This window comes from Astyanax mexicanus, chromosome 12 (genome assembly GCF_023375975.1).
Source record: "Astyanax mexicanus isolate ESR-SI-001 chromosome 12, AstMex3_surface, whole genome shotgun sequence".
In the NCBI taxonomy this organism is placed as follows: Eukaryota; Metazoa; Chordata; class Actinopteri; order Characiformes; family Acestrorhamphidae; genus Astyanax; species Astyanax mexicanus.
The window spans coordinates 19,103,413-19,165,210 of record NC_064419.1 but is presented as its reverse complement, the minus strand read 5'-3'; the positions used below and the strand labels follow the sequence as shown (position 1 = coordinate 19,165,210).

General features: G+C 37.5%; 2 protein-coding genes across 2 annotated transcripts; one reads left to right on the top strand and one right to left on the bottom strand.

Annotated features, from left to right (window-relative positions):
- Positions 1-4,760: 4,760 nt before the first annotated feature.
- clcn6 (chloride channel 6) lies at positions 4,761-42,507 on the bottom strand. Its single transcript, XM_022670701.2, has 23 exons — positions 42,392-42,507; positions 41,513-41,572; positions 40,218-40,283; positions 40,032-40,097; positions 39,459-39,525; positions 39,226-39,332; positions 38,858-38,984; positions 38,196-38,263; positions 36,124-36,182; positions 35,744-35,876; positions 33,724-33,837; positions 33,439-33,605; positions 33,179-33,296; positions 31,153-31,282; positions 30,813-30,966; positions 24,204-24,360; positions 22,933-23,039; positions 22,647-22,833; positions 19,976-20,133; positions 11,963-12,119; positions 9,576-9,683; positions 9,078-9,203; positions 4,761-7,374 (listed from the first exon to the last, which is right to left on the bottom strand). The coding sequence occupies exons 1-23, from the start codon at positions 42,467-42,469 to the stop codon at positions 7,294-7,296; spliced, it is 2,595 nt and encodes an 864-aa protein (XP_022526422.2). The 5' UTR covers positions 42,470-42,507; the 3' UTR covers positions 4,761-7,293.
- A 4,233-nt stretch (positions 42,508-46,740) lies between these two features.
- Positions 46,741-59,147, top strand: mthfr (methylenetetrahydrofolate reductase (NAD(P)H)). The gene is made up of 12 exons (XM_007247925.4): positions 46,741-46,861; positions 49,651-49,894; positions 50,727-50,965; positions 51,118-51,228; positions 51,685-51,878; positions 53,310-53,560; positions 53,729-53,863; positions 55,770-55,950; positions 56,164-56,346; positions 57,102-57,203; positions 57,313-57,432; positions 57,865-59,147. The coding sequence occupies exons 2-12, from the start codon at positions 49,656-49,658 to the stop codon at positions 58,081-58,083; spliced, it is 1,974 nt and encodes a 657-aa protein (XP_007247987.3). The 5' UTR covers positions 46,741-46,861; positions 49,651-49,655; the 3' UTR covers positions 58,084-59,147.
- Positions 59,148-61,798: the final 2,651 nt, after the last annotated feature.

Sequence of the window (61,798 nt, the reverse complement as noted above, 5' to 3'; positions counted from 1 at the left end):
ACCCGCCCCCGGGAAAAAAAGGGACGATGTGCTCCTATCTCATCCAATTAGAAGGCAGGAGTTGTCAGGCTTCGACCCACACCTGCTGAAGGTGAGGAATGGCGCTAGTCATGCGGTGTAATTAATGGACTCCCAAACCAACGTGGTGGCTGTGATGATATGGCCCAGGCCCCGAAAGGTGTTGATCTACTCCCTGCTACTCTTACAAAAAAAAGCAAAATTGGGGTTTTACAATATCACAAGTCCCACACACTGAACAGAACCATGGTTAACCACACTAAAAATGGGCCTTGAACAGAATAAACCTAAGGACATATTGATGGTTTTTCACTCTACCTCATGTTAGTATCACCTTCATTTGGCAGATGCTCTTATTCACAGTGACTCAGACTTGAGTCATACTATACAAAGGTGGGCAAATGCAGTACTAGAGGTCTTACTTGCGTGGCTGAACAGAAAGGTCTGGCACATAAAGAGCTGCAGTGTTCCACACAACAGAAAGCTCAGAGGTGCTAGTGTCACTGAGCTGACATAAGATGTGTATGCAGCAGTTTCAATCTCTTTCAAGTGACTCAGATTTTCTTCTTCTACAGAAAAATGCATCATAGCTATGACAGGCCAAAAACTTTTATGTGCCTGAAGAACAGAGTATAAAAAGGCTCAGGAAAGTTTCAGGGATGTCCAAGCATTTTTTTTTACAAGACTACGCAAAACCACAAGCTGCACACATACAAACTAAACAACCAAACGTCAGAAAATCAAATGTATCTTAGTTAACTGACTACATTTGGGGAACAAGGAGACAACAGGAATAAAACCAGGGAAGCACAACTTTCTCAAAATACAGTTGGAATCAAAATCAAGTTGTAGTTGTACAAATACCTACACTATATGACCCCATGACTAATGACATAATGACTGCATTCAGCTACTTTAAGTTGTACCCATTGTTGACACAGGTGTGCAAATGCTTGTAGAAAATTACTGCCAATAGAATAGGGCATTTCTGGAGTACAGCTTAAGTACAGGGCATTAGGAGTTGTATTAATTATGTGGAAATCAGATAAAGATAAAAGGTAAAAGGTTCTAAATAAATTATATTTAATTCATTATATATATAATATTCCAAATTCTGGTAGAATGACTTTTCTGGGCAGTAGAGACAGTCAGTCCAACAAATACAGGTACAAATATTTCTTTAATACTCTTGATTTCAGAGGCGAATATGAATGAGCAGGTTGTCCAATACTTTTGTCCACATTTTTGTCCATTTATATTAAAAAAAAATATTTTAAAGAAAAGCTGTAAATAGAAATATGCTGCCAGAAAATTACTGTTATTTTAATGGGGAAAATTATTAGTCTGATACTGCAGATTGTTAAATCCACATTTACTTGTTTAGTAAAAAGTAAAAAACACACAGTAGACAAAACTCATCTAGTGCCTGTATAGAATTATTGTCAATAAAATTATGAATGACCTGGTGTCCCAATACTTTTAACCCATATAAGGTATTTTAAATTCATAAAAATAAATCTGTAAATAGCAATGTGCTGCCAGTGAATGACAGTGATTTTACAGGAGAATATTTTGAGTGTGATCATGCAGATTGGAAGAGTGACACGCATATTCCTTGAATAGATAGAGACAGGCTGAATAAATTGGATCCCACCATGAGATGAGTTTTCCTGGCACTTCATCTTCCATGTCCAGTCAGGTTTCTCCATATCAATTACACCCTCCTACTCAACTCCCTCCATCCTCCACCCCGACACACAAACTGCACTTACAACTGTACCGTTAACAAAACACTTCTACATTACGATGGCTCACAAATCTGGGGACCAGTAGACCCAAGTTTTGCCAGTTTCACCATTGATCCACTCTGTGAGTTCATAGAGGGGAATGCCCCCTCATTCATTCCCCACTTTTAGATCACACAGGAAGGTGGAATCACACCAGAATATTCCACTGAGAGCTGGAAAACTAGCGAGTGACATGTTGTTAGCCTCGTTTCCGAAACGGATCTGCGCTGAAACGCTTGATGTCTGACACATCAACCTCCATTAAGGGGCTGTGCGACGAATGGCCAGCTGGCGCTGTCAGGTTCTGGTTGATGGAAGGACCTGCTGGGAAAAGCTAAATAACAGACAGGTTGTTTTCTGGTTTGTTGGGTTGTCAGTACAAAGCACCAAAAATGTTATATAGACGCCACCTCAGGTGGCGAAATATTGACTCGGGATTAGTAAATGTGTCTTTCACTAACAAAAAGTAACAAATGACGTACTGCATTTTCCTTTGTAGGAGAATTTGGATTTCATAAACTTTTGAGTAGAATTATTTCTATAAATCCACACAAAATTGACTTTTGTTTAGTTTTAAAATAATTCAGCTACTTAAATGTTAATGACTCTTGCAGTATAAAATATATAAATAGAAGTAAAAAAAAAAAGAAAAGAAAAAACTGTTCACCCTTAAAAAAAATGCTGACAGAAAAAAAAAGAAAATTTGCCCACACACAACTTGTCTAATTATAGCACTGCAAGTAGAAAATATTTGAATATATAATAATAATAATATTTTAATAAGATTACAAATGTTCCTTAAACAAAAATGAGAAAGGATTTGCAGATTTCTAACTCTAAAGTGTATATCATTAAATAATTCAGGGAATTTGGGTCATAGGTATATGGGAGGGACTTTTACACAGTGGAAATGTGTATTATGCAGTCTATTCTTTTTTGTTTTTGTTTTGTTTTTGTAAAGATTTTACCACACCTTAAGGCAGGTTTGCAGGAAGAAAGCGACAAAATACACCGCAAACATTTAATCGCTTGGTATCTTAGTAAGTTAGCTTGTTAGCTCTTGACTAAAATAGGGATTTTTTTTTCTTGTAAGCAGCTGGCCTGGAGCTATTTTTTTGGGAGGGGTATTTTGGGTTCATACTGTGGTTCATATCAAATTTATGTCCCTAAATATACTTATTTAACCCGTTTTTGTACTATTTTTTATGCTGTTAGTGTTGCATGGTATTACTTAATAAAAGCAACATAGTATTTTGAGCTACATTGTATATATGAAAAGTTTTTTTTTAATTAAACATACAACTGAATGGAATTAAAATAAACAGCTAAAAACACAATGTAGGATATCAGCCATAAACGTTTTCAGCACTGGAACTGAACAACTAAAAACTACTAAAAAACTCTCAGTCAAAGCTATGTTTCCATTGTGAAACTTGTCATAATGTTTATTTGTAAAGGCAGAAGACAGAGTTTGCATTACTCTCAGATTGAGTTTTCACTTTTTTAAATTCTGGTTGGTTTATTATATCCGCCATAAATACACACAGTTTAAGCATTTTTAGAAGTATATTTGAACTAAACTTTGAAATTTTCCTGCAGTGTAGACTTATCTAATTTCCTGTTCCTGAGATAGGTTAGGATAAGTAGCTAGTTAGTTAGCTAGTTAGCTAGAAAGCAGGCTTTCTCAAGCGTTAGCACTAATTAGCAGTAAAAAAAAAAAAAAAAACATTTTTAGAACTGCATATATATTTTGTTCTGAGAACAACTAACATACCAGCTAGTTAGCTAACTAGCTAACTAAGCCAGGAAGCCTAGCTAGCTGGTTCAGCCATTTAGCTCAGAACAAAATATATAGATTTACCAGCTAAAAAACTGTAGGCAAGCAGAAATCTACAGCATCAGTCAAACGTTTGGACACAACTTCTAATTCAATGTTTTTCTTTTCTTTTTCTACATTAGAAATTAATGCTGAAGTCCAGACTATAAAGGAACACATAAGGAATCATGTAATCAACTTTAAAGTGTAACTCAAACCAACATTCTCTGTAAAACAGTTAGATTGCTCATACCTGGAGTGCTGTTAACTTGTGATTTCTGAGGCTGGTAACTCATGTTCTCCTTTTCTTGTGGCAGTCCTGATGAGAACCAGTTTCATCGTAATGTTTTTGATGGTCTTTGCGACAAATCCTTGAAAAATACTGGATTGACATTAGTTTCTTAAAGTACTTTTTTCTTTACTTGAGTTGAGTAGTTCTTGCCATAATAAGGATTAAAACATTACTCAAAGAGGGCTATTTACTGTATACCAACTCTACCTCTTTACAACACATCTGATGCTGATCTGAGAAAATGCCAAGAGGTGCCTACTTTGAAAAATCAGTTTGGATGACTTTATTCTGTCCAAACTTTTGACTGGAACTGTACAAATACTGAATTTCCAGATTAACTTAACTCACCTTCATTTGAACTTTCTTTCTGAATTGAATTTATACACCCCATCTCCTGCACCCTGCTCTACCTGGTATGGATGGTTTCTTACAAAACATGGCAGAATATTCCATTATGATGAACCAGAGTGGTAAATAACAGTAAACTGAAACCAAAAACTTCACATTAGGACATGAACCTTTTTACAGAATTTTGCAACAGAGAAGCTTCAGGCAAGTTTCTTTCCATATATTTTTTCTGTAATTGATGCACAGGATCTGCATTTTAGAAAATACTTAAACAGAAGGAAAATCCATTTTGTGACATAGTAAAACATATACATTAAAACAAATACACGTTGTTTAAACAGTAGAACTGTTCACTCTCACATATGCCAAAAAATATAATACTGAAAGATCTGAACCATTTTAAAGCACTTGAAAAATAATACAATAATATTAGTCGCAGCAAGTAATTGAAAAATTATCTCACTGAAATGTCTCACTGAATCTTAAATAAAAACAGAAATACAGACAAAAGGAATGTTATGTTTATGAACATGTGCCCTCATTATTTTAGCATAATTCCAGTACTATGTACACACTGCAGCTTCATCACACAACACTAATGCAAATAATAGCGTGTGGTTAATGTGTTTGAGTACATATTAAGAACAGATTTATACATTTATTGAACATTGTTTATGTCTATGTGTGTTTCTATAGGCGAATCACAGTAGTCTTTAATAACCTGTAGCTACCTTGATGAGAAACACAAACACACCCTGAGAAAGTTAATCTGGGGTTTTCTCCTTTCACGCAAAGTAATATCATATGCTTTCGGGTAAAGTAGAAGCGCTTCAAGGAATTAGCCTACACGTACATAATATGAACAATGCAACTTAAAGGTCTGGCACTACTCCAGTGGGGAACGACTGTCTGTTTAGGCACACTGTTGTTCTCAATCGAAAACCTCAAGACAACCTGCAGTGTGGAGCTTGTTCCCTGAAATATGACAACAGCAGGATTGCAGCTGGTCCCTCGTCAAGCAATCAGGGAGTGCTGTCTTCCACTTCTGCGCTTAATTCTCAAATGGAATTATTCAAGCTTCAATCAACAAATGCCATTACTGAAGTAATGCTGTCTAGAGAAGTCCCGGTCCTGTAGCCACGCTCTGCAAAGTTTGGTTTCAATCCTAATCTAAAAATGCTACCTTAATTATGGCTGGGCAATGGGACAATAAGTCAATTATCATGGTCAAATAGGTTAGAATATATTACAAGTGATTGTCAGTGCTCCTCAAACTGAATGAAAGACTGCATGTATTATAGAGATCATAAATTATAATCATTAATTAATAATTACTCAAATAAAAAAAACATTATACACCCAGAAGGAAAGAAGTGTTGGATTGCAATGGTATTTGGAAAGCAGTTAAAGGTGACCAGGAACAATAGATTATTAAAAATGTAGACCAATATGGGCAATTATTATGAAGCTACACACAGAAGTAGTGTATTCTGTGGTGAGTATTTTTTATTAAAACATGCTTGATGTCTCGGCATTAGGTTGTTCTGTATGGTGTCCTGTGATAATTAATCACATGCGGCTTTAATATACCTTATTTTTTGCTTCATAAGGTGCACCTAAACTTCTTATATATTCCCAAAAAATGTCATTGCAGTTTCCCTTATAATCCGGTGCGTGTTATGAAATTTACCAGACCTCTGTTGAAGTAAAGCATATACAGGAGTTTCAGTTAAGTTCTCTAGAGACTGAAAAAGTATTAGCATTAGCATAACTGTGCTAAGCGTTAGGACTTTCGCTGTTCAGAGGAGAGTTTTATTGGCCTGTAGCCTGCTGCTAACCCCAGCTAGAACTGCTGGAGCAGTATTAGCATTAGTCGCAAACCGCGCTATGCGCTAGCTCTTTCGCTGTTTAGAGGTGAGTATTATCGGCCTGCAGCCGGCTGCTAACCCTGGCTAGCACCGCTGGAGCAGTATTTGCATTAGCTGCTAACCGTGCTGAGTGCTAGCTCTTTTGCTGTTCAGAGGGGAGTATGTCAGCCTGTAGCCTTTGTGTTTACTGTGTTAAAACAAGCTACGTGGGATGAAACGTTAGCTAATAACGCCCTGGCTTACCAGAACACTCAGGGTACTTCAGTGTGGAACTCTCGGCGGCATTAGCCGGTAACCGCAGCTAGCCCTAGCTATTAGTCGCTAATGTTAAGTTAACTAATTTGCATGTTAAATTTCATTCCTGTTGGTCTATACCTTCTGGGTGCAACTATTTTTCTAATGAGTCTATATAAGCTAAAACCTTCAAACCAAACTAAAGTCTGCAGGATGGCAAATCTCCAAAAGCTGAGCTGGACTGGACATTATTGGCCTACAGTTCTGACATATTAACACTATAAATATGATCTAAAATATTGTATTTATACATTATTTTTAGTAAAAGAAAAAAAAACTACACAAACAAAAACAGTTATTTCTAAGCTGCAAGGAATGTTGGAGACATTCTTTCCAAAAATGTCCACTACCAGCTTTCCAGTTCAGTCATTTTTTTTTAACCATGTTTAGTGCAAAAGCATGTTCACATAAATAAATGTACAACCTGAAACCATAGCAAAAACAAAAAAACATACAACAACACAAAATCGATGCCCAAAATAAAAGTGCTACAGTGAGGTTGGTAAAGCAAGGCAAGGTACTCTTCGTCGATGGGAATGTGGCCGGCTTTTTGTCCGAAAGAAGAGTGAGCTCAAGTCCCAGGTTTTAAATTAGTGTGATGTACTTGGAAATGTCTTCATGTATGTGTACATGTATGTACTGCATGTGTGCATAATTTATGCAGATGTGTCAGTCAATTAGTCAATAAGAACAAAGTACCATGCTCTAGAGGTCCAGAAAGTGGCCAGAATGGCTTTAGGGCGAGACCAAGGTGGGTTTCAGGCCCGTCAGTGGTCTAGTATGGGTTCAGGCCAGCCCATGCTTGTCTGGGCCCAACTGTTCTGCAGCAGGGGGAGGGCACTCCGATCCCGGACAGAGTGAGTGCTCGTCTCAGATGGTGATGTAATGCTGCCGGAGCTTGGCCATCAAAAACTCATGGGTCAAATTGTGTCTCGTGATTATTCCCACTATCTGGAAAACAGAACATTCATTATTATGCAGTATTTATTTTTTATGGGCCATTCAAAATTGAGGCTCATTTATACTCCCATGCTTATATGAACATGTCTTTTTCAAAAATGTATCCTCATAATCCCCACATTTTTTATGCATTCTTTACCTTGGCTTGGATGTAACACATCCACTAGAAGGCAGTTCAGAGTCAAAAGTTTCTAGCAATACCCCAGGACCCCCTGAGAAACGGATAGGGCTTTTGGGCAGAGATGTACATGATCCAAAAGTAGTCATTATATGTTAAGAGTTAGTAAATGTCTAATCAGAACATACATGTACAGTGAAATAAATAATTATTTGTTCCCTTGCTAATTTTGCAACATATGAAAAGTCTAATATTTTAAGGGTAGGTTAATTTTAACAGTGAAAGATATAATACAAAAAATAAAATCCAGAAAATCACATTGTATAAATTATATCAATTTATTTGCATTTTGCTGAGAGAAATAAGTATTTGATCCCTCTGGCAAACAAGACTTAATACTTGATGACAAAAACCTTGTTAGCAAACACTGCAGTCAGATGTTTTTTTGTTATTTTGGTCCACCCCTCTTTGTAGATCATTAAGATTTTGAGGCTGTTGCTTAGCAACTCAGAGCTTCCGTTCCCACCATACGTTTTCTATGGGATTATGGTCTGGAGACTGGCTTGGCCACTCCGTGACCTTAATGTGCCTCTTTTTGAGCCACAACTTTGTTGCCTTGGCTGTATGTATTGGGTCATTGTCGTGTTGGAAGACCCAGTCATGAGCCATTTTTAATATGCTCAAGGGGGGAAGGAGGTTGTCACTCAGGATTTTACAATACATGGCTACAACTATTCTTCTACTGATGCGATGCAGTAGTCTTGGGCCCTAAGCAGAAAAACACCCCTTAAACTTAACATTCCCCCTTGCATGCTTGACAGTGGGACGGTGTTCTTTGAGTCATAGTCAGCATTTCTCTTCCTCCAAACACGGCAAGTTGAGTTAATGCCTTGTTGCTATTTGTCTCATCTGACCACAGCACCTTCTGCCAATCACTCTCAAAATCATTCAGGTGTTCATTCAACTTCAGACGGGACTGCACATGTGCCTTCTTGAGCAGGGGGACCTTGCGGGCACCGCATGAGGTTTTAGGCTGATCTCTCTCCTTTCTCATGACAAAGGATACGATAGACCAAGGGTACATGATCAAGAATATGAGGTGAGATTTTGCATGGAGCCCCAGATCGATGAGTCTTACTTATGTTTTTTTTAGCCCATTTCAGCCGTGTACAGGTCAATGATCCTGTCCTTGACATCCTTAGAAAGCTCTTTGGTCTTGCCCATGTTGTAGAGGTTAGAATCTGACTGATTACATGAGTCTGTGGTGAGGAGTCTTTTATAGAGGTGACAATTTAAGCTGTTTTTAATGCAGGTAACGAGTTGATTAGGAGCGTCTTACTGGTCAGCAAGAGCAAGAACTCTTAATGATTGGTAGGGGATCAAATAATTATTTCTTTCTGCACAATGCAAAATTAAATAATTTATAGAATGTTATTTTTTTGGATTTTATTTTTGATATTCCATCTCTCATTGTGATTTTTTTTATTAATCTGGAGTGTGTTTTTAATCAATGAGTGTATGAATTAAAATATTTCTTAATTCAAAAATAACTTTGCAACTGATTTAGGTACCATACCTCTCCTACTGCATTGACCACTGGTAGGTGCCGCAGCCCCATGGTCCTGAACAGGTTAAACACCTGCGAGACGTGCGTGTTTGGTGAGACTGTATATGGACTAGAGTTCATGTATGGAGTCACATCCTGCAGAAACGAAGAAAAAAAGAGCACAAAAAACAATCTGAAACAGGGAAGGAGTGAAAAAAAAAATTAGGCTAAATAATTCTGAGAGTTTAGTGAACAAACTATTCATACAGCAAGTTCCACTTCATATCGAGCGCACTTCACTACTAATTGATGACTAATTAGTTACCAATTAAGCTACTACCATCTAACCAGGGCTTGTTATTACCCTGCCTCATTCCCCTCCTCTTTCTCTTTCTGTCTTTCTCTCATTTTCTCTCAGTAGCAGCAGCAGCAGCAGGGTGAGAACTGCTCTAAGGGTTGCAGTTTATTAATTGAGTGTGAGATGGGAGATCTACTCTGCTGAAGAGGCAGCAGTTGAGGGAGCCTCACCACAATCATGCGTGGGTTGAGTAGAGCTAGGTCCAGGTCATGAATGTCGGGGAAGCGGGGGTAGTCCTCCGTCATTTCTGCGTACGAGAGCCGCGGCTGAGATGCACTCTGAAGGAGAGAGAGACAGAGAGAGAGAGAAAGTTTTCAGGAAGGTTGATGAACAACTGATTCATAAGTTTACAGCCACATTTCTAACAACTGTCAACAACTTGCTCAAAGCAAAACATTACACAACAATTTCAGTTACAAGTTCACTCCTCGGCTATGATGAAATCTCACACACACGCACATCAAATATGCAAAATGTGTGTTCCTTTCTGTTTAAGCACAGCTCAGAGTTATGTAATAGATGACAAATTAAGCCTAGAATTTGTACCTCCAAATGGTGAACTTGATGCTTTATGGTGATGCTAGTCTGGTGATAATGATTTCTCTAGTGATTATTTCCCTGATTGTGATATATTATTATATTTGGTGGAATCAATAATAAGGTAACAAATAAATATAATGAGGGTAAACTGTATAGTGATAGTGATTGCAATGAGCAGGACAAACTACGGTAATTGTGGTTATGATATGGTGAACTCTACGGCAAATTTGCTTGTGATGATATGTTAAACTTTATGGTGATTGTGGTTACAGTGAACCTTTCAAGGACTGTGTTTATAGTAATTATGGTGAACACTATTACGCATGTTTCGGTGAATATGATGAACTATTGCTGATTGGTGATTTGGATGAACTCTATGGTGATTGTGATAGCAATTAACTCTACGGTGACTATTCTTATTTTCTATAACTCAAATCCGCTACAGCTACTGTAATTTAGGGCTTTGATTCTCTGCCCGAACCCGACCAGACCCTAGGCTCGATCCGAAATCGGGCCGGGTTGGGTCGGGGTTCAGAAAATAGTTGGAGACGTAGGCATCTGTTTTTTAATTATACTTTTATTTTATATAAAGCTCTGGTGTGATAATCACAACGTTGCAAAGTAATAAATTATTATTGTTAACGAAACGAACGAAATAACGAAAACTGAAAGTGACAAAACATTTTTGTTAACTGAATCTAATAAAAACGGTAATTAAAAGAAAAAACTTAACTAAATGGCTAACTAACTAACTGTATTGTGTGTTTAAAACTGAAATGAACTAAAATGAACAATAGAATACCCTAATTTTTGTGTTGTTTTCACTCCCACAGTTCGCAAAGCGGGAGTCGGATTCAGCGGGGAGTCAGATTCGGCACAACAGCGGCAGAAAACACTGAGAAACTGCAGAATTATGAATGGGATTACAATATGAGCGCGAGGAGATAAAAGCACGTGTTCTGTAGAGAAACAGGAGATACAGTATGTGAGAACCTTTACCTGTGAGTAGCTCATACACCAGAACACGCAAATCTCTCTCTCTTTCTCTTCCTCTCTCGTTTGAAAACTAGCAAGCACACTCTAAAAACGAATTAAAACTGAATTGTAGGAGAAAAAATAAAAACAAAATTAAATTAAACTATAATGAAAAATGTTATAATCACGTAGCTCTGGGCACACGTGAACTCATGCACTTGTCCGCGGTTGACTTGCAGCACTGTGTGTAGCTGTTCTTAAAAATCATTTTAATTAAATAATAGTTCTATGCTTATATGATACAGTGTTAATTAACATAATTCGCTCATTCAAACAGCCCGAAAACAGCCAGTTTTTGGGGCGGGTCGGGTCGGGCTCTGGCTCGGGCTCATAATGACAGTTTATGGTTCGGGTCGGGCTCGGGCTCTGGCTCATAATGACAGTTTATGGTTCGGGTTGGGTCGGGCTCGGGCAGAACATGCACAGGCTTGGGCTGGGTCGGGTCGGATTTTTTGGGCCCGATCTAACCTCTACTGTAATTACAGTAAATCTAGTAAAATCTATGGTGACTGTGGTTATAGTGAACTTTATAGCGATTGAGATTATACTAAATATAGTGATCTCTGATGACTGTGGTTAGAGCAAATATAAATAAGGCAAAGCTCTTTAAGTATATTAAAGAAGACTTGGGGTGTAGTGAAACAAGATAACGAGTACAAACAGGCTTATAATGCTAGTGATATTGATAGATTGCCCATAAAAAACTGCTATTTTTACACCATTACCAAGTAACTTAACTACCTGTGCACTTCAAAGCTCTCAGGTGTCTTGTTTTAAATGTCAGGGTCCTCAGAATTCTACCATTGAAGTGTGGAGCTACTTTGAGTTTGTTAATGGTGTAAAAATAGTGCTTTCTTTGCATGGGCAATGCTATGCCCCTATTTTCTTTCATTGTAAGCCTGTTGGGAAATTCAGCAAAAAGCACTGATAACTACACCCCAAGTCCCATTTCATATGTAAAAGTGAAAGTCGAAATACTGACCGACTGGTTCTCTGCATAGCACACCCCCCGGATCAGCAGGTTGACCAGCTGAGAGCGCAGGATAAGGCCGTGAAATGTGAGAGGACGGAACCTCTCCTCCATACTCCACTCCTCACTGGGGGACTGGTCCGGATACAGGTTAGGATAGGGTACGTGTCTGTCCCAAAAACAACAAGAAGAGAAACTTTACTGAATGTCCTGAGCTTAGAATCATTGTTATGGTTTTGTATTGTGTTTTAATGTAGTTTTTAACTTGGACATTGATTTTCCATGTGAAATTCAGTAAGTTCTGGTTAGTTGTCTAATAAAAATCCTCATCAAAATTGAGTTTTGTCTCTTTTAACCCTTTGAACCCCAGCCTATTTTGGCGTGTTTTTTCTCTATTTGTGTAAATTCCCCTTTCACTTGCTATAACACAGTTATGTTAGGAGACAGCCACGTTCTAGTATTTTTCTTTATACCAGAAAACATTGAGATGCTCAAAAATGTGATCATTTGAGATGTAAACCCTTCCAGAATTTGTAAATCTTCATAGAATGAATCATGTTTTGAATACAAATTTTACCCAGCGCCTGTTTTTTTTTTTAACTTATTATTTTTAAGTGTACAGACTTCAAATAAATTCACATAAGAGTTTTCTTTTCAGTAATAGTTAGATTAGAGAGTATATTAGTGGAAAATATAGGGATTGTGACGATAGTCCATTACATGGCTTATTACAATGACAATACATTTATTTATCTTGATATTCCCACCTCTGAGTTCTGTTTAAGGGCTGGCAGTGTCTAAGCTGTTTTTCTGGACACTACTGGATTTATTCAAATGATATTTGATTTCATACCTCATATAAATATTTAAGAGGCACTAAAATTAAATATTATTGGCTGAAAAAAAGTTTTTTTTTATTGTTATGTATATGTTTTATTTTTATTTTATTTTATTTTTTCTTAACAAATCAGTGCGAGCAGCGATGTTATGAGATTTACCACAGAAACACATGGATTATGGCGTTTTGAGACAATAAATAGCGTTATAATGAAAGAATATGCATGTAAATATGGAAATATGAAGTTAAGCCTATTTTTAGGTGTATTTCACAACAGATTTCTCCAAAATATTTCGATTCAGTGCAAGGTCAGTTCTATTTTTTGAAACAATAGGGTTCCCTGTTTGTCACAATGTATGAATCATGTTGGTGCATTGACACAATTCTGATTAATTAAGCTGTATAAACAATGCATGATTTTGCAATTTGCTTCCATTGGGTTCTAAGGGTCTAAGATTTTGAGGCTGTTTCATCGCCCCTACATTTAACTCAGTTATCTTTGTTTCCAATTAGCTATAAAACTTATTACACTGTTTTTATCATGTTCTAATGTTCACTTATAATGTGCACTCCTATTTTAGTGCAAACAAAACACAAAACTGTGCTTGAAATTGGGAAATGCAACTTTTAGTCAATCATAATAATGACCCCTTTACTCAAAAGGAACCACTGAACTCCATTCAGCTAGAATAAATGGTGCTTTAACTGGTGGGTGTCAGTGAACTCAGAGAGTCTGGAGGTACTGCTTCTGCTCTTAACAAGTCTCCATAGTCTCTTCAAAGGGACAGCAGCAACTCATTAAAAAAAAAAAGTCTTAAACCAACACCAGAAACAAACAACCCAAGACTTAGCCCGAGGACCAGCATCGACATGGTGACAAAGATTTACCATCCAGTCACTGGCTGGGTTCCCAGAGGGTGTGAGGCTGTATTGCCAATCAGCTGAGACCACAAAACCATTTGTTTACACTCCTTAAAGGAATAGTTCAGCAAAAAAAATGGATCAGCTGCTGTTGTGAAAAGATGCTATCATATGTGGTAAGAATTCACTGAAACTTTTTGTAAAAATGGATAAAACAGTTACATAAATTCAAAATAGACGTGGTTTTGATAAAAATGTCGAAAACAAAAATTCAAAATCTGTGAATGGATGACAAAGTGAATTGCACTGCTTAGTTAAATGTACAATATGATTAGAATAGCACTACTGAAATAAATCTATAACTACAATTAAACTGCTGAGGTAGCTAGCAAGATACACCTGTGACTAGAGCAGCACTGCTGACATAAATTTATCATCAGATTATACATTATCTTTATTATAATTATAAACTATTTTTACATAATTTTTTAGATAATCGTTGACAATAAATTCATGATTAGAATAGCAAATAGAATAGAATTAGTAAATGTATTGCACCTTGTTGGTTTGTTTGCTAAGATACTAAAGGAACATTAAATTACTTCATTAGATTACATCAGATACTAAGGAAACATGCTAAGTCTAAACACTGACAGCTGTTGTCATCAGCAGAGCTTCAGCCAGTATTCAGACATGAATTGTGTGGCCCATATAATTAGCTAATCATTAATTTGTGTGGGATGTAGCCTCCAAATCTGTCCAACACTTTTCCTCCATTTCCACACTCAGAGTTGTCAGGTATAAACAATAGAATGCAAACTGTGTGCTACAGCCATTGTAAACATTTACCGTTAAAAAAGGCAGAGCTGGCTATTTTTCTGCTTAGCAGGTAATCACTGTGCTTCAGTAAGGTTCATTAACAACATCTGGGTAATTTACCACCACCACTAGCATAGTAGAGACAGACAAGTTAATTCAGTAATTCAGTTCAAAATGAGAAACTCATATTATATAGATGTATTACACAGAGTGTAATCTATTTTAAGCGGTTCTTCTTTTATTGATGTTTATGGCTTACAGCTAATGAAACTTAGAATAATATATAAGACTAATTGGTACTTTTGGCAATGTGCCAAGTCTTGCTGGAAAATGAAATCTGCATCTCTATAAAAGTTGTCAGCAGAGGGAAGCATAAAGTGCTGTAAGATTTTCTGGGAAAAATTTGGACTTGATAGAACACAGTGGATCAGCAGCAGATGACATGTCTCTCCAAACCATCACTGATTGTGGAAACTTCACACTAGACCTCAAGACTATTCCTTTAAAAAAACTTTTAAGAAAACCTGCTCATTGGTATTCAGCTAAATGTTTTTTTTTTGTTTTGTTCTGCTTTATTTTTTCATTTCTGTGCATCTCCAGTGTCATAGTGCACTTTGGTCATCGCATAAGTTCACATTTCTGTAACAAGAACCCTAAAAAACTGAATTTTATTTTGCCCCTTCTGAAAGCTTGTTACATTTTAAATCAGTTTCCTGCAGGTGGCAGACATGCATATCAGAACATCAGTACGTGAGGGCAGGGGCGCAGACCCCGGGGGAAGGTGCTATTTAACGAGCCGTAACAAATCGCACATGTGGTAAAGCATTATGCTTGTTCTCTCCCAGACTGTAATACGTTACTTATCAGATTATTACAGTAAATGGGTACAAACTCTTTCATGTCATATGATGCAATTCATTAATTCACTTGCATCTCATTAAAACAGTGACTGGGTGAAATAGTAAAACACCCAGTGCATAAAGTGCAAAAGTGGAATACAAATAGACCTGTCACTATAACTATAAAATTTTTAGAATACATACTATCCCAGAAATAACTGTGATAAAATTACATCATCATTTTAAGAGCAATTTATGCAACACTTATACTGATAGTATAATAGCATAATAGTGTGATTACATCCTTTTAAAGAGCAAATAACTTTTAATAATTAAATGTCATTTTGAGAGATGTATAACTTATTTGGCAATTCATACGGTCAAAAGTTGGTACCATATTTAAATGCATACTTTAAAAAAAAAACATCCATTAGCTTATGGATCTTTACTCTGGTCGACTTCCTCACTGAACGACAGGCTATAATAGTGGTGACATTTGTTCTTATGTAAGCAAACATGTAAGGTTGTGTCTATATATCCTACTATAAGTCAATAATGCAATTATCGTGACAGGCCTACATACAAGCATTATATTTGATCACAGTGCTTTAATATCCTGAATGTGTATAATTCTGTTTATTGGACAGAATTTGTTATTTCATATAATGAAAGTAATATCCCTTTCAACATTTTTTTTGCAGAATTAATCTGCAGTAACCCAATAATTAAAAAAAATACTAATGTTCCATTTCAATCCTCTAACAGATAATTTTGCTGTGTAAATGTCACTCACAATTGACTTGGACAGCACTACACCTTTAGCACTGCTAAATTAAATTCATGATTAAAATTGCACTGCTATCATAAAATAAATATCTTCAAATTCTAGTTTTTTTATTGGTATTTATTTAAAAAGGCAAAATAAAAATACAGCTCTGGAAAAAAATAAGAGGTCACTTAAAAATTATGAGTTTCTTTGATTTTACCAAATTGAAAACCTCTGGAGTATAATTAAGAGGAAGATGGATGACCACAAGCCATCAAACCAAGCTGAACTGCTTGGATTTTTACAGCAGGAGTGGCATAAAGTTATCTAACAGCAGTGTGTAAGACTGGTAGAGGAGAACAAGTTGCCAAGATGCATGAAAACTGTTTAAAAACCAGGGTTATTCCACCACATATTGATTTCTGAACTCTTAAAACTTTGTGAATATGAACTTGTTTTGAAGTGGTCTCTTAATTTTTTCCAGAGCTGTATATTTGGGCTACTTAATGTATTCAATGTTAAATAAACAAAGTGAATTTTTTTTTTTTTAAAGGTTTTGACTTATTTTTACATTTTTTTGCATCTCTAATTGGTACCTAGGGCTTAAGACGTTAAGTGTTAAAACACCTAGATGGCTAGTTGTGGTGCACTGTTTTATTGTGCAAAGGCACCTGCACACACGCAAGACTTATCAGAAGAAAAACCTTCTCTGTGTTTTCACCACAGGTCGACTGATGAAGGTAAATTTTAACTTTTGTATGTCTGAAGACAATTTGTAGAATTTCCAACTGTCCAACTGTTAAGCATGGGGGTGGATGGATGGTTTATATTGTGGCAAGTGACACAGGCAATATTGTACTGGTAGAGGTAAAAATGGATTTAAGTAAATGACAGAAAACATTACATTACATTACATTTGGCAGACGCTTTTGTCCAAAGCGACTTATAATATTGAAGTGCAAATAATAGAAGAGGTTAAGTACAAAAATAATAGAAGTTAAAAATAAAGCATCTATAGATAGGGCCTTAAGGAGGTCAGAGGGAAATAATGGGATAGAGGAGTAGAGAAGAGGAAGAAGGAGATGAGGTTAGAATTAGTTAGTTTGTTAGAGGTGTTAGGAGAGTAAGTGCTCTTTGAAGAGCTCTGTCTTCAGGAGTTTCTTAAAGATAGCGAGAGATTCTCCTGATCTGGTAGTGGAAGGTAGTTTGTTCCACCATTGGGGAACTCTGTATGAGAACAGTCTGGATTGCTTGTGAGTGTTTGGCAAAGCGAGGCGACGTTCATTGGAGGAGCGCAGCGGCCGGGAGGTAGCGTAGGCCTTCAGGAGCGAGTGCAGGTAGGAAGGAGCCTGTACTGTCATCACCTTGTAGGCGATTGTAAGCGCTTTGAATTTGATGCGAGCAGCAACCGGTAGCCAGTGGAGCTCAATGAGCAGCGGAGTGACATGTGCCCGTTTTGGTTGGTTGAAGACCAAATGTGCTGCTGCGTTCTGGATCATCTGTAGTGGTTTTACTACACAGGCCGGGAGGCCAGTTAGTACGGCATTGCAGTAGTCGAGGTGTGAGATTACCACAGCTTTTACCAGGAGTTGGGTGGCCTGTTGCATCAGAAACGGTCGAATTTTTCCGATGTTGTAAAGCGCAAAGCGGCAGGATCGAGCAACTGAGGCCACATGGTGCATGAAGAGAAGCTGGTCATCAACCATGACACCCAGGTTCCTAGCAACCTTTGTCGGTGAGAGAGAGAGAGAGTCGATGGTTATGGCAAAGTTGTGTTGAATAGAAGGTTTTGCTGGTATGACCAGAAGTTCAGTCTTTGAGAGGTTTAGTTGGAGGTGATGTTCCTTCATCCATGCGGATATGTCTGAGAGACACTGTGATATTCGTGCAGAGATTGAGTGATCATCTGGTGAGAACGACAGGTATAGCTGAGTGTCGTCGGCAAAGCAGTGGTAGGAAAAAACATGTGAGCGGATAACCCGACCTAGAGAGGTGGTGTATATTGAGAAGAGGTCCCAGTACCGAACCCTGGGGAACCCCAGTGGGTAACGAGTGGGCTGGGGACAGCCGTCCTTGCCATGACACCCTGAACGAGCGCCCAGTGAGGTACGATCTGAACCATGACAGCGCATTGTCTGAGATCCCCATGTTCGAGAGTGTAGTTAGGAGGAAGTCATGGTTGATTGTGTCGAAAGCAGCCGAGAGGTTCAGCAGAATGAGCACTGAGGACTGTCCTGCAGCTCTTGCAGTTTTTAACGCTTCTGTCACAGACAACAGAGCCATCTCAGTAGAGTGCCCTTTCTTGAAACCAGATTGGTTCTGGTCCAGGAGGTCATTTTGGGTGAGGAAGCCAGAGACTTGATTGAGAGCTGCTCTTTCTAATGTTTTAGAAAGAAAAGGCAGTAGTGAGACCGGTCTGTAGTTATCAACCTGGGCAGGGTTGAGAGAAGGCTTTTTAAGCAGTGGTGTGACCTGTGCTTGTTTAAAAGCAGTCGGGAACACACCAGATGTTAAAGAGGCATTGATCGTGTGAGTAATAGCCGGAATGATTGCAGGTGCAATGGTTTGCAGAAGGTCTGAAGGAATCGGGTCAAGTGGAGGCGTAGTAGGACGGCTACGCGTTAGGAGAGCCAGTGTCTCGTTCTCGGTGAGAGGAGCGAACGAGGAGAAAGCGACGCCTTCGGTAGAGGGATACCGGGCAGCAGAGCATGATGTAGGACTGCTACATGTCGCATCAGTAAACTGTCTGCTGATAGCTGCCACTTTCCCAGTAAAGAATGAGGCAAGAGCTTCAGCCGTAAGGCAGGTAGCCTGAGGAGGAGGTGGAGGGTTGAGTAGTGTTTTGAATGTAGCAAATAGTTTCCGGGAGTCTGTGAGGGAGCTGATTTTTTTGTGATAGAATTCAGCTTTAGCAGCAGTGAGGCTGGCTGAAAAAGAAGCCAGGAGCAGTTGGTAGTTTTTTAGGTCTGTCTGGTTTTGCTTTTTTTGCCCTTTTCTTTCAGCAGCTCTGAGTTTGGAGCGTAGTTCCCTGAGCGTGTCATTTTTGACCCATGGCTGCGGTTTGCTTGGTTTAACGGCTCGAGATGTTTGTGGACAGAGGTCGTCCAAACAGGAGCTTAATGTGGAGCAAAGAGTATCAGTGGCATCATTAACATTGAGTGATGAAAATGAGCCTAGTGGAGGCATATTGTCAGTCACCAGCGAGGAGTACTGGTCTGCTGGGAGATCTCGAAGATTTCGGCGGAACGAGACCATAGTAGGAGTAGCTGTGGGTTTTTTCGAAATGCGAACGTTGAGTTGCATGAAGAAGTGGTCTGAGAGGTGTAGAGGAGTGACAGTTAAAGAGTCGGTGTCACAGTTACGAGTGAAGATCAGGTCTAGATGTTTGCCAGCTTTATGTGTTGGGGGGCTGGGGACCTGCTCCAGATCGAAAGACTGCATGAAGGATGAGAAGTCTGTGAAGCTGGTACTGTCATGATGGATGTTCATATCCCCTAGAATGAGCATGGGGCAATCTTGCTCGGGGATAGAAGACAGTAGCATGTCAAGTTCATGTGTGAACTCGCCCATTTGTCCAGGAGGACGGTAGATGACAACGACTGTAAGTTTTGATGGAGTATTAACCAGTGTGGCATGATACTCGAACGAGTTGTAGGAGTTTGCATGTAATAGTGGAGTGTATTTTAAGCCATTCGCGAGCAATAGGCCAGTTCCACCTCCTCGTCCTGAGAGACGAGAAGTATGGGTAAAGGAGAAGTATGGGTAAAGGAAAACATCAATTACCAGCAGAGTCTGAGGAACATATGCACAAGGCAATATGAATTCAAGGATCATTTGAGGAATGTCATATTTATTAGGGTCATCGGGGTGAATTTGAGGAATTAAAAGGTCACACTGCCTACCTCCTCTCCAGCATCTGCTGCAGCATGTCCTGCCCCTCTTCCGTTGGCTCGACCCCCACCTGCTCATCACACACGTTGCGCAGCTCGCTGGAAGGATATGACTTCATCGACTGACATCTCCGTCTCTGCTCCCCCGCACGTGTTAACACGCTGGTTTTCTAGAGGACAGACCATATATGTGCATATGCTGTGTTACAAGAAACGTCGGATGTCGGACATGTCCTTTTATTATTTGTATTAGGGCTGAAGACATCATAAACGAGGAGACTGATCACCACTAAGCCACTGTGTACAATATTTTTGTCCTTTTTAAAAAATTATAATATTAATGGGGAAAATAAAATATGAGGCACACCCCTTTTGCCGATTATGCAGCAAGTAGAGCTTGGCGATTAATCGATTTTATCGTTTAATTCGAATTTACACGATGTGTTTTTCTGAAAATCGATTTTCTCTGAGTTTTATTTTCACCACCGATGCTCCCCTAAGCTTAGCCCCGCCCCTCTCTCCTGCGCGCAGCCCCGCCCCTCTCTCCATCCCTGTCATAGCATGTCACTCACCTCGTCCACAGTGTCTCCCTCTTTGTAAAAAGCTATTCAACAATTTGTCTATAATAGGTTTGAAAATGAAGAAAACTTAAGAAAGCTAAAAAAATAAATAAATAAATAATAAAATAAAAAACTGCTCTTATAATAACATTTAACAACACAAACTTTTAACAAAAACTGATTTATGTAATTTACGTAAAAATAAAGTTATTTTGAGACGTGACTGCCTATTTAAAAAGCAACAGAAGTTTATTTGCATCATTTCTAACATATTTAGAGTGTTTTTTACTCACTTTTTTCTCTCTCACAATGTTAATCCTTCACAGCTTCAAAAACATGTATTATGCAAATTAGGCAATGGCATCACTTAGCGACTTCTAGCGACTTTTAGGAGATTTTCTCATAGGGGGAAAAAAACGATTTAAATCGAAAATTGGATTTTTTTTTTAAATCGAAGATTTTTTTTTTTGGGCCATATCGCCCAGCTCTAGCAGCAAGCATAAAAGGTTTGATAAGCCCCTCCTCAGTGTCGGTTGATCTGTGTAGGTGTTTTACCCATTACAAGAGGAAAACTAGGTTTTCTGCGCATTATTGTGCCAAAAAGCACAAACTATTCATGAGGTTTTTTTTCCCATTTACACCAAAACATTATGATCATTAAAAGCTGCATTGTTATGACATTAGATAAACATCTTGGTCCAGGTAAATGAGTTTGTTTATTGCTAAATTTGTGTTGTAATCCACAAAACTGAATTATAAACTGAAAAACATTATCTTAAATACATGCATAAAAAAACATAACATAAATGTCAAACGACATACACTGGCTGATGTACTGCATCTGGAACCAGTGATTGTTTTTATATGATTTTTACTGAACTTTTCCTTTAAATGTCTGTGTAATAATTTTAAAACAGCAATAACCCTTTAAAAATAATGGACTAAGTAGTTGTACCAAGTAAACTACTAATAAGTTGCTAAGTAATTTACACTAGTTAGTTAACAGTAAGCCTTAAGATTATAATAACTTAAGTTTTGGAAATTTAGGACACAGACCCAGGCCACTAAATCCTGAAATTCCACATTCAATCAATTAACTATTGTTAAAACATGAAAAGCTTTTATACCAGTGAAAGTTGCATTCAGTTTGGGATAAAACACTTGAACTCTGATAACTCTGGATCACTGATTCCTGCACCAATGAAGTTCCAAGAGATTTTCAAACACAGAGCGCTGGCTCCATCTTGTGGACAGAATATGTAATGCTTAAATTCCTTTTTTTCTCTTAAATCTAAATATGTAGTTTTTAACTGGATATATGCTGTTAACAAGTGATGAAAAATCATTATTAATGCAACACATTTTCACTTTTTGGCAATGTGAATCTGTACAACTTAAAAAAATGGACCAAAAGAAATATTTTAAGTTCACTTTTATATAGAGAATAACATCTTATAAAATTAAATGTTAAAAAGGTCTCTTACCCCAAAATGTCTTGGGGAACACTGAAGAATTTCAGTATTTAAGAGGAAAATATGTATAAATATTACAGCTGATCACTGACAGACCAGATATATGTCAGCCCTCAGCCCCTTTTTTTTATTGTAAATTTAATATTAAAGACTACTTTAAATCTATACAGGAACACATGCAGAACTATTTTGTAAACTAAAGTGTTAAACAGACCAGAATATGTTTTATATGTTTTAGATTCTTCTAAGTACCACATTTAGCTTTGAGGACAGACCTACACACTCTTAGTATTTTAATCTCAGTGTCTTCATGAGGGAGAGTCACCTGGAATAGTTTTCTGTCAGTGTTGAAGGAGTTCCTGGAGGTGCTGAACAATAGTTGCTGCTTTTCCTGCACCTTATGCTCCAATCAGGGGATTGTAGAGACTAAATCCTTTTTTTCTGTTTACTATGTAATTCCATGTGTGCCTTAATTGTTTTCATGTCTTTTATATCAAATTACTGATGTAGAAAATAAATGAAACAAAATGACAAAAAAACAGAAAGAGAAGGTGTGTCCAAACTGGCACTGTAAATCTAGTGTTCACACAGTAGGAGGAAAGTAAGATGTAGCAGAAATGTAATCTGCTGATCAGGAGTGGAGGTTTGTACCTTGAACTTGATGTTGTTGCTGACGAGGATGTTGCCCTTCATGAACTCTTTCTCGTACTCGCGGTTCTCTGTGACCACGGGGAAGGCATGGTAGACTGTGGTCCTCAAGATGCTGACCAGAGACTGAATGCGGGTGTGAGGGTATACATATGTGAGGTTGGGCTCCATAATGTCACTGGCGGTCAGTCTGAGGGTTGAGGAAAAGACGTATATAAGAATTGTAAGTCATTTAATACAGTGCGTATTGATGGCATATTGTCATATGATGTCAGAAATGTATTCTTACTTGTCCATTTCTACTTCAGTCTCCCACTCCAGCAGCGGTACTCCTCTCAGATGGATGTGGATATCATAAATGCCTTTATTAAAGAAATCCCCCGTCCATTTAGCCACCTGATAAAAAACAAAGTCTCTTAGAATATGCATGCAAAATAATAAATCAGGTTGTAATACAAATATCAATAACAAAACCAAATCAGGGATCCAACTCTGTTTAGGAAAAAAAAATCCAGGACTTTTCAATGGATTTCACATATGACAAAATAAAGATGTAAAATGTTAATATGGTCTGATTTCGCTGCCTGGTGAGTTTAGCCCAAAATAAGACCATCACAGAACCTACAGGTACACTTGGTTTAATTGTTAAAGCTCCACTAGGTAGGATTGAGATTTTGTGCTTGTGGGCTCGGTCTCTTTCCAGATTCTGCCAGAGTGTCTGTATGTTAGTTTGTAAAGAATGAACCAGTAGTCCTTGTAGAACTGTTAGAACTAAAGGCCGGAAAGCAGGTCGCAGTTCTCCCGAGCGTTGGTCGCGGCCACCTCGGAAAACTTACAGAGTCTGCCAGCATCATGTCTAATATGCTAGGTGTGGGCTAGAGAAGGGTATAAACCCTGAGGATTGAGCTTAAGAGCTCAATTTGATACCTCTCAAACTTCAAACAGCTGAAAGAATTCTGCATGGAGGAGTGGGAAAAGTTTTCGCCTAGTAGATGTTTGATATTGGCAGACAGTTAGAGGAAATGTTTAACTGATGTTATTTCTGGCAAAAGGAGAAATTCCAACCTAACCTTTAATAACTAGGAACTGTTCTCTTTTTTCCATTGTTTTTGCACAGGTGGTGCAAGTTATACATATTTGGTTTGGAAAAGGATCAAATATTGATATGTCCAAATCCATTATGTAGAAAACAATAATGTATTTTTTCCCAAATGATTGTATGCATGAGATTTTTCTTTTAAATTGTATCACATATATCAATAATAGATATATGTATAGTGTATGTATAGAGTTGTTACAGACCCTTTTCCTACAATACCAGCTTTTGCTGGGACCCTGAGCAACCATGGCACTGCCATTGGTGCTGATATAGGAGATGTAAACATGGCGATATCAGAACAGCCAACTCAGTCTTCATCTCCTTATTTATGGATTGTTAAAAAACATAAAAATCTCAGAAATAGAACTAAAGATAAAAGACTGGGGGACAAAAGTGAATGCACTTCTTTTATTAGACATGCTAAAACCAGTCATCACTTTCTGGTAAAAGTGCTGACCTACCATCAGTGTAATCATGATGGGAAGGCCATAGGTGATCTCATTGGTCGATTCTATGAGGATGACTGTCAGGCTGATGGTCATGCGCACCACACCTCCCAGGAAAGCAGCCGCTCCAATCAGAGCGAAGGTCCCAGAATAGATATGCATGCCCAGATTCCTGAAGCATAAAGGAACAGTGGGTTCACTGATTAATATCTAACAAAGGTAAACATACAAAGGTTTTCTATCACCACGAAAAAGTAGGGCAGCAGATACTACATGGATAGTGCGTAATGTCATCTTAACCTTGCCAAAATAAACAATGCACATCGTAAAACTAGCGTGCCAGTCAGAAAGTGCACAAACAATAAAACTGAATAAAACTCTTATCATCTGTATTAGTCTTTACTGAGGTTAATGAGTACAGCTAGAGCTATTAAACATCTTAAACCAGTCATTATCCTTTACATCAGGTTGTTAAATAAGGTCACTGACTATAGGGTTGAACCTAATGCACCTAAAACAAAATAGGTCATTAATTCATTACCATATTACTATTATTATCATTATTAACACAGTGTAATTGGATTAACAAAGAACTTTAGTATTTGGTTGTATTGATAAGACTAAACTACTTAAAAACTGCTATGTAATGTGTACTGTGCAAACGTTTTAGGCATCTAAGCACATTATTTAAAAACATGTATCTTTTCAAAAAGTGTTTTACAGCATGTTAAACATCCAGATTACATTAACACATTGTTGCAGTCCAATAAAAAAACTAAAAAGCTCCAAAACTTGAGATACTTAAATACATAGTTTGAATACACACAAAGTGTCCCTTACACTCTTAAAATTGAATGGATGAATGGACCAATAGAAATTCTCCAAAATAACCAGAAATAAACTAAAATATAGCCGCAAGCGGCAATCATCGGGTTCAAGCACCAACTTGCACAATGGTGCCTACTGGAGCATTGAATGGTGATGTGTAAGAAGGTCTAATATGATTGGAGATGCCCTGTCACATTTAGAAATTATCAAGTTTTTCACCTGTTATTAATGTTGAGCAGAGGCCTTTCAACCTGATCAGTGCTTAAATTCACATGTAAATCTAGTGAACTTTGTAGGATATTCATTAAGTGAGTTAGAACTAGTCAAAAGGTGTCTACATGTTATTGGTATTGATCAGGTGGCTTCAACCAGAATGTTCACAAAGTGGTATTCAGATTGACCTTTGAACCTTTGCAGAACAAGCTGAAATGTTTGACCAAACAAGTTTAAATTAACACAAAGGAGTGAATGTTCTGATATGACATGTAATTACGAAGTTATTATAAATCTAGTTCTGAATTAAATGGCGCTTCATCAAGCACCAACTAGCACAATGGTGCCTACTAGAGCATAGGATGGTGATGTGTAAGAAGGTCTAACACAATTGGAGACATTCTGTCACATTTAAAATGATCAAAAGTCTTTCACCTGTTATTAATGTTGAGAAGAGGCACAAAGGAGTGAATGTTCTGATATGACATGTAATGTCAAGTTATTCTTAATCTAGTTCTGTATTAAATGGCGCTTCATCAGAGTGATATTGTACAGAGGTCTTTAACATTGTGAGATTACAGCAAATACTGCAGAGTTACAGCAATTTAGGTTAGAAATTCCAAGGACGCACAGATTGCTTGATGCCTGGAGAGTATTGTATGTGAAATTTTCACAAATGTTTTTAATGAACATTTACCTAGAGACTCTACAGTGTGCAGCAAGACTGAAATGGAGGTGATAGGCCAAATATCCAGAGAGTAGTTTCAATATAGCTATTTTCAAACAATTAGCAATTATGAATGAACAAAGCACTTTTTAAACATAGTTGTATTGAGAAATTTGTCAGAGCCACTGTACTAAATATGGCAAAAACAATTAGATGTCAAAATAGTACAGCATGATTGACATATACTCGTTTTTTTGGAACAGCGCCCCCCAGTGGGCGGATTGTTTCAGCACTTTGCAGGTCACTACAGTGTCTCCACCTGAACATAACTGCCAAATATCATCCAGATTGGGCAACATTCAGCCTGCCAAAATGTCTGCTGAATGCTGATTGGCTGATGGTGTTCAGCCATGTTGATTGATTAAGTTGCCCTTTGAACATCCTTTAGAGGCTGTATGATAGATTCTGCATGCAAAGTTTCAACTTGCTAGGTTGCACGGTTGCTGAGAAACAGTGCTCCAAATTTACCTCTTGAAGTGAATGGGGCATATATCCGGAAGGACTAATTTGCATATGGCGGCCATATTGTTTACATATTTCAACTTTTTCTTAATGAATATTGAAGCGCATGCTCTCACGAGTGTTTTGATACCAAACATGCCAGGATTGGTCAAAATTCCTAGGACTAGTTTGCAAAAGTAGGTTTTGCATATTATGCAAATTAGCACAAAATCTATATAGACGGAAGTGCATGGTCCAAATTGGAAAGTTGTTGGTATTGACCCAAGGAATCAATCAAAAAAAGAATTTTGAATGTAGGTCTTATGGTTTTTGAGTTATTGAGAAAATTGTGAAAAATGAATTTCCTTGTTTATAGCGCCACCACTTGACCAATCGGTGCCATTTTTGTTGTCCACCGAGATGCACTGATCCTACATCTACCTACCAAGTTTCATTTCTCTATGACTTACGGTTTAGGCTGCACAACTGTTTTTACAGGAAAAAAAGAATAATAATAATAATAATAAATATAGCCGCAAGCGGCGATTTACGGGGTTCGAGCGTTACAGGCAAAGAGACCCCTGGAGGCCAGTTAGGCTTAAAACATGTTGCCGGTTGACCTGCATCGCCAAACTGGATGAGGATGACCAGCATGACCGTGAAGACCAAGCTAGATTACCAGCATGACTAATCTGGATGACAAACTTGTTGACCATATTGACCAAGCTGGAAGACCATAATGACCAAACTGGATGACCAGCATGGCAAAGGTGGTTGGCCAGTATGACCAAGCTGGAAGACCACCATTACTATGAGGACAAAGCTGAATGACCAGCAGGACCATAATGACCAATGTGAATGGCCAGCATGACCAAGCTGGATGGCCAGCATAACCAAGCTGGGTGACCAGCGTGACCATAAAGACCATAATGGCAATGCTAGATGAGTGGTGTGAGTAAACTAGTTGAAAAGCATTGATAAATTGAGCTGTAGTGTTCATCAGGTTTTATGTGGTGTCTTACTGCACTCTAGTGCGCATTTGGTGAAACAAATTCAGTTCTTAAATTGAAAAAACACAAGGCATAAAAAGGGCATATAAATAACCCGTATATAGTATATAAGTTTTGACCTGATTAACATTCCGCCTGTTAAAAGCTTGCTGGAATGTGATTGGCTAATAGTGACCACAAAAGTGTCCATATCAAATTTTCATTTGGTGTACCATTAGTGCATGGGCCATAGATGATAATTGGCTAGGATGACCTTGATAGCTTGTATGGTTCTAGAGAAACAGCTATCGAGCATTGGCCCTGCCCCCTGGGGGGGTGTATGTCTACTTAAACTGACAGGGTATCTGAGAATCATGTAATGATCAAAGGACTGAAGTGGTATTAGTGTCAGGTTAAGCATTCAAAAGTTATAAGTGTTAAAGACATTTTACTGCACCATGGTAGAACTCATTTGCATATGGCGGCCATATTGTTTATAAATGTAAAGATTTTTTTAATAATTATTGAGGAGTAAGCTCTGCTGAACTGTTTGACACCAAACATGTCATGATTGGACAAGGATCCAAGGACAAGATCTCAAAAGTAGGTTTTGCATATTATGCAAATTTAAAAAAAAATTAATTGGGTGGAGCATAAACAAGAATGACCCAGGCAGCTGACCAGCATGAACAAGAAGGATAAATATGTTCAATTAAGCAAGACAAGCAAGATTAAATAAGTTCAGCAGAGCTTTTATTTAGAATAATTCAACTGTAACTGTTTCACCAAATGACCACCAGAGCGCAGCAAGAGACCACATATAACCTGCTGGAAATCTATCACTCTATAAGTAAGACAGAACATTCCCTATCAGTGTGTTTCTATTTATTAAAAAGAGAAGAAAAGTCCGATTGGGCTCCAAATTGGTACTCATGATCAAGTGGTCTGTATATACATGTATGTAAATTTGTGTGTTGATAGGGTCAAAGGTTCCTGACTTCTGACCATTTAGGTTTGAAAAAAGTGATAATACAGGCTTATGGCCTACAAAATGGCTGTTGCTCTTTGGCCATATTAGAGGCAAAAAATATCTGATTTGGCTCAAAATTTGCAATCAGGATCACAATATCAGTCTATATATGTATGTCAATTTCTGTGTCAATAGGGTCAAAGCTTCCTGACTTCTGTCCATTTAGATTTGAAAAAAGCGATAATACAGGCTTGAGGCCTACAAAATCGCTGTAGTTTTCCAGCCGTTGTAGAGGCAAAACATGTCCGATTTGGCTGAAAATTTGCAATCAAGATCAGATTATCAGTCTATATATGTGTATAAATTTGTGTGTTGATAGGGTGAAAGGTTCCTGTCTTCTGTCCATTTAGGTTGGAAAATAGCGATAAATAGAATAAATTGAAAATAGTTATTTTTTCACTGTAGAGCCTACTGAAGACTTATTTGGCTCATACTTGGCACATGTACTTCAAATGTCATTGTTAATTAGTAGCTTCAACAGTTTTGGCATGTTTTAAACTTTGACAGAGTTTTGGCCAAATAACTCTGAAAAGGCTTTCACGTACATGTTTGATCAAGGTTTATGGGCTTCAAATAGTTAAAATATCAAGATTTTTTTGATAATTATTTACCTACAGGGTCTCAGGATTGCATCAAGACCAAATTTGTTTTGATTGATTAAGGACTTAAAGACAAGTTCGAAAAGAGCAATTTTTACTCTTTTGGCCACTGATGAAAATCTTTGCATTTTTGGTAAACATATGTAATTACAAAGTTGTAAAGGCTACAGCAAAGTATACAACTAAAAAAGAATAACAAGCCTAGGCCACTTGTACCTTTAGATATAACTGATTTTCTGCTATAGCGCCCCCTTGAGGTCAATCAACGTCATATTTTAATGGATGATAGAAGGCCCTGAGGTACATGTAGGGTATAAGTATCGTCCTGATTGGTCATTGTTTAGCCTGTCAAAAGCTTGCTGGAATCTGATTGGCTAATAACGATTGCAAAAATTTGCATATCAAATTTTCCTTCTGTAAAACATTAGGACATAGGCCATAGATGATACATGCCAAAGGAGAGCTTCATAGCTTGTACGGTTCCTGAGAAACAGATTTTTAGCTTTGGCCCCGCCCCCTGGGGGCGTATGTCTACACAGATTGACGGGCTACCTCAGAATCATGTTGGCATCAAAGTTGTAAAGTGGCATTAGTGTAGGTTTAAGCATTCAAAAGTTACAGCTGTTAGAGTAAATTTGGGTGTGCCACGGTAAGATTAATTTGCATATGGCGGCCATATTGTTTAAAAATTTCTCAATTTTTTTGATAATTATTGAGGTTGGGACTCTGCTGAGTTGTTTGACACTAAATATGACAGGATTGGTCAATGACCCTAGGACAAGTTCTCAAAAGTAGGTTTTGCATATTATGCTAAATAGCAAAAAATCTAAGTGGGCGGAGCTTAGTAGTTCTATTGACCTTTTTGATTTGCCATTAACCAAGGAATCATATAATGCAAGAATTTTTGCTCTACCTATCAGGGCGTAGGAGTTACGAGGCCAAACGCGTTGACCTTCGCCATAGCGCCCCCTTGAGGCCGATCGGGCTCATCTTTTGAATCTGAGTAGCGGTGAGAAGTACTACCATATGACCAAGTCTCAGCCCTGTAGGCCTTACGGTTTCTTCTGCCCAATCACTTCTATGGCAGAAAAAGAATAAGAACTATAATAATAATAATAATAATAATAATAATAATAATAATAATAATAATAATCAGAACAATTACAATAGGGTTTCTAGCACTACGTGCTCGAACCCCTAATAATAATAATAAGAAGAAAAATCTTAGCAAAAACAATAGGGTTCTACGCACCTTCGGTGCTTGAACCCTAATTAAAGATACTTGTTTTTCATTGGACAGCGACGAGATCTAAAAATAAACATAATTTAAAAAAAACAAAAAAAAAAACAAAAAAAAACCCAACAATTTTAAAGAAAGTAGTTGAGATTTATAAGATACTTTCAAAAACAAAGCTTGGATCTAGATTTCTCCTGGACCACCTCCAACCAATGTGCAGATTAGTTTAGTTCTACCACCAACTCACCTGATTTAACATAATTAAACACTAATTTACCTAATTATGTGTTAATATGATAAGAAAAAAACACTAGAATCCAATTAGGAGAGATCTGAACATGTCTTGATGAACACACTGATGAAAAAACACTACTTTTGCGTTAATTTTATTTGTTTTATATGATATAATATAATTATATATGTTTTCCTAAGGAGAAAAAAAACTTTTTAAATACTTTTTTTTATTTGCTCAACTGTATACTGTAAACTGTATCTTCTGTATATACTAGTGTGTAATCTGTTTATTTTTAGTATATATAAGCATCCTCTTACACACTTACATTTTAAGGACGTTGGCCACTAGGCGTCCAAGCGATGCTCCACAGAGCAGTGAAGGGACGAAGAGTCCACTGGGGACAGAGACGCCATACGTCCAACAGCTCAGCAAAAAGTACAGCACAAAGAAGAGTGACAGGGTGACCGGACTGAAGGTTGCTGGAAAGAAAAGGGATTGTAATTAGAAATTATGACTAAAAATGATAAATAAAAAGCCCCCTCCTAAAATCAGGGAAATATTCACCACTAAAATGACAAACAATAAAACTACAACAAGTAAAACCTACACCCATTAAACAAAAGAGGATTTTTCTGGTTGATGTCGAGCTCAAACATCGTTCTCACCATCTTGGTGGAAGAGCTGATGTATTGCAATCTCCTGAGGGTTGAAGAAAAGTGTTGCCATGTCGTTGTAAGTCTTATTGGAGCAGAAGAACTGTCGTATGGATGAGTTCACGTCCTCGTTCGCAGACACCTACAAAACACAAAACTGCTGTAAACAAACTGTACTTAAGTAATGTCCTTCTCCAAGTTGTACGTAAATCATTGAGATGAATCGTTTTCCGGAAATGCGCCGCTGTACTGTGATTAAGTGCAAATCCACTTCACTGATGTTCTCAGAAAAGCCATTTTAATTATAATGATATTTGCTTTCAGAGTTAGAGATAAATAGAAAAAGTGCTGGAATGTGCAAAAATAACAGGAGATTACAGTTCATTAAGCCTGGGTGAGTCATTCTGATAATGGAATCTATTTAATGACTCATAATCCTAAGAAGAATACACCTTGTCAAAAAAGCATCAAGGACAAAACTCAAATCTGAACCTTTTTAAAGTGTGAAAAAAGTACAGACAGAAGTAAGAAAAAGTAAGAGACTCAAGAGGGTAGGAGTATACCAGATGAAAATCTTGGTCTACAAGGTTACAAAAAAACATATGGGCCATTTGCTTGCTGTAACTTTTTTTTTTTTTGTATTTACCTATGCAAAACATGCTCTGGTCAAACGCAATCAGTTTAACTTAATGTTTTTACAAGGTTTCTAATCCGAAGATGATTACAAAACTCCTGTGACATTTAAAAAGCATGTTTAAAAGCAAGTCCACTAATTCCTTTGCTTTTCTCTTTAAAAAAAGTCTTTATTTTAAATAAATGGTTGACTGCATGTTCAGATAATTGATATTTATAAGACGGGTACGGTAACAAGACTGAGTGAAATCCAGGGACACAACTAAAATGTGTTTTTTTAACTTAAATATTATGGATTTATTATGAAAAATATATATTTTTAAAGCATAGATGGGATTTGGAGTCACACAACAACAACAAGGATTTTAATAATTATATTTCATGGTAAAGTTTATAGTTAGAGAGTGTGGACAGATAACAAATGCTATTTTTTCAGTGTTCTAAGTAGTTCTAACTCTGGTCTTTTTTTACTGGGCGGTCCTGATGAGAGCCAGTTATCATCATAATGTTTGGTGGTCTTTACAACTTGCACTTTAGGATACTTTCAAAGATCTTTAAATTGTTCGGATTGACTGACTTTAGTTAAGTAGTTTAGTAGTTCTTGCCATAATATGGATTTGAACATTACTTAACTAAGGCACAACTGATGCTCTCAAACACATTAAGAGGACAAGAAATTAACTAAAGTAATTAACTCCATTTACTTAAAGCCATTCCAGGTGACTACCTCATAAATCTGACTGAGAAAATTCCTAGATGCATTCACACCTAAGAGTAGGGTGTCCGATTCTTCTTGGGCTCAAGCTGAAGGGGGATGCATTATGGGGTATGGGCCCAGTCACTAGTAAGATGGTGGCACAAGCGTTAAAAATGACAATAATCACTATATCACCATAGTTAAATGTGTAATTTTAATGTTTTATGGCCATTTGATTTGTATTTTTTTCCCCCGACATTTTACCACCAAAAAAAAAAAATGCTAGTAGTATATCTCTATAGCTAGCTAGCTAGCTACCTAGCTAATCTTCCCATTCCACATAATATATGGTGCAACAGCAGTTACCAAGGCTGCTGAATTAAGGTGAAAATAATCAAATGAGATGCTAGAGAGTACCTAACTTCAACTCTCTAGCACAGAGAAATTTAATGGACAATTAAAAGTAAAACTTAACCGCTCCTCTTCTATTACAACAGACTGGCAGGGTTGACCTGCAGAGCACCGCTAGCTAGTAGCCTGGTAATGAAGCAGTTTTCTTTCTTTTTTTTTTTATTTGCATTGGGGAAGGATTTGAGCCAATTTCCCTTATAACTCGTAGTTATAAGGGAAAGTATGACACTCAAAAACAAGGGGTAGGGGTAGAAATGAGAAATTGGATTGTGCCTTTCTCAGAAGTCTTTAACTTACTATTGCTGTTGTGTTGTTAGCAGTAGGGGAGGCCAAATCCCTGCACTCTCCTAAAGTCATGGAGGCCATGAACACCACCACAGATGTAACCATGCAGACCAGCAGGCTCTCCAAGACCCTGCCAGAAACAGTTAAAGATTGAGAAGTCAGGCACATTCAAACTTGGAAGAAATGTAACATTATTTCAATTACTTACAATCTTCTAAAACAAAAATATATAAACCATCAGCTCTAACAGGACAGCAGTGTAGTGGGAGTACCTGATGAATTTAGCTTTGGGATGGACGTTGCGCATGCGGTACTTGGCGAGCCGCTTGTTGATGCAGTTGAACATGGCGCCAAGCAGACCTCCAACCACACCCATCAGCACAAAGAAGGCCAGGTCCACCGCCGTCCACAAGTGACAGTTTTTATCCCCATCTGGACACTGCAGAGACATACAGTGCAGAAATTAGACCTTTCCTTCCACACAATAAAAGAGAAGCAATTGCACACAATTACAGTTATTCACAAAGAAATATTTTCTTAATTTGGTTGAACTTAACCTTAAACTCTCCAAAGTTGAGCAAGCCAGGGAGCTGAAACGAGCCCCACTTGTTGTAGTTGATTCCAGAGCGGAAGAAGTTGAGGGTAAAGGTGGCAGACATGGAGCAGAACAACTAAACAGAGACAAACAGAGGTATAAAAACGTATGCGTAATATGGTTTATCTTTAAACGTATGTGTAAAGGCTCATACATTAGTTCTTCACCTGAAACCACTTTTTTTTTTAAATAGACACTAAATCTTTTGTAGGTACTAAAATATTTACAATGTGGATACCAAATTATTTAAAACAGATAATGAATACAAATTATTATTGGAAATATTTTGAATCATTCACTATAGATACTCAACCTTTCTTTCGTATAATGAATCATTTATAATTGATACTGAAATATTAATTGCAGATACTGAATCATTTTTACAGCTACTGAAGAATTATAATGTAGAATACTCAACCGTTCTTTTGTTTAATGAATCATGTATAATAGCTACTAAAACATTTAGTGCAGATACTGAATCATTTAAAATAGCTACTTAAATGTTTAGTGTGATTACTGAATTATTGATAATAGTTACAAAATCTTTTAGTGTGGATACTGAATGATTTAAAACAGACAATGTATACTGAATCATTTTTGTAAATTTTGAATTATTTACTTTAGATACTTAACCTTTCTTTTATATAATGAATAATTTATAATAGCTACTGAAATATTAGGTGCAGATACTGAATCATTTTACAGATACTGAAAAATTAAGTGTGGATAGTGAATCATGTATAATAGCTACTGAAACATTTGGTGCAGATACTTAATCATTTATAATTGCTACTTATATTTTTAGTGTAATTACTGAATTATTTATAATGGTTACTTACATTTTTAGTGTGGATACTGAATTTATTTATAACCGCTACATAAACGTTTAATGTGGATACTGAATCATTTAAAACAGATAATCAAACAGAATATTTTTTGTAAATTTTGAATTCTTCACTTTAGATACTTAACCTTTCTTTTAGATAATGAATCATTTGTAATAGCTACTGAAATATTTAAAACATACTGAATCATTTATAAAAGCTACTGAAACAATCATTATTGTCGACTTTGAATTATTTATAATACATACTCAAACTTTCTTTTAGATAATTAATGAATCATTTATAATAGCTACTGAAACATTTAATGCAGATACTGAATAATGTATTATAGGTACTAAGATATTTAATGTAAATTCTGAATCATTTATTAAAGCCATTGCATAATTCAGTGTGGATACTGAATCCTTAATAATAGATACTAATCGTAGAATAATCAGTCGTACATTCTGAATCATTTACTGTGAGTACTGAATCTTTTTATATACTAAATTGTTTAGAATAGCTACTATAATATTTTATTCATCCAGAATCACTTACAAAATATAATGAACACAGATCTCTTAATTGTAAATACTGGACCATTGAAAGTACTGTAGATACCACATCAATTTTAGACACTAAATCATTTACAGCACTTAATAAACTTTTAAATTCTGATAATAATTGGTCTTGAAAGAAAAAGAGCCTAGGGTTTAATAGGTTAAATCCACTTATGATATTTGTGTAGTTGTAATCCTTCTCTCATCCCTATCCCTGAGTAATCATCTTGCTGCTGTTACTGTGCCTTTAAGACAGACAGAAGACCTCTTATCTGATTAACCTGTGAAAGTGGTCCACACAGAAACTTTTCTTCAGTGTGAATCGATGCGGTAAACTATCGTAGGCTGAACTAATATATATATCTGTGTCCATTATTCAAAAATTAACAAATGGGTTGATTTAAAACAAGTATTCTTCATGCATGCTTCATTTCGTCTTTTAAGTAGTAATAGTAGTCAGCATGGCCAAAGTGCAGAGGATAAACTGAGGAAGAGTTTTAGCATAAAAACGTTAGTATGTCTCAATAGTTAACTAGCTAGCTAAACTTCCTATTCCATCTAATATGGTGCAACAGCAGTGTTGTCCCATTCTGCTCACCACTTTCCACGTCAGGGCCTGGTTCCAGAAGGAAGATCCCTCCTCCAGACTGAAAAGGGTTCCCCCAATCGGAGCTCCGAAAGCTGCCGCTACTCCTGCTGCTGCTCCCGCAGACACAAAATCCCTCTTATCCCTGAGCACACACCACAATATAAATACAGAGATAGAAGGATGTGGGTAATTATAGCTAAATAGGAACAGCCAGCAGTGTTATTAAGCTTCAGCTAATTAATGTTTCAGTTAACACTCAGAAAACACAGACATAAACCGTCTGCACGCAGTTTAGGGTGTATAAAGTAATAGTTGGAACACCTTGTTTCATTCTGCATGCTCTTTCTTGTCTAAAGGTGTGTGTCAAATGATTAACAGACAGTTCTTACCTGTCACTACGGAAATAGGGAAACTGGAAGCGGATTTTCTTGAAAGTGATGCTCTGAAACTAAATGAAAACATAAAATTTCATGTTAATCTTCAATAGATTGGACAAATATTTAGTTACACAACAAACTGACCTACTGCATGTTGGGCAGGTTTCTCACACAGGAATTAGAATTAATCTAGTCCTGAACTTAAACTTACTTTTAATAGAGAATGTCCTTCAGGGGTGTGCCATATCATATCATATGCAAAAATAATGGACAAAAATTCTGACATAATAACATAAACTCCATATTGTGATACTGCAATATTAATGAAAGCAGTCATTTTTGTATTTGCTTAGTTACTGTTTCCTGTATTTACTTTTAATTAATAAAAGTTTGTTTGCAGTTTACATGCACTAAATATGCTGCACTTTGGTTTTGTGTTAGATTTTTATTGTTACATCACATTATGTTTGCTATAAATGAGAAAATCTTATATTTATTTTTTTATATTTATTAAAATATAACTTTAATATTTCTTTTTTTTCAGTAGTATATTCATATTTTATTCTTATTTTAGGGCCATATTGCACACCCCTACTGTCCAAAGGGCACGTCACAAATCTATTTTTATTTGAATGATGTATTGTCCAAGAAATAATTGCAATAAAAGTTTAAATTGTAAATACATAAAAAAAAATAAAAACACTGCTTTAAATGAATAAATCTGATATACTGGCTTTTTCATGTTAATGGGCTTTTCTTACTAAAAAAACAAAAAACAAAAAAAAAAACTGTGCAATGTTGAGGATTTATGTGTACGATAAATCAATAATGTAAATATCATGTCAGGCCTACCATCTACTCAGAATGCTGTTTAGTCCAGGATTAGGCACAATCCCTGTCTAAACTCACCCTTAAAAAAACATTTTAACAAATACTTTATAAACCACATGAAACACATTTAATATACAGTCTCTTTTTCATTTATTTTTCGATTTATTTATTTATTTAACATATTTTCCCAAAAAGAATCTAGTAGTTAAAATGTGCGTCAAAAGCAACTGAGTAATCTTTTTTTTTTTCTCAAAAAATTGATACAATATTTTAACATTTACTTTCACTTAAGATTTTTTTTTTTCTCTAAAGTTTTTGCATGACAGGAACAAGACATTTAAAAACTGCCTGGACAAAAAAAGTTCACGCACTCTAATACTTAGTTGGACTGCATTTTTCTCTGATCACAGCATTTTGTCCACAATCTCTTCTACAATCTGATGTGATAATGTCACAACATTTATTTATTTACATAACATTGCTGACCTTAGACCTGACCTGATCAATCACCCACCCATTACCCTGGAACAGGGTGAATCTGGACTCAGAAGACCACATGACCTCTTACCATTGCATCAGAGTCCAATCTTTATGCTCCCTGAAGCATAAAGTTGTTTAATTACAAGTTATCACAGCTGTTTAATTTCAATCCTTTCTATTTGCACTATGCGTGTGGAAATGCTCTTACTTTCACTGTTAAACATTACCTTAAGTTCTAGTGTTTAGTGTTTTTCTACGATTTGATTTTACAAAACATTTAAGTGATCATCAGTTTTTTAGTTCACATTCCTTAGTGGGAGATGGTGTTTTCCCACAGTCCTATCACTGTTTATTAATGCAGTTTTTAACCCGTTTTACTAGTTTTAGCCATCAATCTTCTTACATGTTTTCACTGCTTAAAACATGCCAATAATTTGACACTCCTGGAACAGATGAACATCATTTTCATGACCACAGTTTGTTTAACAAGTAAGAAGCTACTCACTGTATCAGTTAGGGTTTAATAACTTGTTGCCAATTGATACATAATCACTCATGAAGTAATTATCCAATGGGAGGCTCTTATATGCTTGGCCAGGCAGTATATTACTTCTTGTATGTACATATTAATCACAGCAATATAAAGCCAAATATCAGTCAAATCTAATTAGTGGTTTCAAACAAAACTTATTTTATACAACATATAAAACATATTTAAACTAATCCCACTCTTTTTTTTAAGAAGGCCTAATTACATGTAGTGTAATTGATACCTGGGGTAGTCCAGCTCCCACAATCGCTCCACTGTGGATCATCGGCCCTTCTTTCCCCACAAACAGACCTAAAACGGACAACATGCATGACTTGATTCACAACGGTAGAATTCTGAAATCTTGCAGGCCATTAATAAAAAGTACTATGCTAGGGCTAATACCTTGTTAACACATGGTAGCCTAATGTGACCAGTACCTAGATTTTAGCATTGCCATCATTTACAATTGGCCTTGCTCTCTCTGGGTGGGTAGATGGCGCTCTCTCCACACATCACTTCAAAGGTTGATGTCGATCAGCCCAAGGCATCTGTGAGCTAATGTATGGGAACTGAGTTGCTGCACTTTCCTCCGAGTGCACTGTGATGCTACTGGGCAATGCTGCATTAGCAGCAGTTCGAAAAGAGGCGGTGGCTGACTTCACATGTATCGGAGGAAGCATGTGCTAGTCTTCCCGCTCCTGGTGTTGAGGCATCGCTAGTGATAGGGGGAGTCCTAATGAGTGAGTTTTAAGTGGTATGGCCTTATCCAGATATAATCCTGATACTCAAGTTGCTTGAAGTAACCAGGATCTAAGAGACAGTTGAGTGGATCATCCCAAGAACATTTTTTACCAAACTCAAGGTTTAAGGCTTGCTGATATTAACTACACATTAATTCATTACCGCCAGCAACAGCAAACAGGACCCCGACAGCTTTGCAGAGAAAGGTTCGAAGCCGCACGATTCCTGGAATCTTCACTCCGTTTAGGTAACTTTTAATCTCTGGTATGCCTGATCCAGCAGCCACAGGCTGCAATCACACAGGGAAACAAAACACAAAGTTACAGCAGTGGAAATCTGAGCTTTGGCAAACATTGTAACTGCTTTAGTGTGTTCTCTAAGATACCAAAACATCCAGTGAGTGCTGTACATGATCAGATTATTAGACATAATACCATCTGGTAAGAGTCTTAGACACAGTACTTAAGGTACTTAGATGTTGCTACTCTCTGAATGTGTGTGTAGTCAATAAATATATCATATGTTGTTACCTCAATCAGAACCAGAATACTGGCAATGAATACGAAGGCCATATTGAAAGCTAGAAGCTCAACCAAGGACAAGGCAAGGCATCCATTTTCACTGCACTCTTCCACAGCTAGACAGGACAAGTTAAGGACATTTGATGAGTCAAACTAACATAACTGGGCAAGGTTAATGGATAACATACTTACTATAAAAATCACAACATGTGCTTGTAATATGCTAAGTTTGCAAAGGATACATTGTCCAACCAGTCTGAACTTCAGCTGGGTGAAGAGTCGCACAAAGAAATCCACAAAGACGCCAATCTGAAAATATATTACCAAAAATACTGAATTTAACATTTGGAACATGTTTATTTTATGAATATTTATTTATAAATATTTTATGAAAACTTAAAAAAAAAAAAAAAAAAAAAAAAAAAGTCACAAGCTACATATTATTGTATTCATACATTTTTCCATAGGTTTATGGAAAAAAAAAATAATAATAAAAAAATAAATTGCCCTAATTTAATGTCATGTCCACATGTCCATTTTCCAAATGCTCATTAACCCGATAGTACTCTATGTAAGAATGTAATAATTGACCTCTGTTCTGATTTAAACTTCAACTGGGCTGAAAACCTTAAAATCAAATCTGAAACATAAACTATTATTAAAACGATAAACACTGAAAGTTTATGATACTAAGGGCCTTTTAATAGCAAATTAATTATGAACAATTAAGATGATTCAGACGACCAGTGAGCACCCAATCTCAGTTTATACATTTATAGGCTACATATACACACTAGTTGTATACTTATTCATACCAAGCCTGTAGATACTCCAATGGCAAACACCAACATCCACTTGACAGCTTCATACTTCTTGGCTTTCTAGAAGTGAAAATAAGAATTATAAAACATAAAACAAAGCAAGCCAAATAGTTTGCTGGGAAAAGCAGCAGTGCTTATGAATAGAACGTAGAGTAGTAGTGGTATTATCTGATACTTTACCTTATTGTCCAGCCCCTCCAGCACCTCCACATAGGGCTCATTAATACACCTGTCATAATCCAAACTCTATGAAGAAAAGGTTAAAAAAAAAAAATTAAGTCAGTCAAAGCATGCTTTAGAGTTGTCTTTATATTATATATTTCAGCAATTAAGATATCATAATTTGTCTCACTTCCAGACATGTCAAGTAACTACGTACTTAACCTTCCTGTAACTTTCAATGTTTACTAACATATTTTATGCCTGGGGTCAATTTTACTCCAGCAATATTAACCTGCAGAAAATTATTATATGCTGCGCAAACCTTTTACATGTTTGCACTACCATTATTTTGTGTGAACTATTGATATCTTTGTAGGAACCATAACTTCCTCCACCATATAGGAAATCAAGGGTCTCCCCTCCCCTGTTGAAATCACACTACTACAGTTATATATTTTTTTGGAAGAACATACAATTGAATGTGATATTAGCGCACGGGAGTGAATACTGGAGTATTTATTTTTCAGACAACTTTTTACTTCTACTCCTTACATTTTCACGCAATTATCTATACTTTCTACTCCTATTTCATCTCAGCTGGTTCCAGATAAATTCTTAAGCTATCCAAATAAGTCTCTCCATCCAGACAGAGTGAATCTGATTGTGGTTGGATGAGAATTATAAGATATACCATTCCGACATCCTATTGGTTTATACACGATCCTTCCACATTTATACACGATATCCATGTTTCTTTCAGCTAAACAAACACTACTAAACTCTCACCTCAGACTTGTAGATTCTGTGCTTGGGCAGTTTCACCATATTAAAGCCCCAGAGTTCGCTCTATATCATAAAATCTGATGCGAACTGCGCCCGATTTGACCGGTGTTCTGTCCAGTTGTGCTACCTTGTCAAACTGTGCTCCCATAGTATATATTTAAGGTCTTGGTAAAACGCGGAATCCACCGGAGAGCCAATTCAAACCTAGAGTTACTTACACAAGATAGCTAATGCTAACTAGCTGGTGTAAACAAAGCTTTAAGCTCTTTAGCTGCAGCCCAGCTTTAGCTCTCACTGTGGTCGGCCCGAGCAAAGGTGGGCAAACCCTATTTGGGTTGACGTAGAGACAAGACTTTTTCTTACAAGCTACTGCAGACAATAGAGGTTGAAGAACATATTGTAGACCTATTGTATTTCACAAAGAACAAGAAAAAGTGGATTTTAGAGGAAGGAGCCCTTTAAACCCTAGTATCTATACTTCTACCTGAGAAGAGGTATTAAATGTAAATACTTCTGACATCTTTTCTCACCTCATAGTCTTTCCTTGGCAGTATCTCATCTTCATCTTCCCTGGTCTCCCCCAAAATGGTCTGATAAAAAAGTTAGAAAGAATGTGAAGGATAATGAGCTTCATTTTCATAATAATGGATAGGACAGACAGTATAATGGGTGATGTGTGGGGTGGTATTTTCAATAGGGGCAGCTGGTGAGTAAAGCAGATGGCCAATATTGATTGCTAACAAAAGGTCCACTCCTCCTGAATATGCATAAGGATACCTTGTCTGGTTTTAATGTTACTGTTTTAGAAATAATAAAAGAAAGCAGGGGTTTGAACCACAAAACGACATAGATAGTTAGCTAGGTTATCTAGCTTAACTACACCTGGTTGTATTTACATAAGTCACTGTTTTACTGTATTAACGACCTAGGGTTAACTAGCTAGTTAGCTTATATAGCTATCTGCTAGATAACTGATTATCATGCTGGGCTAATCCACACATAAACTAACTTCTAGAGCTTAAAGTAAACAGGCCTGCTATTTTTTTATACTATCATTCATACGCTACACCTGCACAAAGCCACTGTTTACTATTATCATCATTAGCTAGCCTAGTGCTAAGGTAACCCAGGTCCAGAAAGTAAAAATCCATCCCACGTTTTGCACTGCTGCAGCTTTGCCGCCCACGCAGTTGGTACAAAACCCTGGCATGGATTTTTACTCTCTGGAACTGGGTTACCCACACAGAGAGGGTGGAGCATCTACAGAAGCTCTGCATCGGTCACAACATCCTGCAGCAGCTCCTCACTCCCTCATTCCCTCACTCCCACAGGGAGCACAGGGACCAGACCCCGCTCAGGAGCTACCAAACAAGAAATAAAACCTAAACGCAGTGAAGGTTCGGCCATACCAGCTCCTCCGGTGTTCTGGTTTCTCCTTCTGTGCAGCAGCAGCACTGACAGCACAAGCAGCTCCCACAACACGCCATGATCCAACCACTCACTAACAGCTAACTACTGAGCTCCGAAGCCTGAACGAGTCGTTCACTTGAACCGGTTCTTTTCACTATCCAGTGAACGAACCGATTCCTTACTGAATTGGAATCTGTGAAAAAAAAATCGAATATTCTTTTTTATTTGTAAAAATTACAAGTACAGCTGGGCAATATTGTAATAATAAAATAATAATCTCAATATTCTTTCAATATATGAGTGATTTTTTTTTTTCGCATTGTGCTGATTAACATCACCCTTTGGATGATGTGAGGAGAGAGCGCCATCTACCCACCCAGAGAGATCGAGGCCAATTGTGCTTTCTCAGGGCTCCGGTGTTCCCGGCAGCTGATAGCAAGCTGCATGAACAGGATTCGATCTCCTGATCAGGATCTCCTGATCATAGTGGCAGTGTGACAAACAATGAACTCCAACTTAGTTTAAATTATAAACAGCGCTGGAAAAAAATAAGAGACCACTTGAAAATTACGCATTTCTTTAATTTTACCAAATTAAAAACCTCTGGAATATAATCAAAAAAAGGAAAGATGATCACAAACCATCGAACCAATCTGAACTGCTTGATTTTTTGAACCAGGAGTGGCCAACAGTTATCCAAAAGCAGTGTGTAAGACTCGTGGAGGAGAATGTGTCAAAATGCATGAAAACTGTTTGTTTTCTGTTGCATTATTTGAGGCCTGAAAGCTTTGCGTGTTTTTGGTAATTCATAATAGGCCTTACACCCAATATAATTGTATCTGTGATCATAGGCGTAGGAACCGGGGGGGAATATTAGAAACAGGTGGATTTGTCCCCCCCAAAAATGATATCAGTTCGCTCAGGTCAGCTGTACTATTAATGAGGAGACAGACCGGACCAATCACGGAGCCGGTTCAGGTATTAAGTCACGCCTCTCAGTAGAAACAGCCAATCAGCTTGCTGGTTTTGCGGCGCGCGGAGCAGAGGCAGTTTGCTGTTGGGGAAGCCCCGCCCCCTCGCTGTGAGATAGGCTAACCACGTAAACTGTGATGATATGTTTCTGATAGCTGGTTAAAAATACACGTCTCTGAATCAGCACACAGTTTAAACCCACTGTGATTAATAAACTGCAGCTGTGTTAGTGTGTAAGCTTATCTTTGGAATTAGCTAGATTGGGAGTCAGGGTTAAAGGAAAAAAATAAAATATGTAATGTTTCCCTGTACCTGATCAGCTAATCACTTTAATTTTCAAACTGTTTATTCATTTAGGATTACAGGACTTACTGTGAGCTATAATGAACGAAAATTGATTTAACTAACTAGTTATCTAGAAGCTGGATGTAGATGATCGCCAGAATTTCGTACAGTACTTTAAGTTGGTAGTTTAAAGCAGTTACTTAACTCCGATCACTGCCCTAAACTAGTGTTTTCCACCTGATCAGCTAATAAACAGTCATTTACTGAGTTTACCTGTTAAAATCCTTTAGCCCCCTATGGAGCCTAAATTAATCATGTATATCCACCAGAGGAAGCTCTAGAATATGCAGAACAGGTTTAATATGCAGTAGTTCAATTACAGTGTACAGAAAGGTGTAAATTCTGCCTGGCATCTCTGCCTGCCGCACCTCCTCCAGTGCACTTGCGGTCAGCTGCAGGGTCGTCAGCTGGTGCCACCGTTCATAGATGTTTCGCCCCCAGACCAGTACACCTCGCGGTGGGGGGGCAGTGGCTCTTATGGGGACGTCTCCCTGCCACCCCCTGCAGCTGACCTCATTGGGGTGTTGAACCCCAATTTGAATCCTTTCTCCGTAGCCAGAGCCAATAGCTTGCTTTTTCCGCCTCTTCTGCCAACTCCTTGACTGCTTTTTTCAGCCTTGTCCCGGTCATCCCAGTGTCACGAAGCAGCTGCATCGTTGATTTCCCCACAAAGCCCCTACAACCAACTTCCACCGGGTGGATGGACGTGGTCCAGCCGCCTTCTCTGCACTCTGCTGCCAGGTCAGAGTACTTGAGCCGCTTATGCTCATATGCTGCCAACATTCCCTCCTCCCATGGCACTGTAAGCTCGATGATGAGAACCTTTTTCGCAGCCCTTGACCACATCACCACATCTGGTCTCAATGTTGTTTGGGTGATCTCGGATGGGAAAATAAGTTTAGTACCCAGATCGACACGCATTTCCCATCCCTTCCCAGGAGAAAGCAGGCATGTAGGTCTTCCCGCTGCTGTCTTCTGCACACCCTCTCCTGGTTTAACGAATGGGATCTTTGGACGAGATACTTCTGGGAAGATGTTTGCCCGGACCCTGCTCTCCTCTAACTGCTCTGCCAACTTTCTCAGCACTTGGTTGTGTCGCCATCTAAGTCGACCCTGTGACAGAGCTACACTACACCCAGATAGTATGTGCTGGAGACTTACATTAAGTTTGCTACACAGAGGGCACTTCTCCTCACTTCCAAACCATTGGGAGAGGTTTTGGGGGCAAGGCAGGGTGTCATATGCTGCTCTCAATAGGAAACTGAGCCGTGACTGTGGCATTCTCCAGATGTCTGTCCAGGTTATTACCCTGTTGATGGTATCCTCCCAGCGGGTCCATGCTCCTTGTTTGCCCTGGGACACAGCCTTGATGAGGTAGCGGTCCTGTTCCACTTGTGAGACCTCTTCCACCACCATGATCTTTCTCTGCTCCCTTGTGGCTTTGGACCAGAATGGCACAGACTCTCCCCATCCCAGTCCCGCTTGGCTGACTTGGGTTCTTCCCAGCACCTCCTTATGCTGCAGCCTGCTGATGGCTTGATTCACCTCTTCCTGCGCCCTCCACTTGCGCCCAGTGCGAATGGCCACCCTGGCACCTTTTACTACTTCATCTCTGGACTCATTTACCTCGAGTACAAGACGGGTTTTCTCCTGTTTGTATCCAAGATTTATCGACTTCAGAGGGAGCTGCAGCATGTTCTTGCCGAAGAGTCCAGCATCAGAGAAGCAACGTGGAAGTCCCAACCACTTCCTCATGTAGGAGTTGGCAATGCCGTCCATCTTGCTGGACACAGAGGAGGGAACAGAGGAGGGAACAATATTATTATTGTTATAATAATAACAATAATAATAATCTGTTATATTATTTTAAATATTAGGTGATAACTCAGACATTGCTTGCATAATTTTTCTAACAAAAGTAGCTGTAATGTGGAGTAACATGTTTAGGTTGTAAAATCACCTTATAATAATAATTTACTTTTAATTAAAAGTAATTTCCACAAATGTTGTTCTAGGAAACTATTGGGTGGGCTTGGGTTCATATTGGCAAATGTGTCCCCCCCAATATCAAGCCCGCTCCTACGCCCTTGTCTGTGATAAAAGAATTGACTGAAAAGTTCATTCAAACGCACAGTTCGAATGAATCGGTTCGGTAAGTGAATCAAAGCAGCCCCATCCTCTGATCACATTCAGCTCATGTGACTCATGTGAATATGCACCCAGCGTGTGTTTCAAGCACCTCCTGACTGAGCGCTTTTTGCGCAAATACACCGAAATAAAAACAATACACACAAAGCGTCGAGGTAAAACAGTAAAGTGCTAGATAAGGACGTTATCATTAAATAACATAATGTAATACACATAGTAAATGAACTAATTAAATAAAGAAAATGCTGTAAACAAAAATAAAATGTTTAAATTAGCTGACAAATCCTACTATATGAAACACGGCTCTCGTGGTCAGTTTATATACTACATATTTTATATATCTTATATGCTCTATATAGCTTGTGTGCTTTTAAAGTACTTTAAAGTAACCTGTCGTTAAACACAAAAATGAAAACAAAAAACATCGAAAATCTTTCTTTCTTTAATAAATCCAGCACAATTTTATCATTATTTTGAGATACTTCATTATTTTGAGATACTAACTCATTATTTTAAGATAGTAAGCAATTATTTTGCGATAGCATGTGTGTTTGCTTTTGAAAATAGTTATTTCCTCAATTAACCTATATATATATAACGTTGTAAACTATCTCAAAATAATGACTTACTATCTCAAAATAATGACTTACTATCTCAAAATAATGAGAAAAATGTGTTGGATTTTTTTTTGTTTATTTTAAGTGGCAGGAATAGGCTTCCATACTCCAGTCACACACACACACTGGTGAATAAACTCAGTAGGCTGACTGTTACTCAACATCGCTGCTCTGATATTAAATAAAATGTCACATTGTTGCAGCTGCAGTCTGTTGAATGCACCAGGGCACGGGGCGTGGTCTGTGAACACGTGGCCACGCCCCTGTTAGCTCCGCTACTATAACCCATATTCTTCCCTTAATTCCGCCCGTTCGTCGGATGCTGAGCCGCTCGGGGACGCTCCTCGCCTCGGTTGTGTTGTTGTGGTTATCGGGGGGAACTGTGAGGTAAAGAGCTGCACTGTGTTTTTGTTTGGTTTAGACTTCAGTTTAGCTGGCTAGGCTAATCCGCTGTAGCTCTCTGTGCTAACTGTGTTCTGTTAGTGTGGCCAGTGTAGCTGCTGCTGCTGCACATGTTCTGGAAAAAGACCCTCCCTCTGTGCGGTTGTCATACATTCAGTGGCTAATGTGGAAAATAGTTCTAATGTAGAGTAATTGGTCGTGTCTTATTTTTGTGTGCATGTATTTATTTTCTGTTATTATAGAGTTATTTAGCTAACGTTACTTATATAGATACATGTGCTTAACTCTGGGTATATCGTGGTCTTCAGGTTTAGTATCAGATAGCGTTAAGGTTCTTCTCCCAGACAAAGAGTAACCTGGATAGGTTAGATAGATAATGCTAGCTGCCCTTAGTTCAGTGTTGTTCTGAAAAGGCCAGAAACATTAAATAATTTACGTAATTCAGGATCATTTTTAAAGGATATCTCTCTGTGTTAAAGATGTAAAATTGAAATAACGTAAATAATTACTCCACATTCACTGATGTAAACAAACCCACTTCATTAAATCCAGCTACTGAACCCTTCTTGTACTGCACTGATATATTGCCTAGACCGGTATACCGTTTGTATTGACGCACCGCGATACGGTGGTTCAGTTTCAGTTGTTTAGACTTATACAGCTCTGGAAAAAAATGATACCACTTAAAAATTATGAGTTTCTATGATTTGACCAAATTGAAAACCTCTGTAATATAATCAAGAGGAGGATGGATGATCACAAGCCATCAAACCAAACTGAACTGCTTGAATTTTTGCACCAGGAGTGGCATAAAGTTATCCAAAAGCAGTGTGTAAGACTGGTGGAGTAAAACATGCCAATATGCATGAAAACTGATTAAAAAACAGGGTTTTTCCACCAAATATTGATTTCTGAACGCTTAAAACTTTATGAATATGAACTTGTTTTCTCTGCACTATTTGAGGTCTAAAAAATCTGCATCCCTTTTGTTATTTCAGCCATTTCTTATTTTCTGCAAATAAATGCTCTAAATGACAATATTACTTTTTGGAATTTGGGAGAAATGTTGTCTGTGGTTTACAGAATAAAACAACAATGTTCATTTTACTCAAGAATATACATATAATTAGCAAAATCAGAGAAACGGATTCAGAAACTGAAGTGATCTTTTATTTTTTTTCCAGAGCTGTATTTATTCTATGATTTATCTATGTGTTGATTAATGATTAACATCTAAACGTAGTGAAATGAGCAGTAGCCTGACCATAACATTAAACATACTGTGTGCAGTAATATTAAAACTAAGTGCAATAATATTGTCCAGTACCTCTCCTGCTGGACTTTTTATATTGTCCCATTTCTTTTTTTTTTTCCTTTGTTTTTGTATGTAATGTAGTTAATGATGCTGCTGCTGTAATGTTAATTTCTCTGAGGGAACCCCCCCAAAGGGCTCAATAAAGTTCTATCTAATCTAATCTAATCTAATGTCATTTGCTAATGCCAACCATACACTAAAAATTACTTTAAAATCTGACACTCTCACATTATTCTGAAACAACTGAGAGTCTTGAACGGTCACTAATTACATGAGTGCAACTACAATCCATTTACAGAAATAAACAGATGATTTGAAAATAAAACAATATAAAGGTACAACAGAATGTGAACACTGCTCTAGATAAATGACCAAGAACAGCTGTTTTCTGTTTGGTTATTTAGCAATTCCACAATTTCACAAGCTACTCAAGCCAAAACTCGCTAACTACATTTTTCTGACCGTGAAATTGCTTGAAAAGTTGTAAAAAAAAAAAAAAAAAAAAAAAAAAAAAATGTTTCTAGACACATGGTTTCTCTCTAGTTAATGTCTACGGTACTGTATAAACACAACAAACTCTGCCTCGTTTGTAGGTCATTCTTTTGGCATTCACCAGTCATTAACTTAAAAGTCTCATAGCTAAATTAAACGGTATCCTCTACTGTGATACTAGAATATAATTGGAAAATCTCAGTCTCCTTTAAAAGTACTGGAACCACAAGTCTATTGTTTTGTTGACAAATGTTTATGTTGATACACAATATAGCATTACACCTCACACCCTTCTTTGATATAAAAAAAATATATATTGTAACATAAAACTGATGGGTGTTTCTTGCCAATGTGAGCCCTGTTAGATTTATTATTTAATTTGTTAATAATTCTGAATTGCTACTCTTAGTATTTACCTGTAAAGGTTGCATTTGCAAGTGACCTCACCATTATCCCTGCCATGTGGAGGTTATTGGTTATCATAACCCACTATTTAAAGAATTTCTAATTTCTGACTAAAGTGTGGAGAAAGAAAAGGTACTACACAATCTTATCTGTCAAGCAAGGTGTAGGTTGTAGTATGGTTTGACCTTGCATTGCTGCTTCCTTAACAGGCGTACTTATGTTTATTGATATAACTCATGAGCAGAATGGCATTCTGATTTACACATTTAAACATAGGAAAATTCAATGTGTCAGTTATATGTGATATAATTCATTTTTATGTGTGTAGCACAAATGTGCCATGATATGAATTGTTTTTTTTTTATCACTTCTAAATGTAAATATCTAGAATTTGGAAATCTAAAATATAAGAAATTCTGACTGTCATCTCATTTTCATTACTTGATCTCCAGATCAAATGTCCTCAGTGCACATGAAAAAAAAAATGCTTCAGAGGACACACACTATATTAACATGATCTTCTAATCACTTTTTAATTAAGGCTCTTTTGCTCTGCCTCTAGGTACCATGGTTAACCAGCGACTGGACACCGGCTGGCAGCCGTGTAAGAGCGACTCCAGTGGTGGAAGCAACAGTGGAGAGAGTTCTAAAGAGAGCTCAAGATGTTCCACCCCAGTGCTGGACACGGACCGCACTGACCGACTGCGGGACAAGATGAGGAGGAGAATTGAGTCTGGGGACCACTGGTTCTCCCTCGAGTTTTTTCCTCCCCGCACAGCTGGAGGCGCGGTTAATCTCATATCTAGGTAAACCTATGTCGTGGACCTTGGTTTATTAGTAAGTCAGTGTTCCTCACATCTGACATTTTGCCAAATATGTGTGTATATATTGCTGTATATACTGATGTACTGGTGTACTGGTGCATCTCATTATATTTATGTATTACACAGAGTGTTCTATTTTAAGCCTTCATGTAACAATGTTTACTGAAAAATAAGCTAAAAAAAATACAAGTAAAATATCTGTAATCCAAGGTGTACATGTCTGTTAGTTGAGGTCTTAACTGGTCGGATTGCCAGAAAACTGTATCACCTCCACCCGACCTTCTAGAGAACTTGAACTGGAGTGAGTTATATAACTGCAGCTGAAGCATACACACTCCCGCTAGTGGTTAAACACATGCACTTCACTTCTCAAAAATGACTCTTACAGTGTTTATTTATTTTATTGTTGATGATTATGGCTTATAGGCAATGAAAACCCAAAAATCAGTGTCTCAGAAAATTTTTATTTAAAAATGTGCCAAGTCCGGCTGGAAAATGAAATCTCCATAAATGTTGTCAGCAAAGGAAAGCAAGTGCTGTAAGGAAAACACTGCAGTGACTTTGGACTTGATGTCTCACAAAGTGGTGCACCATGTCATCTGCTGGTGTTGGTCCACTGTGTTCCAACATTGACTGCTAGATATGCCTCTATGATGCGCTTAAGACATTTTCCCTATTTTACAGACTGGATAGTCGTTTTGACATATTGCCCGCCCTCTAGGCCGTCTGTCAGCTAGCCACTATCGCCTTTGTCTGAAGTGGTGTCGTGTGATTGAAAAAGAACTGGCTTCATCTCTGCTTTATGTGCTTGCAGGTTTGACCGCATGGGATCTGGCGGACCACTCTTCATCGATGTAACATGGCATCCAGCAGGAGACCCCGGCTCAGATAAGGAGACCTCCTCAATGATGATAGCCAGCACAGCAGTCAACTACTGCGGCCTGGAGAGCATCCTGCACCTGACCTGCTGCAAACAGACGAAAGAGATAATCACAGCTCACCTCAACAAAGCCAAGCGCCTGGGCCTAAAGAACATCATGGCATTAAGGGGAGGTAAAATAACTGAGCACTGGGTCATACACGGTATACAGCATCCTGGAAACTGGGATTTTTTTGGTATCATATACAGATGCCAAATTAAAAGATTAAAAAGATGTGTAATTTTTCTTCACTGTTCTTCTAACTGTGGAGAATCTTTTCCACAGATCCAATTGGAGCTGACTGGGAGGAAGAAGAGGGAGGATTCAACTATGCTACAGACCTGGTGAAGCACATTCGCCATGAATTCGATGACTACTTTGACATCTGTGTTGCTGGTACGCATTTAAATTAGGAAAAAAAAAACAGAAACCTACTTAAAATGTTGAAGTACAAATCGGCATTCTGTTTATTGACTATTATGAATCTGCATAATTATAAAAATAAGATAATTATACACCTGAAGGTAGACTGGTTGAGATCACCAAAATACAGCATATTTTTGTAACTTGTGACTCTTCTGTGCACATAGTGCTAAAATCTGTACTGCCTCATTTTCTCTCCTGATAAAATGACTAAGCTAAATCTGATCTTGACACATTTTCCATTCCTACTAATAAGTGAAGAGAGCAGTGGTAGCAGAACTTTTATTTATTCATATTATTAAAGTGAAAGTATGTATATTTTTTCTTATATTTGCCTTTTTTCTGTAAAAGCTTTTAAAATGCTGATTATTGCTGCTCATACATCATTTTTAATAGCTCTCCTAAATAGACCCATTTGTGTAATAACAGGCTACCCAACTGGGCATCCGGAGGCTGAGAGCTATGAGGATGACCTGAAGCACTTGAAAGAGAAAGTGGATGCAGGAGCACACTTCATCGTGACTCAGCTCTTTTTCAGAGCGGAGACATTCCTTAAATTCGTCAAGGACTGCAGAGCCATCGGCATCACCTGTCCTATTGTGCCTGGAATCTTCCCCATACAGGTACCTAAAGTCTGAGCATTTTTGCCTCATCTACAGTCACATGATAAGTACACTAAAGTATTATGAGGCCTGCTAAATATGCACATCTGGTTTTGGACATAAACTGAGGATCGTGTGCAGCCCAAACCGTGAGGGTGAACTGTATGAAACCCAGATTATCCGAGATCTGACAGTTACTCCACTGCATAAACGTCTTAAATAACAGCAAACTCAAACTGCATTACCCACAAAATACTTTGAAAAAAAAAAAGTCAGTTTGTGATTCTGTGTATAAATTTTGTATGGTCTATACACCAAGGTAGTAGCTTGATGTGCAGCTCAGCAGAAATGTAACTTCGCATTATGGCTATATGATTATAACAACTATATAACCATAGTTTAATGTGTAGTTTCAATGTTTAATGGTATATATATTTTTTCATAGCAAGCATATAAAATTATTAGTATTTTTTTTACAGTAGATTGCTAACTAACTAACTTTCCTGTTTCATCTTAAATTGTGCAACAGAAGACAGAGGCTGCAGCATTTAATGTGGAACAGAAAACTAAAATAAAAGCAATGGACGATAAGAATGAATTGTTACTCCACCTGCCCCCTTTCTAAAGACACACAATGCCTTAAAGTTAACTAGCTAACCAGCAGCTAGGTTGCTAAAATATAGCACTCCACTGCTATAGCTATATCTGTATCGGGTGCTTGAAGGGTTGTCCAAATTATTAGGGGGAGGATTTCACCCCTTTCTCTTCTAACTCTATTCCAAGGGAAAGGGTTACACTTGAAAACAAGGGGTAGGGGTACAAGAGAAAAATGAGATTGGACCTTAGACTTCAATTTCTTAATTCATAAAGGCACTCAAAACTAAATAAATGAAATATCAGTTATTTTTTATAAGGATAATATAAGGCCCAGTTATTAAAGCTGATGTCCGTAAGTTTTGGGATTTAGGGTCCTCTCTGGTGAGAACGGGTAATTGCACCGAGCGTGCGTAAGAATCATTTTAAACTGGGCGGGTGTGATGTGGTCTCCTTTTAGAGCGGATGAATCCGATTCCAGGTTATGTTCAGTCAGAGAGAAAGAGCACTCTTCTGAAGTCTCCATTGCTCCACCAGCCGCTTGCATTTAGTAAAACTAAGCTGGATCCTCTTTCAGAGGCTGCTCATGTGAGGTAAGTCTGTAAAGACGTGTGACGTGACCAGAAGAACTCCTGCGAAAAGCAACCCGACACCCCAGTTTTTTTTTTTTTGGATGAATATATTAGGTTTAGCAGGGATGGTCGTTCCAGCACAACGTTACCATTAAACACAATATTTTGTCCCTTCTCCGCTTAGAAATGCTTCTGCTTTCAGTTTAGAAACAAAATAATACAAACTGCCACTTTAAGGACAAAATTGTGTTGGTGCTGGACACACTCTTCCTCTCCTCTCTGACAGGGTTACCACTCCCTGCGGCAGCTGGTCAAGCTGTCCAAACTGGAGGTGCCAGAGGAGATCATGCAGGTAATCGAGCCCATCAAGGACAACGATGCTGCCATCCGGAACTACGGCATCCAGCAGGCTGTGGAGATGTGCAGGGTTCTGCTGGCCAGCGGGGACGTGTCTGGGCTGCACTTCTACACACTCAACAGAGAGGTTGCCACCATGGAAGTGCTCAGACAGCTGGGCTTGTGGGCAGAAGACCCTCGGTAAGTGTGCTGGGAACAAAGCTTTAGCTCCATAGTGCTCCTGGTTTAAGGCCTGACTTTCACTTCTGCTTTCACTGGTAATGAATTAAATACTGATGGTTGTTGTTGCTTTTACTTTTATTTTCCATATATCTTATGTTTTTTATATTTTTTTTGTCTTTTAAAAAGCCGGCCTTTGCCATGGGCTGTCAGCGCTCATCCTAAACGAAAGGTTGAAGATGTTCGGCCGATCTTCTGGGCTTCAAGGCCTAAAAGCTACATCTACAGAACTCAAGACTGGGATGATTTCCCCAATGGAAGATGGTATGTACATGTTCTCTACAATATATCTGGATTCACGTCAATGAGCCATAATATTTAAACCTTGATATGGACATAAAACAAGAACTCTGAAGGTCTGGGGGGATCTGGTATCAAGACTAGCAGTGGGTCCTGTAGGTTGCAAGGTAAAAGGAACTGTAGATAGGTACTTATCACAGCATACTAACAACACTTCACAAGACCTCCCATTTTGGAGACCTAGTCTTACCGTCACAATTTGACCTTAATCAAATACACTAAGATACTTATGCTTTGTCCCATTTATAGTACTTCTATCATTTGAACCTTAACTGCTGATTGTAATAAATACTGGCTCATCTTAAAAGTTTAGTATAGTACAAACGGTTCTACCACTAAACCTGAAAAAAAATGTGTGAGAAACTATAGACTTGGTGTCCTTATCATTTAACTATATCAGGAAAAATATTTGAAAAGATGTTAAAGTAAATTTATTTTCACTTAAAATAAGGGAGTGATTTATTTGCACATGGGTACAAGGAGCATTTGCCGCACAGCGAATCTATTTTGACCCCTTAAAAAAAAAAAAAAAAAAAAAAATTAACAAAAAGTAGATATGTCTACCAGCCAATGGCTGTACAGTCATTGCTAATAATGAATGCTAGAAAACAGTTGGAAATAAAGTTAATGCCGGTTTAGGATGATATGGCTATAAGTTTGTCAATAGTTTGTAAAAAAAAAAAAAAAATGTCCAAGTTGGTCTCATCAGACTATTAATCTGCTACCGTTAGATAGATAACTCAATAAATGAATTAGTTAGTTATTTGCTTGAATCAAGGTTTGTGTTGATTAAGTAACTTGTAACTTAGTTAATTGCATGAAAATTTGGTATTTTATTGGTTATTCTGCTTATGTTTTTGAGCTAGAGCTAGCTAGTAGTTTTTTAATGTCAGCTAGCTATGTTGATATGTAAGCTATTTTTAATCATGTTAAAAGCAACTGAGGCAGTTTAGTGAAGAATATAAGTTTATTTGTACAGTTGTATATCACTTGATTAATATATTTTAGTTATATTTAATAGAAGTGAGTTATATTAGCAGTGAATGTATTGAGAAGCTCAGCCCACCCCTCATTGTGTCCAAATGTCATAATTGCACCAAACCAAAACACACACACAACCAGAAACAAAAGCTTTTTAAAATGTGCTAAATTCTTGAGATGTTAATGAGGACTTAAAGGAGACGTTAAAGGAGAACTCCAATGTGAAATGGATCCTTTCATTTTAGCTGATGCTCCCAACAGGCTTACAATTCCAGCTGTTTCTGAACATATCTAAATTATATTTATACATTTTCACATAATTAATTTTGCAATCTGTTCCCCTATACTACCTATTCTCTGTGCTCGTCAGTCGAATTACTGTGATTTAATTTCAAGATGGGGACACCCAAAGAACTACCTGAAGGTACTGTGTGTATAAATAGTCTTTTTTAATAAACTACCTTTGTTTCAAATTCTCAGTGCTTTATTTTAAAAGTCAGGGCCTCTGAATTCTATCCGTGAAGTGTGGAGCTACATCGAGCTTGGTGTAAAAATGGTTAATGGTGTAAAAAAAATAATTTATTTAAATGGGCAACACTATGCCCCTATCAATAGCATGGTAAGCCTATTGGGAGCATCGGCTAAAAGCACTGTATTTCAGAATGCTGGGGGCGAATGGAGATGGGCTATTTGACAAAAGTTCAAACTCATTATCACGTTTCACTACATCCAAAAAACATTTCACATGCAATTTCTCCTTTAATCAGAATGCCGTTGGCTAAGGAAAGTCTCCTCAAATAAAGGGGCTTATGTGTAAAATTACTGTTAAAGAAAATTTCTACTGAAGCTGAAATCTTGCACATTAAACTCAGTTTATTTTCTTTCTTAGGGGAAACTCCTCATCCCCAGCTTTTGGCGAGCTGACAGATTATTATTTGTTCTACCTGAAGAGCAAGTCTTCCAAAGAGGCCTTATTGAAGATGTGGGAAGAGGAGCTAACCAGTGAGGACAGTGTGTATCAAGTCTTCACTAACTACATCACAGCAGAGCCCAACAAGAGTGGACACAAGGTAGATTACAGCCTGAGGTTTCAATCTATATTTGTTCAATATATAGTGAATATTAAGCATCAACACAGACATTTACAAAAATATTAGTGTTGATGATAATTACACGTTACTATTAATTAGACCAATATATTATGTACCCACACAGGAAGAGAAATTCTCTAGTATTCTCAGTGTAAAAAGCCTAATGTTTTGATTTGTTGCTCAACTCTGTAGGTGATGTGTCTTCCATGGAACGATGACCCTTTAGCTCCAGAGACAAACATGCTGAAGGAGGAACTGGAGAAGGTGAATCGCAGGGGAGTTCTCACCATCAACTCTCAGCCCAACATCAATGGCAAGCCTTCTTCTGACCCAATTGTGGGGTGGGGCCCACCGGGCGGATATGTCTTTCAAAAGGTAGCACATTCTATGTTGCTGTCCAGTTATTCAGCTTATTTAATTAGGCAAATTATATAGCTCTGGAAAAAGAGAGAGTTCAGTTTTTGAATCAGTTTTACTGATTTTGCTATTTATAGGTAAATGTTTGAGTAAAATGAACATTGTTTTATTCTATTATCTACGGACAACATTTTTCCCAAATTTTAAATAAAAATATTGTCATTTAGAGCATTTATTTGCAGAAAATGAGAAATGGCTGAAACAAAAAAGATGCAGAGCTTTCAAACCTTAAATAATGCAAATAAAACAAGTTCATATTATAAAGTTTTAAGAGTTCAGAAATCAATATTTGGTGAAATATCTCTGATTACCCAAACACAGTTTTCATGCATCTTGGCATGTTCTCCTCCACCAGTCTTACACACTGCTTTTGGATAATTTTATGCCAAAAATGTATGCTTAAAAATTCAAGTGGTTCTGCTTGGTTTGATTGCTTGTGATCATCCATCTTCCTCTTGATTTATATTCCAGAGGTTTTCAATTTGGTAAAATCAAAGAAACTTCTAATTTATAAGTGGTCTCTTATTTTTACCAGAGCTGTATTATAGAAAATAATAATATTTTTTTTGTAGTATATATTGTTCAACACTATCAGAAAAGAATCAGAAACATACTACATTTCTTCATTTGTATAATGTGGCACTTGTTTCCAGCCATAAAAAAAACATTTTTGTTGCTTTTAATTAATATATTCCTTTTTTATCAATTAACAGTCATACCTGGAATTCTTCACATCAAGTGAAAATGTTAACGCACTTCTCAAAGTACTGAAGAAATATGAACCACGTGTGAACTACCACATTGTCAATGTGAAGGTAAACCACACCTGAACAGTTCTTTCCACTATTTCCAGATTGAGGTCGGATTAACATTTACACCATGTATTTAAACAGGTTCTTAACATAACCTCTGCTTCTGTCATAGGGCAAGAATATTACAAACGCCCATGATATGCAACCCAATGCTGTAACGTGGGGGATTTTCCCAGGCAAAGAGATTGTTCAGCCCACGGTGGTGGATCCAGTCAGCTTTATGTACTGGAAGGTGAGGAATATTCCACAAACACTTTGTTGTTCTTATTAAAATGTCTCAGATATAATCACAGGGAGAAACTTTTACTGATTTAAATCTGGCAACTAGTCTGATTGATGATCTTGGTGGAAAATTAATGCAACGCTGGATTGAAATAAATCTTGTGACATTGCAGAAGCTTATTGAAACAAAGTCAAACGCAATCAAAGTTAAACGTGGTCCAACTAAATATTGAAGTGTGACTCTAACAATATTAACAACTGCAAAACTGAAGCTTTGCTAACTATGTGCTTTGCACGTTCCTCTAAATGAGCATGCTCTCTTATCTTTATCTTTATTGTCCAGCTGGTAAGGGCATGCTAGTTGTGCTGTAAAGATAATTTGAAAGGGAAAATCACCTGAGCTTGACAGTCCACTGATATACGGATGCTCTTTCTCCTGCAGGACGAGGCGTTCGCACTGTGGATCGAGCAGTGGGGGAAGCTTTACGAGGACGAGTCTCCTTCACGAATGATTATCCAGTACATCCACGACAATTACTTCCTGGTCAACCTAGTGGACAATGACTTCCCTCTAGATAGCTGCTTATGGCAGGTCATCGACGACATGTTCAAACTGCTGGACGCACCTCCAGAACCTCTGGATCAAGAAAACCTACAGTAGCTTCAAAAACCACACACCTTTGGTCTGCTGCTGCTTTATTCTAGGACTTATTATAAAGACACAAACAGAGACATATCACTATTACTTTTTTTTTTTTATTATTGTAATATCAGCTATTTATACTCTCACTCGTCTGAGTTGTTACATAAAATGCTACATAAAAATGCTGATGAATTTTCAGAACAGTTTACAGAATCGAAAGCTTCTAACTTATGATTATTGCAAATCAAGGGCAAGAGCACTTTTAACATTATTAGACAAATATACAGATATTATAGGGAATCATAGTACATTATCATGTACAGTCTAATTCCTGGAATCAATGGCACAAGGATTTGCAAGGATTACTATTTCTACATTTTTATGTAATTTTTTAAGCTGATGTTTTTAAAGCTATTTATAAACAGTATTTTGGCTGTTGCGCGAGTCCGAAGTCCGAGGATGTCAAGTTTTTTGGGGGGGACTTTCTGCTTTTTATCTCGCCAGCTACATCACACAAACACACGCACACACACCCACACAAAACTGCAACCTTGCAGAGTTAAAAAAAAAAAAAAAAAGACCGGTCAGAAGCTTAACGCACAAATATTTACTAGTGAAGTCATCCAAGGCCAAAGATGGTGACGGAGATTTTTGATTACTATTGTAATCTGAAGAAGGTTGTTTTATCATTGCCTTGGGTCATATTTCCGTCAGTGTAATGTTTTTCCATTTTCCATGTTTTTTTTTTTCCATTTTTTTTGTTCATATCTGCCCCCAAAGTCTGAATTAATTAATCTTTACTCTTATTTCATTTTTTTTTCTTCTCATTTTTGCATCATGTAATGAAAGGTGGATGGATTATACTATCAAATTGGGGGCAAAAAATAAATAAATCTGAAAATTAATTTAGCCTCAAATGGTTAAAAAAAAAAAAAAAAAAAAGAGGAACTGGTTAAAGTTACATCAGGCACTTTCCTTTTTTTCCTATATTTTTTTCTAATAATAAAATTCCTCAGATTTAATTTCTCTCCAGTTTGTGTATTGCTGATAAAAGAAGCACAATAAAACTCATTTTTCACACATTCTGTATCAGAACTGTTCTTATTTTTGCATTCACTGTTACATGTAGTTCTAGGTTTTATTCTATTTCTAGTCACAGTAACTAGAAATAACAATTTGCTTCAGGTTATAAAAGACAATAATAAAGTGAGTTAAAGTGAAAACTGATACAGAAAGTAAAAAGGATTGGGCATTCTCTCATCAGCAGATTTTACGTTGAGATCTTACGAGTTGTTGGGCCGGTCTCTTGGCCTTATCTTCGGCTGATGAAATCCCATGTTGGAACATGACACCAGTTGGAACGAGGCCAGACAGCGATTCCCGCTTGCTGGAGGGCCTGAGAGAGCACAATTGGCCTTGCTCCCTATGGGTGGGTATATGGCGCTCTTCCCCCATCACTCCAAAGGGTAATGTCGCTCAGCACAAGGCGTCTGTGAGCTGATGTATCGGAACTGAGTCGCTGCACTTTCCTCCAAGCGCACTTCGATGCTACTTGGTAAAAAAGAGGCGGTGGCTGACTTCACATGTATCGGAGAATATTGGGGCAAAACTAGTGACAGGGGGAGTCCTAATAAGTGGATAGGGTAAACTGTGGAGAAAATGGGATAAAAATTTCAGAAATAAAATTATTTTTAAATAATTATTAGTTAGAAGTGTTAGGAGGGTAAGTGCTCTTTGAAAAGCTCTGTCTTCAGGAGTTTCTCTGGTAGTAGAAGGAAGTTTGTTCCACCATTGGGGAACATATGGTGGAACAATAGTGAGCCTGTTCTGTCATTACCTTGTAGGCGATTTTAAGAGCTTTAAGTGTAATACAGGAAACAACCAGTGAGCAGTGGGGTGACGTGCCCGTTTTGGCTGGTTGAAGACCAGACGTGCTGCTGCATTTTTTTGATCATCTGAAGTGGTTTTATAACACATTAGTATGGCGTTGTAATGGTCGAGGCGTGAGATGACCACTGCTTGTATCAGGAGTTGGGTGCCTGTTGCATTGGAAACGGTTAAATTTTTCTGATGTTGTGTTAAAGCGCAAAGCGGCAGGATTGAGCAACTGAGGCCAGGTGGTTAGTTGGTCATCAACCAGAACACCCAGGTTCCTAGGAACCTTTGAGGACCTCCTATTAGTGACACAGAAGTGTGGCGTAAGATTAACAAACTCTCTCCTTAGCCAATCAGATCTGTGCAGACGGCTGCCCCAGCTAGTGAATTGGAACGCAGCCGGGAAAAAACGCCTTTCTAAAGAGATCGGGAGCCCAAGAACTGGCGAAAAAACGAGAACGGGTGGTAACTAAAGACACATCGAGCGCAAGAGAGAGACAGGGGAGGAATGTAAACAAAATCTGGCCAGAGAGGCATTTTATTATTATTATATATTTTTTATCATAGTTCAAACAACTTCAAGAGACTGACGAAAATTTCTACAACTGGTCCGTACTGAATTCTAATTAAATACCCCTGGCATATATGTTTTGATGAGAACATGTAATTGCACTAACCATGCTAAAAAGTACTATTAAAATGTGCATTCTGATGCATACTCATTTTCAGAGAGAATAATCTGGTGATTTTAGCTCAAAATCTATTATGCTCCATTTTAGTTCATCACTCTCTTCAGTTTAATTCTGCTTTTTTTTTGTTTAACGATGCATGCACTGCATTTGGTTCATGATTCTACTCTGGTTTGTGACAGCATTATTTAGAAAAGTCCCATGTTACATAATGATCCCCACTGACCTTCTGACTGCCAGTGGTGCCACGTGTCTCACTCTCCAACTCCAGCTACTCACTCCACTCCAGAGTTAAGCAACATATTTATCAACACCTGTTCCATGAGGTCGGGCTGACCTGGCAGACTGTTCTCTGCAGAGCAAAACAGATCAACACATCACTGACCTTTTCTTTAACACTAGAACGGGGTCAATATAAATATAACATGATTTCATATAAGCACTGTGTGTGTAAGCACTGTGTTCTCTCCTATTATGTTCATTTGTCAGGAACAGCAATGTTGTTTCTGGGTCATATTGACCTGGTGAAATATTTCATTACTATCTTAATTGCTAATTATTCTATTAATATTTAGGGCAATCGTGTTCCTTACCGCTAACAGGTAGTGCTTCAATTAGGATTATTCATACATTTTTTATAAAAAAAATATTCATGTTCATACTTTTTTAAATGTTTCAATACTTTATTACTTTTGAAAGACCAATATAAAAAAACAATTTAACATAACATCGAAACATAACATTGCAATTTAGCTTTAGTTTTTGCAGGGGGTGGTTGCAAATATGTGAGATAAACCATTTTCATATTATATGTTGATTGATTACACTAATTAAGGCAAGCAGAAGAAATTTCATACTAAAAAAAAAAAAAATACTTTTAACTATTTTTCCTAGATCTTCGAACTTTAAAACGGGTCAATTTGACCCGTAACATAACGAAGGGATAAAACAGGATAAAGACACCAGAACCAATTTAAAAAAAATGTAAAATTGTCCATGTTGTCTTTATCTATTGTCCACTGTCTCTCCATCACAGTGTGGACAAGCAGATAAAAAAGATCCTGTTTCTCAAAACATGAAAAGTAACAGGAATGAGTGCCAGTAACAGGAGTGAGTTCCAGTAACAGGAGTGATTTTTTTTTTCGTCCTAAATATCAATTATTTAAACA

Bases quoted from the DNA above. Each gene is read 5' to 3' on its own strand.
- mthfr (XM_007247925.4), top strand. From the start codon at position 49,656: ATGGTTAACCAGCGACTGGACACCGGCTGGCAGCCGTGTAAGAGCGAC. The intron at 53,864-55,769 runs GTATGTACATGT...TTTCTTTCTTAG, and splicing joins GATTTCCCCAATGGAAGATG to GGGAAACTCCTCATCCCCAG. The intron at 56,347-57,101 runs GTAGCACATTCT...ATCAATTAACAG, and splicing joins GCGGATATGTCTTTCAAAAG to TCATACCTGGAATTCTTCAC.
- clcn6 (XM_022670701.2), bottom strand. From the start codon at position 42,469: ATGGCGTGTTGTGGGAGCTGCTTGTGCTGTCAGTGCTGCTGCTGCACA. The intron at 40,098-40,217 runs GTAAAGTATCAG...TTTCACTTCTAG, and splicing joins TGGAGGGGCTGGACAATAAG to AAAGCCAAGAAGTATGAAGC. The intron at 33,606-33,723 runs GTTAAGTTCAAC...ATGTCTCTGCAG, and splicing joins TCAACTTTGGAGAGTTTAAG to TGTCCAGATGGGGATAAAAA.